The sequence below is a fragment of the Alligator mississippiensis genome, chromosome 6 (assembly GCF_030867095.1).
Source record: "Alligator mississippiensis isolate rAllMis1 chromosome 6, rAllMis1, whole genome shotgun sequence".
NCBI classification, from domain to species: Eukaryota; Metazoa; Chordata; order Crocodylia; family Alligatoridae; genus Alligator; species Alligator mississippiensis.
In genome coordinates this window covers 41952837-42024925 of record NC_081829.1, presented here as the reverse complement: position 1 = coordinate 42024925, position 72089 = coordinate 41952837, and the positions used below count along the sequence as shown (strand labels likewise).

The window sequence follows — 72089 nt, the reverse complement described above, 5'->3', positions numbered from 1 at the left end:
CAGTATGCATGGCTGATATGCCACAGGCACCACATGTAGCACATGACTCGGCCCAACCTCATAAGGCTCTTGTGCTGCAGCCTGGGTCAGCTTTGTAAGGCTAGGCAGGCTCCTGCTCTGCAGCCCTTGTTAAGTGCACTGACCCCGTTACCACTAATCAAGGCCAGCTGACTCTCAGCCCATTGGCAATGTGCAAGGGGTGCACACGGATGTACATGCACTCCCTGAGATTGGCCATGCCCCCCCTCCCAAGAGAACCATTGGCGGCACTTCTGCCAGTGGTGTGGATTGGGCACTGGGGGAACCGGGGGCTAACGGGGATCAGCCCCCACAAATGCCAGGGTAACCTGGCCCCAGGCTGCTGCAGCGGGCGGAGGGGTGCACCAGGCTCATAGTCGGCCTAGCACAGCAGCTAGATAGGTAAGGTTTCTTCTTCCTTTAGGTTCTGGGCTGGGCGGGGGGGGGGGCGGAATCAAGACCCCAGCAGTACAGGAGGAAGCTGGGTAGAGGCAGGGCTGAATCATTCATGCCTGCCCCTGCCCTGCTCCCTGCTGCACTGTGGGGATTGTCCCATGACCTGGCCCAGCTGGGGCCCCATTCACAGAGAATGGGTCCCTGGCTGGGCTGGGTTGTGGGACAATTGGATCCTGGCAGCTCCCACTGCTGCACGTACTGCAGGGGAGCCAGGAGAGGGGCAGCATATTTCCCCAACCCCTTGGCTGCAATATGCCACCAGACAGAGCCCTGGACAAGCTGCTGGGCTCTGAATGCCCCATGACCCAGTAAATGGAGCCCTGGCCACACCGGGTTGTGGGAGAAGCGGAGCCCAGTGGCTCCTGCAGAGTGGCACTGGGGAGCCAAGGGGGGTCACATGTCCCCCCTGATCTTTTCATGGGGCAAGGGTGAGCTGCTGCTGCGAGGCAACCTGGGCTGTGCCTGCTCTGTACCTGTGAACCTCCCTGCAGCCTTTAAAAGCAGCATGCTGTTATGTGTGTCCCGCTACTGAGCTGGCTGGGCAGCGAGGCACATGGTGGTATGCTGCAGCACTTTCAAAGGCTGCAATGAGGTATGGTGGTGTGGAGCAGACAGAGCCCAGCTCACCTCACAGCTGCAGCCTGACCTTACCCCTTGCAAAGATCGGGGGGGACCATGTGTCCCTGCTTGGTTCCCTGGCACCGCGACTCTGCAGGAGCCACCAGCTCTGCTTGTCCCACAACGCGGCCCAGCCAGGGCTCCATTCACCATGAATGGGGCCCTGACTGGGCTGGGTCACAGGGCAATCAGAGCCTAGTGGCTTGTCCAGGGCTCTGTCTGGTAGTGTGTTGGAGCCAAGGGGTTGGGGGAATATACCATCCCTCCCCCAGCTGCCCCCCATGTGCCTCCTTTGGCTTCCTGGTGCCACGACTCTGCAGAAACCACCAGGCTCTTTCCAGGGATGACTTAGGGGGTGGTCCTGGGGGTCTCGGTTTCCTTCAGCCCAACTTTGCAGCTGAGGCTGGCCCTGGTCCAGCTCTAGGCCTCCCCAGGCAGTGTGAGGCTGGGTCCAGACTGGAGCTGGTGCGGGGCAGCATTGAAGGCCAGAGCAGGTGTGGGGAGTGGTGGACGCTGGTGCCAGGCAATGACCCCTGGTGTGGGGGAAGGGGCAGGCACACGGGTGCAGCACACCCTGGCCCTGAGCCTGATCTCTGCCCAGCACCAGCCCCAGCCCCAGCCTCACTCCTTCCACCCTCTATGGCCCTTTTCCCTCCCCCCAACAGACTTTCATGCTCAGCCCCCCCCCCTCCCCCCCAACAATTTTCTCCCTCTGCCCCCAGCTGGGGATTGGCTGCTAGTGCCCCACCCCAGTATTAAGTCACCCATGCCCCAGCCCCATCTCTCTGCCTTGTTCTGGAGCTGCATTTAAGGAACTCCTCCAGCACCTGAGCCTTACTGCACAACACACTGGTCTCTACTCTCTGACCAGCTTCTGTTGCAGTGACATCTCTGGCTCCCCTTGTTCCTGACCCTGGCTTTGGCTTGCTCCTGGATTTTGGCCTTTAGATTCTCCCTACAGGCCTGTTTCCTGACTCCTAATCCCAGTTTGGGTTGTTCTTAAACTTGGCCTTGTGGATTATCCTTCAGGCTTGGGAACTAGGTTTCTCATTCCTGGCTCCTGACTTGTGGCTTTTGACCCTTAACACTTCAACCTCCAGCTCCCAACTGGCTCTAACCCACTGGCCTGGTGAATAGTGACAGGCCTCATGCAGTATGTTCCAGACGTGCATGCAGCATGTGGGGCTCAGGCCAGCCCCTGGACCATATCTTTGACATCCCAGTCTACACAGAGGGAAGATATTCCCACTGAACATGTCATTCCCTTCTTACCAAGCTACATCAGATGAAAACAGCAAATGGCAAACTTCTGTGCTGAAATCTGACACTGCAGGAGTAAGGCATGGAAATGACTCTGCTCATTAACAGAAAGTGAGGTAGGTAGCTGTGTCAGTCTGAAGTCAGGCAGAAGGCTGAGTAGATGTGCACCTTATAAACAAACTAAATCATTAGCTGCTGTAATGAAGTAAGCTGCTGCTTACAAAAGCTTATGCTATGCGTCTCTGATGTAGATAGTCTATAAGGTTCAAATCTACCCTGTCTTCTGCCTTTCTTCATTAAGACAGCAGCCACACTGCCATCTAGATTTGGGCTTTGCTTCCCAACATTCCTCTTCCAGTATTAATTTGGATGCAGGAGGAAGCATGACACAGCTTTCCATGGAAACAGAAGTCATGGTTTGCTCTGACCAGTCTGCAAGTCCATTCCTGAAAACTCAGAAGTTCTCAAAGTGAATGTTCTATAATTTTGTCCTGGATCCTTTAGCTTGAAATAGAGAAAACTTGGGGCAAGTCTTAGAATCCCCAATTGGGATTAAGAGTCAATGCCTCCCTACAAGGTGCCCAGAACATAGTATTTCACCACAGGACAAAAAGCTGGGCTAAAGGAAAGGAAGACTGGAAAGCAAGAGAGAGAGAATTTTGAATGAATTAATACTCAGAGTCAGTAGAAACTTGGACCTTCATAACAGTTTATAGAAATCCAGCTGATGGAATCTAACTGAAGCAACATAGTAGTGGCATTTTGCATCTTCCTTTAACAGTTAAAAGTAAACTTATTAGTCTAATTCTTGCCTTCTTACTCCTTTAAATCAATCAGATATCATATACCTGCAATTATCCCTTGGACTTCACTGTTAACTAGCAGGCCATTCTGTGACTGTCCCCTGAGGGAGATAAAGGCCTCTCCACCAGGATAAACAAAGAGGAAGAGCCTACTAATGCAGCAACCCCAAGGTCACAATAGCCCAGGAGAGAATGTGATGCTAGAAAAAGGTGGAAAATACTAAGAATGCATTTGAGAGTGAAGAAAAATCCACTTCAAACTTTCTTTTACTGTTTTTTAACTGGAAACAAATGATTTGCCAAAGATCTTGCACAGGTCTAATGTTGATGTCACCCCAAGGTTAATTAAACTTTTAGTTTCTCTGTCAAAAATTTTCCCCTGCTTTCCCTCATGCACATTAATAAATTACATTTTTCAATTTAACATGTTTTCACAGGAGTTCACTGTTTTCTTTGGCATCTCAGCCCTTAATTTTTAAGGCTAGGGACAGATATACAAAAAGTCTGATCCTGAATTGATTCAATCTTTGCAGGTTATTCTAACCTGGCTAGGCTAAATTAGTTTTGTAACTGGACAGACATCCCAGAAATACAGGCACATGCCTGCGCTGGCTCAGACTAGAAGCTGGGGGGTGCTAGAGTAGCCCTCCCTTCCTTCCACAGCATGTAGCTGAGGAGGATATGGCCAGGCTTTGTCAGGATGCTGTGATTAGCCTGGCAGGGAATTGATAACAGTGTTTACCACCCCTAACTCAGTGTTTATCACCCAATTAAGAAAACTACAGAGGGACATTTGTTACCTCTCAACTCCGTGCGTGTTATTAGGGAATCCTGGCACAGGATGCAGCCTGTCTGACTCACAAAGAACTCTCCCCCTCCCCACCTCTGCCTAAACAAGAACTGATTAGAGGAAGGACTTACAGAAGACAAAGAAGATGCAGTGGGAGACACACCTAAAGCCCTCCAGACAATGGTGACAAGAGTAAAGCAACTCTCCTGGTTTCTTTTGCATCCAAGATGGAACCAGATGACAACTTATTTAAATGGGAGATGGGATAGGAATGCACCTTCATTAGCATTCAGGATGGAGAACAGAGATTCCAAGGCAAGGACTGCACTGAATTCTGGGATCAGAAAAGCAAGGGAGCACTGCATGATGGGAATCCTTGCTCCAAACGCTAATCAACCCACGTCTACACACACCCAGCTCAGCATTTATCAGACCAATTCTACTAATGACTCCTCTATTGGTATCCAAAACACTAAATCTTCCTGTCTGTATTGTGAGCTCCCTCAGAGTAATGCCACCTATAGCCAGCAGTGATCAGCTCCTAATATCCAGCATATGAATCACTGTTTACCCCTAAACAAACCTAGTGTTCTCCCTTGAGCCATTGTTAGTCTCCTACAAAAACCCCTACCCAAGCTCAAGTGTCTGTCCTGGTGCTCGAATCCAAAGCTGCACCAGTTTTACTCCTTTTCTTCCTGGAATCTCTCCATTGATCATGCTGAGGAATCTCTGTGACCCCCACCCGCTCTCCCAGCCCCTCCCCCCCCATGACTGCCCTACCTGCCCCAGCTCCCAGCCCTTTAAAAAATAAAAGCCCCCACTCACCAGCTGCTGCAGCAGCCTCAGGGCTTTGAGGGGCTCATGGCAGAGCCCCCCATGCAGCATGGGGCAGTGGGTATCAATCCGCCACTTGGTAGAAGCCGGTGATCCGGGGCTTTTTTTTTTTAAGGGCTGGGAGCTGGGGTGGGCTGGACAGCCATTGGGGATCTGGGAGAGCTGGCGGGGGTTGGGGGCTCATGGCAAAGCCCCCCATGTGGTGCGGGGCAGTGGGGGGCAGCAGGGGTCACCCTCCCACCCGGCAGCAGCCAGCGAGTGGGCGCTTTTTTTTAAAGAGCCAGGAGCTGGGAGAGCGGGCGGGGCAGCCATTGAGAGTGGGTGGGGGATGGGGCGATTTGGAGATTTGGCCAATTCAGCTGTTGCTGAATCTCTGAATCAGATTCAGCTGAATTGATTCGGGACAATGATTTGAATTGCCGAATTGAATCACTGCCCCCCAAATCGGCTGAATTCAAATTGAAAGTGAATACTAGCCACTTTGCACAGGCCTAATGTCTATACTCAAGTTAGTTTTGTCAATGCTACATAATGAAGAAATACTCAAGCCAGATTTAAACTAGCTACTTCAGGGACTAGCAGCAATAACTCAGGGTGACTCAGAGTAAGATATAAAACCCACTTCAGAAGCTAAGTAGATATTCAAGCAATTAGCCTGCTCTTAGCACTGCTATATGCTGCCACAACTAGACTGTTACTACTGCTTGAGTTCAACTATCTTGGGTTCAGTAGCAACTGCAGGAAAGATGTATCCCATGAGACTCTTGCCAGTTGACCAAGGTAAGGTTAACATGTTATTTTTAGAAGTATTTGTAGACTCCCCCACTTCAAAACAATATTTTTGTTAGTATGTTTGCTGCCATCTACTCAGGCCATCGGACCATCTTCTTTAAATGTCTGTCAAGGAAGGAGGGTGTGCAGTAGGGGCATCTTGTCCCCCAGTTCAGGACTAGGGACAAAAAGTGCCAATTCAGAAAGGTATATGAGTAGTGGAATCTCCAAGTGGCCCCCAGGAATGTAGCCTTCATTGTTACAATTCAAAGCTTCTCACAAAGCCTTTCAAGAGGAACACCTAGAACACTGATAGACATGCAGCTCCCTGCTGCAATTCATGGCATTTTGCAGGAACCACCATGAGTTAAGTAATATCTGGACCCAACAAATGTTAGCTGTTGGGTCCTGGGGGATTGAGCTGCAGTTTGGAGTATCTTCAAGTCTGCAGCTGCTTTCCCCTAGCCCTTCCCCTCCCCTTTTCCAGTGCCAGCACTGTGTTCAGAATGGGGGGAAGGGAAGGGAGTGGAGGGAGCTTGGTCTGGGGTTTGCCCAGCCTGCACTGCAGGGTGGAGTGGAACCCCTGCTACTCTCTTCCCTTCCTCCTATTCTGAAGACAGCACTGGGAGCAGGGTTGGGCTGCATCAGCCCAGCCTTGCTCCTGGTACATGCTGACACAAGTTAATGAAGGTGCTCCACTTTGGAAAACTTTCATCTGAACCCTCATATAATGAGGTTGAGGAAGTAGAAGGATTGTGGATTAGGCTACATGGGGGGCAAGGAGAAAGGGATTTGGTGGTAGGGGTCTGCTACAGACCCCCACACCAAGGGGAAGAAATAGATGCAGGGCTCCTGAGGCAACTCTCGGAGACCATAAAAGCTAAGGAGGCGGTAGTCATGGGGGACCTAAACTACCCAGACATCTGCTGGGAGACGCAGACAGCAAGGTCCCATCGCTCACGCAGGTTTCTAACCTGTATACAGGACCTCCACCTGACACAGGAGGTGCATGGTCCCACTAGGGGGAATGCCATACTGGATCTGGTATTGGCAACATGATAGGGGACCTCCAGATCGGTAGCCATTTGGGAGACAGTGATCACCTTATAATAGAATTCAACATAAGACGGCGAGTGGGTAAGGTAACTAGTAGGGTGAAAGTGCTAGACTTTAGGAAAGCTGATCTCAATGCACTCAGGCGATTAGTCAAGGAAGCACTGCAGAGTAGGAGTTTTGAAGGGATGGGAGCCCAAGAAGGGTGGCTGTGCCTAAAGGAAACGATCCTTCGGGCACAAAGCAAGACGATCCCCGAGCGAGGCAAAAAAGGGAAAGGGGCCAGAAGGCTTCCATGGCTGACCAGAGAAATCCAGGGCAGCCTAAGGGCCAAAAAGGGAGCACATAAAAAGTGGAAACAAGGTGAGATCACTAAAGATGAATATACCTCCTCTGCTCGTGCTTGTAGGGAGGCAGTTAGGCAGGCCAAAGCTACCATGGAGCTGAGGATGGCAACCCAAGTAAAAGACAACAAGAAATTGTTTTTTAGATATATTGGGAGTAAAAGGAAGGCCCAGGGAGGAATAGGACCACTGCTAAATGGTCAGAAACAATTGGTGACAGATAGGGGGGACAAGGCTGAACTCCTCAACGAGTTCTTTGCCTCAGTATTCCTAAGTGAGGGGCACGACAAGTCTCTCACTGGGGTTGTAGAGAGGCAGCAGCAAGGCGCCAGACTTCCATGCGTAGATCCTGATGTGGTGCAGAGTCATTTGGAAGAACTGGATGCCTTTAAATCGGAAGGCCCGGATGGGCTCCATCCGAGGGTGCTGAAGGCACTGGCCGACATCATTGCAGAGCCACTGGCGGGAATATTCGAACGCTCGTGGCGCACGGGCCAAGTCCCGGAGGACTGGAAAAGGGCTAACGTGGTCCCCATTTTCAAAAAGGGGAGGAAGGAGGACCCGGGCAACTATAGGCCAGTCATTCTCACCTCCATCCTTGGTAAAGTCTTTGAAAAAATTATCAAGGCTCACATTTGTGAGAGCCCGGCAGGGCAGATTATGCTGAGGGGAAACCAGCATGGGTTTGTGGCGGGCAGATCGTGCCTGACCAACCTAGTCTCTTTCTATGACCAGGTTACGAAACACCTGGACACAGGGGGAGGGGTGGATGTCGTATACTTAGACTTCAGGAAGGCCTTCGATACGGTATCCCACCCCATACTGGTGAACAAGCTAAGAGGCTGTGATGTGGATGACTACACAGTCCGGTGGGTGGCGAATTGGCTAGAGGGTCGCACCCAAAGAGTCGTGGTGGATGGGTCGGTCTCGACCTGGAAGGGTGTGGGCAGTGGGGTCCCGCAGGACTCGGTCCTTGGACCGATACTCTTTAATGTCTTCATCAGCAACTTGGACGAGGGAGTCAAATGTACTCTGTCCAAGTTTGCAGATGACACAAAGCTATGGGGAGAAGTGGACACGCCGGAGGGCAGGGAACAGCTGCAGGCAGACCTGGATAGGCTGGACAAGTGGGCAGAAAACAACAGGATGCAGTTCAACAAGGAGAAATGCAAAGTGCTGCACCTAGGGAGGAAAAATGTCCAGCACACCTACAGCCTAGGGAATGACCTGCTGGGTGGCACAGAGGTGGAAAGGGATCTTGGAGTCCTAGTCGACTCCAAGATGAACATGAGCCGGCAGTGTGACGAAGCCATCAGAAAAGCCAATGGCACTTTATCGTGCATCAGCAGATGCATGACAAATAGGTCCAGGGAGGTGATACTTCCCCTCTATAGGGCGTTGGTCAGACCGCAGTTGGAGTACTGCGTGCAATTCTGGGCGCCACACTTCAAGAAGGATGCGGATAACCTGGAGAGGGTCCAGAGAAGGGCAACTCGTATGGTCAAGGGCCTGCAGACCAAGCCCTACGAGGAGAGACTAGAGAAACTGGACCTTTTCAGCCTCCGCAAGAGAAGGTTGAGAGGCGACCTTGTGGCTGCCTATAAGTTCATCACGGGGGCACAGAAGGGAATTGGTGAGGATTTATTCACCAAGGCGCCCCCAGGGGTTACAAGAAACAATGGCCACAAGCTAGCAGAGAGCAGATTTAGATTGGACATTAGGAAGAACTTCTTCACAGTTCGAGTGGCCAAGGTCTGGAACGGGCTCCCAAGGGAGGTGGTGCTCTCCCCTACCCTGGGGGTCTTCAAGAGGAGGTTAGATGAGTATCTAGCTGGGGTCATCTAGACCCAGCACTCTTTCCTGCTTATGCGGGGGGTCGGACTCGATGATCTATTGAGGTCCCTTCCGACCCTAACATCTATGAATCTATGAATCTGTGAGGGTTCAGATTGTCATGGGATTGGGCCTTTTTAAAACACCCTGCAGCCATGCACGGCTGGCTATAGAGCATGGCTATAGAAAGCTTCAGAGGGCTGATCACGCAACAAAATGTTACTTGTGTCAGCACCCCTGATACCCTATTAGGATCATTCTGGCAGCACTAACAGTGCAGGAGGGGCTCAGTACAGTGACCTTGTGATATCTGGGCAGTCAGTATCTACCAGGACAAGCTCTCCTCATTGTGATTTTGATTCCTATTCACACTATGCGCTCTAACTTCTCCCCGCAACTGTCAGTATGATATAAAGAGGCCATAAAGTGCAAATACAGTTGTTCATCACCATCCCTTTTACACAGCCAGAATGGTACAGAAATAAGACCTGAGTCCAGTATGTCTTTCTTAAAGACAGTTTAAAGGGGCAAAAAACAACTGCTGAAATGTGAGGCTATTTGTCATGTTCTACATAAGTAGGATTTTCTTTTGTTAACTCAAAAGCACAGAATTAAGTAGAACTCAGGGGGATTTCAACTGTTTCTATCTGTATTTTTCCTGTTTATTTTTAAAAGTAGACCAAGCAATAATCATGACCTATATTTTAGAAAAAAACGTCTCTCTTGCTCTCTGTCCTTCTCACTCACACAAACACACATTGTTTCATATCTGAGCCAGTTTTATTCCTTTCATTTCTGGTACAATTGCACATATATACATTCCTTATTTCAGAATATAAAAAATTATTTGATGCAAACAGCAAAGAAATGAATAATTATGACTAAAATACAAGTCAGCTGGTAAGTGCCCCTCCCCCCCCCCCAAATAAAGATAATGTGGTGGTGGTTGTATTATCCTGCATACTTAAATCTGATAAAGTCAAGAAGACCGCATTATTTTCAAGTGAGCATCAATTTTATAATGTAATTAAACTGATGCCTGAATTTGGGTGGACAAGTGCCTAACTGGGCATGTGCACACCCTGAAGGCTCTTATATTTAAATGGAAGCTGCTGCTGCAGTCTTTTCCTAAGCTGGAGATGGAAAGAAACAAACAATCTGAGGCTGTAGTAAGAAACTCTGCACAAGATTTCATACAGTTTAGGAAAAGAGAATCTGAGAAATTTGTTCACCACTGAAGTCAGAGAAACTGGGCTGACCACTTAAAGTTCAGAGCTGACTGTTTCTTTAGCAGAGCTTTCTTTGAAAATTGCTTAGATTTTATCCACATGAATAGTCAGCCCGTTTGAAGGGGCATCTCTTGTTCCTCCCAGGATTACAACTGCACCAAGACTGTGGAGTCCCTCAGTGCCTGGAATGACTCAAAAGGCAATTCCCACCAACTGGTGGACCTGCTCCTTGTAGCCCCAACAGTAAGTATGGCAGCATATTGTTTTTCAGTGTTTAAATGCTGTAGTAAGTCTTGTGGTAAAGTTGCCATTAATAGAACTGTACCTCAACATCTAAGGTATGTTTGACTTGCATATATTTAAAGTTAGCAGTGCCATAGCAAACAACATAAGGTAAATTAAGAAATATCAGTTTGAGGCACTTGTAAAGACGCTAGATGCTATGATTGTCAGCAGAGTTATCTGAACAGAAGAAGGAGAAGAATATTTAATGTCAAATATTTTAGAAAACTGTCAAAAACAATGTGTTCCTGTATGTGAAATGATTCTCACAGTAGTTTAAACCATTTGCTTCTCTTATAAGTACTCTGGGAGAGAAAATCCTCACACTTCTCTAGGCAGACAACACTTCTCACACTTCTCTAGTGATCTAGGGATATAAATGGAGAGTCAAACTGAACTAGTAGGGCTGCTATTTTCAGTTGCCCATAACAATCTCGCAAGAGTTTTTCTAGCTAATTCCCTGGCAAGTTCTAGCAAAGCTTTTTCTCAGTTTGGTAAATGCTAAGTAGAAGGAAAATGTTTAGTGGTTTGAGAGTAAGGGTCTGTTGAACTGATATTTCAGTGTAGAAACTTAAAGCAAATACATGAAATGAAAACTTCTGCAGGAATTGTAAACCCAGTAAAACCCTGCCCTCCTAGCAATCTGACACTATGGTAGCATACACTTTGTTAATGCATCTACAAACACTAGTAGCAATGTAAAATCCTGTCCACAGAGTTATACAATCCTGTCCACAGGCTTTGTACAATCTTCTCCTCAGTAACAAGGGGTATTAAAAGTTGTCTGATCTACATGAAAACATTAAGGACATGAGGAGAGATGGGCCTAATATGCACAACTCAGATTTGCTGTACACATCACAGTCAAGAAGATACAGATGACTGCGGACTATTGCAGGGAGAGAAAAGAGAGACCACAGAACACCTGGGTACAAGGGGAAAGTGCTTGAGTAAAGGCATGGTTTTTAAAGGAAAACATAAAAGACATTTAAGACTTTCTTTGATGAAAGAGTTCTCTAGAAATCAAATCAGTTTCCTTGGATTAAATTCCTTTATCCTTAACATTTCTAGCAGTTTTCTACTTGCAAAAAATTGTTTAAGAGAGTATTGAGGCCAAAAGCTTAAGGGACTGCATGTGGTTAAGTCAGAACAACCATGTGAGAACCATGTACTATAATAGACAAGGATTTTAAATACCTCTGGTGTTCTTGGAACAAGGCTGTATTCAGTTTAAAAGGGGTACTTCTTTGAATTTAGTGGATTCATTTTGACAGCTAAATTAAACCATGAGGATAATGCATATTAGTCTGCTTATTTTTATTTATTTATTTATCCTGTTGTACCTAAGAAGGGAAATGCTTGCAAAGAGCCCTGATCCACCTTGCTTTATTTCACTGAAACTTCTCGTTTGCTTTTCAAATGTCCTGTATAACATACACAACACACACGGAAACAAACCAGATTACTTCCACTGAAAATTATGCTGTTACTGAAAATATAATATATATGACTTTTTCATACAATGCCACGTGCACATAAGTACAATCAATTAATCTTCAACATACATAGAGTGCCACTGAAAAATGGTAAGTCCTAAGACAACCCTCTGATGATTCATTGTTTCCCTATAAATGAAAATTAGATCTTGCTACATATTGCTTCTGTTGGGAGAATGTGAAAAATAAAATGGATCTAATACAACTTCTTTGCACAGAGTAAACAAATTTATGAACATACATTTGCATGGAAATGTCTGATCTTGCAGGTTTCACTCCCAATTTAAATGGGGCTTTAATAACTGAGGTCCTCAAGACTCATTAAATGGATGAGGACTTTTTGGCTTATTGCCCTGGAAAAGTAGAACTCTTTTAGAAAAAAAAATCCTTTATAACTTATTCAAAACACACTGTCCTACTCAGCAGGAAGTCCAGCAGGCCCCTGCCAGTCCTATGCCCCTATGTACACAATCTTTTTGATCTCTGTGTCATAGAAGGGGAAAGAGCAGAGAGAGAAGTCAGCATTTAAAAGGGGAGATGTCCTTTAAAATGTGAAAAGGAACTAACTTAGTCAAACGTGAAATAATTTTGTTTGGTTTTTGACAAGTAACTGAAATAATTCTTTAAGGTCTCATTTCCTTAGCAGAATGTGTAAATCCAAAATAGTTTAGTTTTGATAGCAAGAATTAGACATCTAGAACTTCTGGTTTTATCTTGCCTTGCTGAAGATTCCCTCTGGCTGCCAATACACGTGCTCAGAGGTAGAGTGGGAGGGCGCATTTTAATTAAAGCGGTTCCTGGAGAGCCGCTCTAATTAAAACATTTTACTGTCATGTGTATTAAGAACCCCCACCCCAACCCCCATTTCAAAATGGCCATGGGACGCTTTAACTAAAGCTCATTCTATGAGGTTTAATTATAGTGCTCCCTGGCCATTCTGAAATGCAGGGGGAATTAATATACATGACAATGAGGTGATGCTGGAGTGTTCTAATTAGAACATGGAGCACACTTAATCCAGTCTGCTCTGACAGGTTCTAATTAGAACACGAACCAGCACCCCTAAAGGCACCCTCTGTGACCTGATATGCATCATCTAAGGCACAACTGGGCCCAGCCTCAACCTTTTTATCTCCTACTGTGTGCACATACAATTCTAGGAAGCAGGGAAGAGCATACCTCTTGGAGGCATCTTCTATGCATGGTAGCTGCCCTGGCTGGCTAAAGTTTGTGCTTTCTTTCCTTGCACCAACCAATAGAAATGGCTAGGCATGGAGGGGAGCGCTCTCTCCACTGTAGCAAACTTGCTGCTGTATTTTCCCATCAAGAGGCATCCAGCCTTATTATAATAACTTATGGCTAAAGATTTTTATTACAGATTAATAAGGCTTTGTATTATTTTGGTGACCTCCATGAGTAGGGCTAAAAGAGTAAGGATTTGAACAAGCCTGACTGGCTATCAAACATTATCTTTTCTCCCCTCCCAACCCTCACAAACTTCCCGAATGTGCATAAGACAGACAAACTGGGCATGCTGAGATGAACACTTACTGTGTGGTAGCCTAATAACATTGTTTAGTAGCATGCCAGTTGAAAAGCATGCTAATAAGCTACTGTGCAGTGTTATTAGGCTGTTGTGCAGTAACCATCACAAAAAAAACATGCACTGGCACTACTGAGCATTCAATGTAGTTATTGCACATTCATACTCCATTAAGGAAGTACTAAATTAAATGTGCAGTAACTATGGCACATTCATTAACATGTAAACACACCCACTGTGTGTTAAATGAAACAGAAGTTTTGTTATAGGGGATGGACACATGCTCCTCTGAAAAAATAATGTTCATTATATATGCAAGTTGTGCACCTTTCTCTGAAATATCTGGTTATTGCTTGAGACAGGATAGCAAATTACTTTGACTCTTGGCCTGGTCTAGTACCAGAATGTGCAAACTTAATGCAGGTTATAACAGCCATATATTAAAATTTCAAAGAAACTGATTATTGTAGTTCTAGCAAAAGACCAGTTTTCCTATATACCTGAATGCTACTGTAAAATCTGTGGTCATATTAATCCATATACCTGAAGTACTGTCTGCAATGTTGTAATGGAATGGGTTCCCTCCAATTTACTATTCTGATATCCTCTGTGATTTCCAATATCATTTTTTATTTTTTTGGTTGGGGGCACAGGGAGAGATGTAACATTTATATTTGCCTGGTTGTGAGGAAATTGCCTTCTTTGCCAATGAGTTGTTTTGGCACGTTTACTACCATGCTAACCCACCCTCAGCAGGATGAGCCTGTGAGTATACTGGCACCCAGTGGTATAAAGTTTCAGATGCAGTATTTTTATTCATTTCATTCTTTGCTGGCTCAAAGAAAGCTATGGCATAATCTTCACCCAGAAAAAGTAAATAATCTTTCATTTTTTACTTCTAGTTTCACTGTAACCCACTTGATGATATTCTGTACCATATTATATCAAATAAAACTGCATTATATTGTTTCTTCTAAGGACAGTAACAAGTGGTGTGCTTTGTATGATTTTTTTCCTGCCTCCAATATGACCTGCATAAAAAATAAATGTTCTTTAGAAGAATACATAGGGAACTGTGCTGTGCAGCATCAATATTGAAATGCTCCCATAGAGTTGTTTCAACTGAGTCATTAGCTGTAATCTTGTTAAGATGAGAGTTGCAACAATGATCATTTTATTCTTTTTTCAAGTATTAATACCTTGAGATGACAAAGGGAGACGGACTAAACAAGGCTTATTTGCTGGGAAAACTGAATAAAGAAAAGCTTTATGAATTGTTTTGTTTCTTGATAATCCTACAGACCTGATCCTTCTGTATTTTTCACCTCTCCTCTTTTGATGTATTATGTCATCTGAACTGTAGCTAGAAAGGCGCATGCCATATAACTGTCAGCAGAGGAAAAAGTGTTCAACTTGGCAAAGAATTTGGGATCTGGAATTAAGCTATGATTTCATGTATTTGTGGCTACTGGAAGTCTGGCTATTGACTTAAAAGTATTTGCAAACTGTATTTTACATATCTTTCAAAGCATCTGATGAAGTAAACTTGCGCTCATGAAAACTTAAGCTATACAACTCTGAATTAGTTAATTTATGAGATGCATCTTTACCCTGCCTTCTATAAAATATTAGCCATTATTGCTTCTAACAAATGGCTATAATTGCATCATGAGGTCTGATCCCCACATTTTCAAGGAATTCAGAATGTATTATAGATAAAAATGTTATGCTTTAGGTTCTTCTTTTATTATTCTTCACTATAATTTTGGTCTTTAATCATTTATGTTAAGCCTTAAATAACTAATTATGCCCAATGGTTTGCACAGTATATTTTTTTATATACCAGTCTTGACTTGTACTTTTGTTCCTGAATTTAATTCCTTCCAGAACAACTTATTTTAAAAAAATGTATCATCCTTTAAGTAATCTGCTTTTCTATTATGTTTTATTTTGTGTGTGATTATTTTTCTAATTTTTCCTATTCTTAGTCATTCAAGGCTTTATATTCACATCAAACACATTCTTATAACATGTCCTCTGTAACAAAGACAAGTTTTTTTCAGTTGTTTTCCTTTTCTTCACTTGAATCAAGATCTCTCTAAATAGATAGATGCAGGAAATGTATAGAAACACAGGGAACCATTTTCTCCATAAACAAATCAAATAAGAACCTTGATTCTGTACATTACAGTAATTAAAAATGCAACAGGCCCAAAATTTACTGTATCAGACAAGCAGATGGTTTTCCTCTGAGATAAATTCAAGCTCAACCCCTGGTGTTAGTTTTACTGTCAGTGAGCCAAATTTTGCTTTACTGGGACAAATTACCTACTGATGTTTATGTACCGTGCAGCTGCCACAGGGACCTAAACTATGAGTTTTTGTTACTCTTGAACAATTAAAATATCACCCTTAATAAAATATTAACATTTTTCTCATAAATATAATAATTTGCTACAGCCATTTTTTTTACCTTCCAAGATCAGACCACATCATTACAATTCATGACCACTAATGTAGAAACCTAGGGAATTTGCTTTATGGATGAAAATACCTGGAGTCAGGTGTCCAATTAACAAGTAATGATGATTTGATGCAGAATTCCACAACCACTTCTGTGGGCAAATTTTGCTGGTGTTCACACCCGTATAAATGCAAAGTATCTCCATGAATCCTAGTTAATACAATTTAGTCTTGCAGAGTAGCATCTGGCCTGTATTATCTTAAAATGCCAATGTCCTTCAATAACTATGATGTCACTGATATTCAAGGGTGCCCGAGTAACAGTGAGTGGCAGTAACCCAGAGGTAAAAGGAGTTGAAGGGAGGGGCTAGCTCCACCTCTGCTCCAATGCTCTAGCCTCCTCATCTGTTACCAGCCATCACTTGTTATGGATAGCACCCTTTATTAATGCTAGGATTGGCCAGCAGGTGGTGGTGCTTAGAAATATATTACTCAGCCTCACAGATTTATTACAGCCTGTCATGCAGGCATAACAACGCACATGGGGTGCATCCAGATGAGCATAGATGTGCCATATGCAGTGCCGCAAACCCATCTGTGATGGCTCACACTGCACACACAGGTGTTCCCCACTGTAACCTCCCATGTCTTTCCCAGGTATGTTGTAGATAGTGATGTTTCTCGGACTTTGCCATGGCTTCTTAGGCCAGACGCTCTAGTTAGCAAGCAACTTCAGGGTAGTTCCCCAGGGGGTCTTGTCTGCCAAGTCTTTGATGATTAATTGGTTTAAATTGGGAGGACAATGTTTGGTCCTGCATCCCTGAAGCCTTCCCTTGGTCACTTCCTCTGGTCCCTTTCTGTGGGGCTCTGCCTCCCCTACACCCCCCCTACTGGCAACGGCGATGTTACCACTCGCATCACCATGGGTGATTTTCCAGATGGTCTTCAATGCTTGAGGTCATGGGGTCTAATTGCTGCAATCAATTAGCGGTGTTCCTGCATATTCTATGGCCCCCTTTTTCCTGTTTAGGAGTCATCTGTCCTTGACTCTGTCTCATTCCCTGTTATGTCATCTCTTCCTTAGGCGGGGTCCTTACCGCCCATTGGTAGCATCTGTATCAAATTGCTGTTGGGTCCCAGCGGACCCCAGTCTTCCTTGGTGCCAATCAGTGCCCATGGTCTGAGTCAGTGGCCAAATCTCCAAATCCAAATCAAATCAGAGGGCCCTTTCATCTTTCCGGATTGAATCAGAACCCTCCAAATTGATTCAGAGAGATTTGGAAAGATTCAGAGATTCGGACATAGAGACAGCTTTATTTATTTTTTTCTACATACCTCTAGGTAGCAGGCAGTTCATGAATGCTGTGATGCTGGGGCGCATGGAGTGTCCCACAGAAACATGGGGTGGGAGGTCCCCAGTGTGCTCGGCAGCAGACTCGGAAGTGGACCAGAAGCCACTTCCAGGTCCACTGAGGAGCATGCCGGCCTCTCCCCACCCCCCGCCGGCACTCCTGAGGCTCAGTGACTGGTGCCTTCTGGGTCTGGAGGGTGCACCCGGGGTCCCCCTGTGGCCAATCACTGAGCCAGAGAGTCATGGGGGGGGGGGGCCCAGCATGCTTACCGGCAGACTTGGAAGTGGACCAGAAGTACTTCCGGTCCACTTTTGAGTTTGCCACCAAGCACATGGAGGGCCCCCCTGCACTCCTGTGATTGCTCCATGCGCCCCAGCATTACAGTGATCATGAGCCGCACCTGCTAGCTCAAGGTATGTAGAAATTTTTTTTAAAGGTGTGTCTATGTCCGAATCACTGATTCTCCAAATCGCATCGAATCTTCAGATTCAGCCAAATCAAATCAGGGACAGTGATCTGAATCAATGAATTGAATCACTGTCCCTGATTTGGGCTGAATCCAAATCCAAATTAAATAGGGTTCACTTCACACACCCTACTGTCCACAGTCTCTTTATCTCAGACTCATTTCACACCTGCCTTCTTCCTCTTTTGTCTGTCACCCTCAAACTCTTTCCCCTCAATCTCCCCACCCATTTTACTTTTTGTGGCAGGGCACTGTTGGTGCCTGCCACTTTAAGGGCTGAGCCAAGCAGCCAGCAGGTGCTTGATTGGGGTGGCCATTTTAGATCTCTGGCCCCCTCTATAAACCAAGCAGTTCACTGCTGGCAGGGCAGGCAGAAACATTTCCTGGCTGCAAGGTTTTATGCAACATCTTAGAGGTAAGGGCAGGAGGTTAAGGGGATGGTTTGCAGGCTCTTGGTCCTGGGCAGGACCAAAAACTGCACTCTGCCAGGAGTGGGTGGCCTGGTGGGACTCCCAGTGGTGCAGGAGCCCCCAGGAAATGCCAGGCCAGTTACCACCCCAGTGAAAGGTGGGTTAGGATGGCTTATCCCCTAACCCCCACATCACTGTGGGTACAAGGAGGCCGGGCATGGCTATAGCCACCTGAGCCCAGGGAGGGTGTAAGACCCAGAAGGGGCCAGACATGGCTATGGCCACTTGAGCCCCACTGGGGTGGGAAACCCCTTAGCCCCCATTGAGGGGGCAGAGATGAGGAGCCTCAGTGAGGGGGAAAAAAGAGCTGGGAAACCAGTGTGTGTGTGTGTGTGTGTAGAGTTTCCTGGTGAGGGGCGTGGGGCAGAATTAGCCCAGGATTCGACACAAGGCTGGACCATGCACAGTAGGAGAACTCATGGGACCTGAAGGGACTGCGTGGCGAGGCCAGCATGTGCATAGCAAAGCCTGATGGTCCAGAGGGGTCGCTTAAGGAGGAGCAGGGTGGTGGAATGTGCCCCAGTAACAGGCAGTATGCCAGAGGCCCCAGTAAGAGAGGGATGGAGTGGAAGAGGCCTCCTGTGAGATGGAAGGTGGTATGAGTGTGCATGTACATGGAGCCCAACTTTGGACTCAAAGATTTCATAGACATTAAAGCTGGAAGGGACCTTGGAAGATCTTTGAGTCCAGCCCCCTGCCCCAGGGGCAGGAAGTCAGCAGGGGTCATAGGATCCCAGCAAGATAAACATCCAAATGTCTCTTGAAGGCATTCAAAGTAAGTGCTTGAACCACCTCCGGTGGCAGTCTATTCCATACCTTGGAGGTTTGGACAGTAAAGAAATTCTTCCTTATGTCCAGCCTGAAACAGTCATGGAAGAGTTTGTGACCATTAGATTTTGTCATCCCTTGGGGCACTCTGGTGAACAGACATTCCCCCAGATCCTGGTGAACACCCGTTATAAACTTATAGATCGCCATCAGATCACCCCTGAGCCTGTGCTTTTCCAACCTAAAGAGCCCCATGGCTCTCAGCCTGTCGTCATAAGGTCTGTTTTCCTGACCTCTGATCATGCGTGTGGCTCTTCTCTGGACTCTCTTGAGCTTCTCCACATCCTTTTTGAATTGTGGAGCCCAAAACTGGATGCAGTGCTCCAGCTGCGGCCTCACCAAGGCCAAGTCCAAGGGGAGAATGATGTCCTGGGATTTGCTTGAGAAGCATCTATGGATGCAAGCCAGCGTTTTGGTCGCTTTACTAGCTGCAGCATCCCATTGCAGGCTCACATTCATCTTGTGGTCAATGATGACCCCCAAGTCTCTTTCTTCCATAGTGCTAGCCAGTGTAGCACTGCCAAGCCTATAAGGATGCTGCGGGTTTTTCCTCCCACAGTGGAGAAACTTGAATTTTTCAGCGTTAAACACCATCAGGTTCTCATCCACCCAATACCTGAGCCTGTCAAGGTCTGCCTGGATCACCCACCCTCCTGTCCTCAGGTGTGGATGCTTTTGCCCCAAATTTTGGTGTCATCGGCGAACTTGGTCAATCCGCTTCTGAGCCTTTACTTTTCCAGGCTGAAGAGTCCCATAGCTCTCAGCCTGTCATCATACGGTCTGTTTTCCTGACATCTGATCATGTGTGTGGCTCTCCTCTGGACTCTCTCAAGCTTCTCCACATCCTTTTTGAATTGTGGAGCCCAAAACTGGATGCAGTACTCCAGCTGCAGCCTCACCAAAGTCGAGTACAATGGGAGAATGATGTCCTGGGATTTGCTTGATAAGCATCTATGGATGCAAGCCAGCATTTTGCTCACTTTACTAGCTGCAGCATCACATTGATGGCTCATGTTCATGTTGTGATCAATCATGACCCCCAAGTCCCTTTCGTCCATAGTGCTAGCCAGCGTAGCACTGTCGAGCCTATAAGCATGCTGTGGGTTTTTCTTCCCAAGGTGGAGAACCTTGCATTTTTCAGTGTTAAACATGATCAGGTTCTCGTCCACCCATTTCCTGAGCCTGTCAAGGTCTACCTGGATCACCCTCCTGTCCTCAGGTGTGGATGCCTTACCCCAGAGTTTGGTGTCATCGGGGAACATGGCCAGTCTACTTCTGATACCAATATCCACATCATTAATGAAGATGTTGAATAGTATAGGCCCAAGGACAGAGCCTTGAGGGACCCCACTGGTCACAGCACACCATGACAATTGACTTCCATCAACCACCACTCTCTGGGTCCAACCATGGAGCTAATTCCCTAGTCAGTGGATCATGGTGAAGCCGAGGCCACAGTTGACCAGTTTTGCTAGGAAGTGATCATGGGATCACCAATTGAACGCTTTTTTGAAGTCAACATATATGACATCAATCTCTTCTCCCTTGTCCAGGTGATAGGTCACCTGGTCATAAAAGGAAATAAGATTGGTCAAGCAAGACCTACCCGCAACAAACCCATGATGGCTATCCCTCAGGATGTTGCCATCGGCTTGTCTGTTAAGAATGGTCTCTTTGATAATCTTTTCTAAGACCTTTCCTGGGATAGAGGTCAGGCTGATGGGCCTATAGTTTGCCAGATCCACTTTCCTCCTTTTTTTGAAGATAGGCACCGCATTGGCCTTCTTCGAATCTTTGGGCTCTTCACCAGAGTGCCAGGAGTTCTCAAAGATTCATGCCAGGGGCTGAGCTATGATGCTTGCCATCTCCTTGAGTACCCTGGGGTATAAGCTGTCAGGGTCGGCTGACTTGAAGGTATGCAGCCTCTCAAGGTGTTCCTTCACAAAGTCAGCACTGATAAAAAGTAAGGAATCTCCCTCACCCAGGCCTTCCCATCCCGTAATGGGCAGGGGCATCCCTTGGCACTGGTGAAAAACCAATGCAAAGTACCCATTTAGCAAGCTGGCTTTTTCCTGGGCATCAGTTGTCAGTTGTCCCATCTGGTTTAGCAGGGGTCTAATGTTGCCCTTGCTTTTCCTCCAGCTCCCCACATATCTAAAAAAAGTCTTTTTTTGTCCTTGATACTCTTAGCTAGTTGGAGTTCCATTGCAGCCCTGGCTTTCCTGGTTCACTCCCTGCAGGTCTGGACCAGTGCAGAATGTTCCTCCTTGGAGGTGGATCCAGTCCTCCAGCCTTTGTAGATCTTTCTTTTTAGATGCAGGTGGTCCGCTAGTTCTCTGCAGAGCCAAGGGGGCTGCTGTGCCCTTTTGCTTCCTTTCCTCTGAGATGGGATAGACTTTGCTTGTGCATCCAGGATCTCTCCTTTGAGGAGCAAACACTTATCCTGAACTCCCCTCCCCTTTGGGTCCCTTAGGGCCTCTATGACAAGCCTCCTGAGATTGTCAAAGTCAACTTTCCTGAAGTTGAGGACTTCTGTATTGCTGACTGACTTACCAGCTTTATGGCAGATGGTGAAGGTGATCAGTTCATGGTCACTGTCACCCAGCTTCCCTTGAATCGTTAGGTCACTGATTAGATCATCCCCCATTGTCAGTACCAGGTTGAGCAGTGCTTTACCTCTCATCAGCCCGTAGACTTCTTGAGTCAGATAGAGCTCATCTACACACATGAGTAAGCTTTGCGATCATTCAGATTTGGCTGAGTGCTCTTCCCATGTGATGCCTGGGTAGTTGAAGTCTCCCATGGCAACCCAGACTCAGCTTGCTCCAGTCTCAGGCTGAGAGAAATTATGTCACCTGGATGCCATCTGTGAGGCATGGGCTGCAGTGTAGGGGAGGAACAGAGCTGCAAATAGCATCCCCTGGCATTGGCCTCCCACCTTAATAAAAATCAATTAAGAAGACAACAAGGCATGGCAGACAAGGAGGTGGGCGGTTGGTCCAGAATAGGTGGGAGGGCCAATGACAGATTGGCCCTGAGGAAGCGCCCTGCTAGACTTTTCTTGCCACTTATTCTCCCACCCTCCCAAATCATAGCACTCTGCTTGGGTGTCACACCCCAATATCTGACTCTGGATGTGTCTACATTAGATGCTTTACTGTGAAATAGACTAGTCTACTTCACAGTAAAGCCTCACTGTCTACATGTGCATGGCACAGTAAATTAATCTACTGTGTGGTCAGCTAGTACTTGTAAATAAAGGTACTAGATTAACTGTGCAGTAGTTACTGCACAGTTGTGCTCACATAGATGCTAACCAGAAACATATTTTCTCCTGGTCAGCCACACCAACAGTGGGCCAAAGGAGATGGGAGCGTTCAATGTCCCTGGTCCTGGCACTGCTCAGCTCCCAACTCCCACAGGAGCCAGGAGTCAAGCAGCACTGGGATTGGGGAGTTCTCTGCCCAGCCAGGGGCTCACCAGAAGCTGCCCCAGGAGCTTGCTGACAGCTGTGTGTCCTGATGTGCACAGGGCCGGGAGAGCTCTGGTGACCACAGTGGTAGCTGTCTCCTGGCCCTGTGCACAGTGGGAGGCATTCTGGTGTGCACAGGGCTGGGAGGCAGCTAGTGCTGCAGCTGGCAGAGCTCTTCTGGCACTGTGCACTTTAGGACCCCTCCCAATGTGCATGGGGCCAGGAGACAGTTGCAGCTGGCAGAGGTCTCCGGCCCCATGTGCATCAGGACCAACTCCCATACCCCGTGCCAGCCCCTGAGCTAGCATGCTGGGGAAGTCTGGAGCTTCCGTGGGCTGCTTCAGGGGGACAAAGCAGAGCAGGAGCAGCCCTGTACTGGGCTGCTCCCACTAGAAGCAGATTTGCTCCCGATAGGGTGCACATGTAAATGCACTCCCAGGGAAGGCTTACTGCATGTGATTTTATTGTACAGTAAGCCTATATCACATTAATAGCACATGTAAATGTGCCTTTTGTCTCTGTGTCTGTTTACATTGTAAGCTCTTTGAGGTAGCTACTGTCTGCTACTCTGAGGTTGAAGTGCCCAGCAATCTGGGGCTCCATTGCTGATTGATCATTAGGCAATAATGCCTCTAATTATCATCAATAATAAAAATGATACTTAGAACTATATTAACTCAGATTACTGAGCTCTGGCACATGGTATTAATTTTTTTATAAGCTGCCCTTCCCCCCAAAAAGGGCTCCAGGTGGCTTACAGTAAAAAACAAATTAACTTATAAAAGAAGCTAAGATACTAAATAAAAGATACATAGTCACATATCAAAACTTCTCTAAACAACACTCCAACTTAACCTTGCCGCTTGTCCAAACCTTGTACATGTATATCTTACCCAGTGTACACATCACATGCGTTTATAAAAAGTGAGATTTTACTGGTAACAGTTTTTATATTTTAGAGAGCACTTTCTGTTACACGTCAATGAGTACATTTACAGTAGAGATCAATGCATCTTAGGTATTAAGGACATGGCCTTCAGCCCAGGGAGCATGGTAACCTATTGGCTATGCTAATGTACAAGCTAGGGAAGGAAGACAGCAGCTGGGGGAAGACTAGAACAGTTCTGTGGTTTGCTACACTCAGGAAGAGGTAGACCAATAGGAAATCTGATGGGCACAGCTGTGGCAGTGGTAGGGGACAAATGAAAGCGTGGTATAGTCTGCCTCTCCATGGAGACAGTGGAAAATACTGGGGATGCTGAAGGGACTGGAATAGAATTGGAGAACTGAAGATGCTCTGATGCTACAGAGAGCACCATAAGCACTGGTATAGCAATAATCCAATAGGAGGCAGCCAATTAGGTTTGGCATGCAAACAAGTTCCTGCAAACTCAAAGATGGTGGCAATTTACAATGCACTTGCTATAGTGTAGCAACTCTCTGGTCATGCTCCTACACTGTGGTATGTGAAAGGGAGCGCAAAGTATTTTTGAATGCAAAGTACACAAAGTCCCCCTTTCCTCTCAGGGACAGGATACTGCAGGGTTATCTTTACCATGAGGTAAAAGCAGACATGGAAGCAGTTACCACAGACCAGCTGAGGCATAGTAAATCTTTGTTCCTGCTGACTTCACAGTAATTTGCAGTTTGCCAATGCCCTAAGGCAGCAAAATATTCAGCATCTGTTCACAAACCAATGAGCAAATATAACGGGTTTATTCAGTGACTGTTTACAAACTTTTTGTGCTCCAAAAATTTACAATGAGAGGACAATAGTTAGATAGTTGATCCTGTGTTGGAGTGAGGGACATCTGCCAGATTGCCTACGGGAACAGAACCTTTGGAGCCAGACTCCTATTGCATAAGCTGTATGTGGTGGTTTGGAGAGGAGTGATTACAGTGTGCCCTTGGGTCCAGTCCAAGTTACACTTAAGGCCAGAAAGAATACTTGACCCCAGCTCCCATAGTCTTAACTTGTACCCTCCATGCTACATCTCTCACATGATGCAGCATATATTCTAGTTCAGTTGTATCTTAGACGGAAATTTCAAGAAAGCAATTGAAGAGATATTAAACAAAGTGCCAAAATTTCAAGAAGAATCAAGAATTAGTAAGTACTGAAATGCAGAATTCTCAATTATACTATACGGTGTACACCTAGAAGCTATTATTATAGCATGTTGTTCTGAATAATTTATGCAGGCAGGGGACATAGCCTGGCTAGCAATGGGTCCCTTCAAAGTCAGTGTCTGGTCCAGTGAACTATCTGTCATGGAGAGGAACTGATGTAAAATAAAGTGCTTGATGTGGTATAAAGTCTGTATGCTAAATCCCTATATTTGGAAGTAATTCCTAATGTCATCAGCAGTGGAAGATGCACTCCCAGCTCATCATGACCCAGATCCAGAAAATCCATAAAGTACATCAAGTTCAGTTTCCTGTTAATCATAGACACGGGGTGCAGCAGGTCAGTATAATCAGTGAACAATGTATTTAAATCTGTCACCAAGCTAGTTATCAAAACCAATCCATATCATCTACTGAGGCATAAATGGGTGTAAAAAATCTGCAATTAAACTGGTGTCTCACTTAGCCTCCCTATTCAGTAGAATCAGAAGCTGGGTTAATGTAGTTTGTCATATACCACATCTTGATATTTGTGAAGCTGCCAAGGCTCACAGAAAAAAGCAATAACATAATTACATTAGAAATGTTCCTTTGGCTCTCTTCTCTGTAGGAGTAGATGTCTTCAGACTCCAGCCAATGTATTCATCATCAGCTTAGCTATTAGTGACTTCCTCATGGCCACCACACAGTCTCCAGTGTTCTTCTACAGCAGTCTCAAGAAACGCTGGATTTTTGGAGAGAAAGATTTGTACATTTTCCTTTTGACAGTTGTTTCCATGAAAATGGTTAGTCAATAATTGACAAGATATGTACTTGAGCTGTGCAAAATTGTAGCCACTAATGCCCAAAACACTTGCTTTGGTTCATGTTTGGTTGAGCATTCAGAGCTCAGTCCAAATTTGCTGAAAGTATTAGAACAAGTATAGGTCTGAATTTGTATTGACTGATGCTTCAGTGACAAAATTATCTAGATCTGAAAGTAGCCATGTTCTGAGTTTGGTTTTTGAGTTCTGGATTGGTGGATGATGGGGCTTTAGTTGTTTAGTTGCAGATAACAGAATTTGTCTTTCATTTTTTATCTCTTAAAAAAACCTTAGGAAATTATACCAGAATACTTCAAAGGAAAGCTATTTAGGTCAAATGTTACAAAGTAAAAAAATGTCAAATCATTTATTGGAGAAGCTGTGTGGTTGGTCTACCCTGACTATACAGTTGTTCCAATAAGAGTTAACACTCACAAAAATGTTTACCTCTCATATTTCTTGGACCATCATAGCTATAACATCACTCCAACACTACTCAAACAGATTTACTGCTACTTGTGAAACTGCATTATTATAGTATTTTAATTGCATGATCACATGATACTGATTTTCACAGGACTCTGGCCTTATTCAGTGTATAGGTTGCAGGTATGGGCAACTTTAATTGGGTATTTCCTAGTTTACAAGTGCTTGACTTTGCAACCTAAAAAAGCTCTTCTAATGTAGTTTTCTTTGTATGTAATAAAGATATTCCCATCACTCAATGATAAAATTACACCAAGCCAAAATAGGAAAATAAGAAATGTATCCTTTAATGTTAAATATAAGAAGGTACTTGCACAATCATCTCACACCTGAATAAAAAGCAGACTGACAAAAAGCCAAGGGAATATGTTCTGAGCAAACTATCCCAGCACCTGCACTTTGCATAAGGAATTCTTATTTGGCTATTCCTGATGCTAAATATCCTGAGAATGCAGGTAAATTTTACCACTACTGCCAAAACATTCTCCATGTGGTTATTGAACACTAAATTTAGTTAACAGATTGGGGCTAAATGACCACACACCCTTTGTCAATCCAGAGTTCTGATTACTTGTATGACAGCACTTCCTAAAATGCTTTACAAAGAACATAGACAAACACAGCCTTTGCCCCAAAGCTGTCGCAATCTAAACTGGGAAAATCAGAGTCAAGACTGAAGGGGATAAAGAAAGTTATCAAGGAAAGTGATTAAGGTGAGGATGGGCACAAATCCTTTTCTGTTTTTTGTTGGGTTTTTTTTTTTAATACATAACCAAGGGTCTTTTATGTCCTACTGCTTTCAGTCCTCATCTGTTATTCTTTATTTTAACTGCTGCCTTTCAATGTTTAGTGATTTATAACCCTGGCCTGTTGAACCTTGTCAAACTGCCCCTGTCTCTCAGACTCCTGCTTCTCCAGGGGCTCCAGCAAATATGCAACCCTCTTGATCCCTCTTCCATCTTGTCCACACAAATCAAGATTCAGACTTCCAGGCTAGGTACAAATGTTTGAGGAGATTAGATCATGTTTAAAATGGCCATCTGATCTAATCCACCCAGATACAGACCTTATACTTAGATTGGCCCAACTAGGGAACTGCACACAGAAGTTCAGAAAGGTTAGATTGGACTAAAAATGGCTGACCCAATCTAAGTAAACTGTACCTTGGAGGTAGTATAATTTAGATTGAGATTGGTAAAACTGATCTAACTGAACTTCTGTACAGTTCCCAGCACAATCTTGGGGCTGGGAAAGTTCACTGGGTGGGGTTGTTCATTTGGGGGTGAGGGGAGTTGTAGAGCTAAGAATAGCCCTTTGCCCTGGGAGGAGGGGGGCAGAAGAGAGCCCCTGCAGACCCCACTAAGTCCCCTAATTCCACTTGTCCTTCAGTCCCTCCAAGCCCTGCTGCTAGCCCTACAATCCTGATTTAACTTCGATTGGGTGGCCGTTTTTAACTGGATCTAACATCCTTGAATGTCTGTACATACCCACCCTGTAATCCTAGTGCTCTTGAAGTCAATGGAAAAACTGACATTGACTGCACTTGGGGCAGAATTTCACTTTGTGTTAAATGAAAACAGATCAAACAGCCAGTCTGATGGTATCCATCTGTTAAAAAGTCTAAGCAAACACATGGTCTAAAGATGCTTTCTCTCTGGCCATTTTTTCTCTTCCTACAATTATATGTTTCATAGTTGGTAGGGTCAGAAGGGACCTGAGCAGATCATCAAGTCCGACCCCCTGCCATAGACAGTAAAGAATGCTGGGGTCAAATGACCCCAGCAAGGTGTCTATCTAGCCTTCTTTTGAAGACCCCCAGGGTAGGAGCGAGCACCACTTCCCTTGGAAGTTGGTTCCAGATCCTAGCCACCCTGAGAGTGAAGTAGTGCCTCCTGATATCTAGCCTGAATCTACTCTCCATCAACTTATGGCCGTTATTCCTTGTTACTCCCAGTAGTGCTCGGGGGAACAGGGACTCTCCCATTGGCTGCTGGTCTCCCTTGGCCAGTTTATAGATGGCCACCAGATCCCCTCGCAGCCTTCTCTTGTGGAGGCTGAACAGGTTCAAGTCCCGTAGCTTCAACAGGGCAGGCCCTACTCATAGGGCCTGCCCTGTTGCCCTCTGATCATGCGAGTGGCCCTCCTCTGGATCCTCTCGATGTTGTCCACATTCCTCCTGAAGTGCGGCACACAAAACTGGATGCAGCACTCCAACTGTGGCCTGACCAGTGTCATATAGAGGGGGAGGATCACCTCCTTGGACCTGCTCATGATGCATCTGTGGATGCATGATAAGGTGCGGTTAGCCTTTCTGACTGCATCCCCACATTGGCAGCCCATGTTCATCTTGGAGTCTATAATGACTCCAAGATCCTTTTCTGCCTCTGTGCTTATGAGAAGGGAGTTCCCCAGCCTGTAGGTATGCTGCTGGTTCTTTCTCCCTAGGTGCAGTACCCTGCACTTGTCAGTATTGAATCCCATCTTATTATCATCCACCCACCCCTGTAATCTGTCCAGATCCAACTGCAGTCTGTCCCTCCCTTCTAGCATGCTCACTTCTCTCCACATCTTAGTGTCATCTGCGAATTTGAACAAGGTGCTTTTCACCCCCTCGTCCAAGTCACTGATAAAGATGTTGAACAGCGCAGGCCCAAGGACTGAGCCCTGGGGGACCCCACTACCCACATCCCTCCAGGTCAAAAATGGCCCATCCACTACCACTCTCTGGGTGCGGCCCTCCAGGCAATTGGCGACCCAAATGACTGTATAGGCATCGATACTACAATCTCCTAATTTTTTAATGAGAATGAGGTGACAGTGTCAAAGGCCTTCCTAAAGTCCAGAAAGACTATGTCCACCATGACACTAGCATCCAAGGATTTTGTGACCTGGTCATAGAAGGCCACAAGGTTGGTCTGACAGGACCTGCCTCTAATGAACCCATGTTGGTTGCCCCTAAGCATACACTCCCCTGCTTGCCCCTTGCAGATGTGCACCTGGATAATTTTCTCAAAGAGCTTCCCCAGGACCGAGGTAAGACTAACAGTCCTATAATTTCCTGGGTCCTCCTTCCTCCCTTTTTTGAAAATGGGGACCATATTGGCCCTTTTCCAGTCCTCTGACACCTTGCCAGAGCACCACTAGTGCTTGTAAAGCTGTGCCAGGGGTCCTGCAATGACCTCTGCTATCCCTCAGCACTCCAGGGTGGAGATCATCAGGACCTGCTGATTTTAACACATCCAGTCCCACCAGAATTTCCCTGACTAGGTCCTCTCTGACCCTGGGCCTGGCTGTGCCTCCCCTGGGACCATCAGGGATCCCGGTGTGGGGGATGACCCGGTCCCTGCTCAGAAAAATGGAGGCAAATAAATTGTTAAATTGGTTAGCTTTGTCATCTGATGAGACCACCAGATTTCTAAGCGTGTCCTGCAGAGGCCCCACATTACCCAGAACCTTCTTTTTACCCCCTATGTATTCAAAAAAGGATTTCTTGTTATCCTTGATCCAGGTTGCTAGTCCCAGTTCCATCTCCACCTTGGCCTTCCTAACAGCCCCCCTACAATACCAAGCAATGGAGGTATACTTCTCCTTAGTGAGGACTCCTCCCTTCCATTGGGTTTACGCCTCCTTCTTAGCTTTGAGATGTTCCTGGATGCTTTTGGTGAGCCATGGGGGCTTTTGAGCTCTCTTGCCCCCTTTGATCCGTGTTGGGATTGCCACCCTTTGGGCTTGGAGGATCGTCTCCTTCAGGAATGACCACTCTTCTTGGACTCCCAGCTCCCCACTCCTCTGGGACCTCAGTGCCTCCCTGACTAGTCTCCTTAGCTCAATGAAATCTGCCCTCCTGAAGTCCAGGGCTGCTGTCTTGCTGCAGGCCCTTGCCACCTTGCACTGGATGGTGAATTCCAATAGGCGATGATCGCTATCACCCAGGTGATCAAACGCCCACAGTCCCCTCACCAGGTCATTGCTTGTGGCCAGGACCAGGTCTAACAAGGCATTTCCCTGGTGGGACTGTGCACCTCCTGGGTTAGACGGAGGTCCTGTAACACAGCTAGGAACCTACGTGAGTGGTCAGACCTGGCTGACTGCTCTTCCCAGCAAATGTCCAGATGGTTTAGGTCACCCATGATGACCACATCCTTTGACTTAACTGCCTCCGCAAGCTGACCTGAGAATTCCTGGTCTAGCTCTTCTCCCTGGTTGGGTGGTCTGTAGTAGACCCCCACTGTTAAGTCCCTTTCCCACCGACCCCCTTGTATTCTGACCCAGAGCACTTCAGTCTGCCCCTCCTCTGACCCAGTGCTGCTTGTTGAGGAAGTGAATTGTTCTTTGACATCAAGCACCACACCCCCGTCTTTCCTCCCTGTTCTATCCCTCCTGTACAGCCTATAGTCCTTGATGTTCACCACCCAGTCGTGTGTTGGATCCCCCCATGTTTTGGTGAGCTCCACTATGTCTGGGTTTGTGTTAGCTAGCAGGAGGGCAAATTCCTCCTGCTTGTTCCCCATACTACGAGCATTAGCATATAGGCATTTGAGGCCTCCTGAAGGTGTATGCACCACCCCTCTAATCCCAGGACTATCCAGGTCTCTTACCTGGATATTTCTTGTGCTCGTTGTCAGTCTTGGCTGGGCTGTTCTTGTGGGCGACACTTGGTTTGGTGTTCCAAGGCTCCCTCCGACCTCATCCTCCACTTCCCCCAATGAGCCTAGTTTAAAGCCCACCAGAGGATGTCAGCCAACCTGAAAGAGAACATACCTTACCTTTGGGGGAGACGTGAAGCCCATCCCACCCAAGCATGTATCTCATCTTGAAGTATGGGTCATGGTTCAAGAAGCTGAAGCTTGCCTCAAGACACCATTCCCAAAGACGCAAGTTGACCTCTCTGATGCAGGTTTCATGGAGTCATCCATGTCCACTCCCTGGAAGGACAGATGGGAAGACCACCTGTGCCCCTGTCTCCTTCAGCTTGTTGGATAGATGTGAACCACACAGCACATGCAGCATGAGGGAAGGGGCCAGGGCTTGGGTGCGCTGCAGATGGCATGCGGGATGCCACATGCAGTATGTGGGTCCAGTTCAAGACCCATTGGCAGCACTGGAGGCTAGAAGATAGGGTTCCACAAGCTGGATCTGGCCCACAGGCTCAGTTTTTGACACCCCTGGTTTAATCTATTTACTGTATTTGTACTCTCCACTTGAAAGGTTGTGAGCTGTATGCCTTCTGTGGTGCTCTCTTCGGCATTACATCCATGATCACATTGATGGTGATTGCCCTGGAAAGATATTTTGTGATCACAAGACCACTGGCTTCCACTGGGGTGGTGTCCAGGAAGAAGGCTCTGATAATCCTGGTAGGAGTCTGGCTGTATTCTTTGGCTTGGAGCCTCCCACCCTTCTTTGGATGGAGTAAATGGAAGGGAAACTTGCTTGTTTCATACCATGAGTAAATGAGAGATTAAGAAATGGGTTGGTTAGATGAAGGGCTGAATAAACAGGATTTAAATGCAAGCTAGAGTTTGAAGAAATCACTCTGAGGAAAACTGCTTACAGCTAATGAGACTTAAGATGTTTAACCAGCAGAAAAAATTATACAGCATGTATCACAGTAAATTACATTACACTGACACTTTTGCTAGAAATCTCATTAGCGCATTCAATAAAAAATAGTAGATAAAATCAAGGGCAAAAATTATGCAAAACAGGTTTACAGAACATTTCATAACCTTCTGCAGTCATGTAGAACTGAATATAAAGTAAAAGGGAGATGAACATACTACATGAGTTTTCAGAATTACTTTGTGTCCATAAAAATTGCCATATTGAGAGCCTGTGTAACCTCAGTTCATCTCTCTCTATATACATCTAAAAAGAGTTCAGTATGAGCAACCAGAAGTTATTTCATAGTCTTTTAATATGTCTCAACCCTGGCCTGGAGAGACCAGTTGTAGAGGTGAAAAAACAGTTTACCCTTTCTGCCCATTCAGCCATTTGGCTCCTAGCTGAGCCTACCATTAAAGATGATGTTTAGCAGTAATGTTACTTCATTGATTTTGTGTATGTAAATTACAGCATATATATTTTGCATCCATGCAAACTGAAAATTTACAAATAGAATTAATAATAGGTTTTGTGTTTCTCTGTTAGAAACCAAACCAATACCATTAACTTATTTCATTTGAATCAACAATCACTATCTTTCAGTTACTTCAGACCTTAGGTAACATGAACTTCAACCTATTAGTAGAAGGCCCAAACCCACTGCTATCATGGTACCAAATTGTGTAACAGCACTCTATGGTCGTCGTGTGCAAAGGTGGGTTAAACTGAGAAAATAGCACTTTTTCATTTGCCCACAAGGCTGCTGCAGCAAGCTCAGATATTTTTTTTTTTCCTAACTGAATAGGATGCATAGGTGGCAAATTCCAGCTGTTTAATGTTAGCAACCTAAGCTTAAATGAGAAGCTTTAAAGAGAGCAATATGACAAATACTCTTAGATGAACGAAAGTTAACATGATGAGGCAGAATAATTACTTGAAGGGTATTATAATTGCTCTCTTATAATTAGATTCTAATTGGATCCATAATACTGAGCCTCATGCAATAATTGGATATATCTGAGCACATCTGGTACAATATTTTCAAGAGCTGGTCTAACAGAAGCTATAACTGAAAATGCTGGGAATTAAAGTAATGAGAATAAAAATAATTTGGCATTGACAGTTTGCTTTATTTTTTTAGCAGTTTGACATGCTTTCTCCAAGGAGACTTAACTTCAGGCAGAAGTTGCACGTGTGTTTCCTATTCCACTTATTTGATTATCTATTTCATGACAATATTAACTTGATCTGCACAGAAAATTTCTGTTCCCTGTAGAATTTATAAAAAAAGTGGTGTTTATTGTAGCCAGTTTCATTTCACTCCTTACCAAGAGATGAAGATTTCAGAGATAACTGGAGAAATAGTAAACATTGGAAAATGTGAGTCTGATCCAAAGCCCATTGAAGTTACTGGAACAAAGCCCCCAATTAGTGTGGGCTTTAGATCAAGCCCAGAGATTGAAATAAACAAAGAATCAACTTTTAAAATAACACAATTAAGATTTTTAGAATTCTAAGGCCATGAAGGCCAATGGAGTCAGGAATTATAAGAGATGTTAAAAAAAAAAGGTGTCCCTATCAAATCTCTTTCTTCAACAAATAAAATCAGATTAGATTCTTTTCAAATCCCAGAGATATTGTTAATACTTTCTCTTTTTGCTGCTGCACCAAAATTGCATAATAAATAAATACATACATGCATACATACATATAGTGCCTAGTAAAAATTGCTTTGTCGCTTATTTCTTCTTCTGTCTCTCTTTAAATGTGGTTATGTTCCTGACCTTTACCACTTTAGTCCGTGCCTACACAATGCTCCTGTTCTGCTTTGTCTTCTTTATTCCTCTGACTGCTATCATATGTAGCTATATCTTTATTTTCAGGGCTGTCAGGAATGCCAACAAGTGAGTCACCAATATTCAAGTTCCATTCCTTCTTTAGGGAACACATTGGATTTTATCTTTAACCAAAAACCCATAAAAGTATACATTTTAAAAATATTCTTTTATCTTATATAAAAGACTGAAACACAAAAGCAAAAGTTTCCAGTTAAATTTTAGCATGGCAAAAAAGGTGAATGCTGAAAGAAATTTCCAAAGTTCTCTACTAGCTTCAGCATTGTTTACAATATTTACTAGCAATTTTAAAAAGGCTGTGAATAGCAATAGTAGATGAATCAAGACTAGAAAAGACAGAATTTCAGAGGCACCTGATACAGCTAAAGAATTGTTTGACTCAGTGCCAATCAGGACCAGATGTTGGGGGCAGGGGTATTGTTTTTGCTCCTCTGCATAGGCATTAGACTTATGCAAAGTAGCTTTGAAAAAAAACCAAAGAGAGACAGTGGAAAATTTCCCAGGCAGAAGGGAAGTAAAGCTGTTCAGAATTCTCTCTTGCACAGTGTCTTGATCTAGACAGGCCGATGGTCTGCACAGATACAGTCAGTCTCATGTCAGTAAGTGGATTCAAGGGCTCACCTGCAAGGTACTAGTCATCTACAAGAAGGAGGAGAAAGTCAGCTCTGAATTTAGTATTCAACAAAAAATAATGAGGAGGTGAAACAAGGCAGGAATTTATTAAACAAAAACTACAGAAATTGCAAATTAAGGGCCAAATATTGCCACTTTAAGTTCTATGGAGTAGCAAAATTATTATTTACTATTGAAATCAATGTATCTATCTACATATGAGCTACAAACTATAGAGCGGTAGTAAGAAAAAAAAATCTGATCCTAGAAAATAACCACATTTTTTTCCTATTTACCCCAGAGATGTGGGTTTTCTGGAAAATTTTCCAATGCCCTAAATACAGTCTGATCTGATTTAGCATGTTTATTTGACTTAGATTTGGTAAACAAAACTAAAAAAGCACCCCCATGTTAACTTTATGTCCTAATAGTCACAAGTATTTGAACTGAAATATTTGATTAGGAAAAAAATTAAATACAGCACACTTAATGTGGTTTAAATGTTATATTCAAACAAATCCAAAGCTTTATGTGGAAATAAATTATTTTTATTGGAATATTTGTAAAAATGTAAAGACAATATACAATAGCATGTACTTCCCTTACATTGTTTGTTTAAATTTAAGGACAAAAAATAAAGGCACTGAAAACTGTTGACACACTAATTTTAGCACACCCAAAGAACTGTGCATTAGGCCTGTGCAAATAAGGAAGTATTGGCCAATTTGGAGGACAGTGATTCGATTTTGTGATTCAAATCACCATCCCTATTTGATTCAGCCAAATCAGAATCGGAGATTCAGCACCAATTCAGAGATTTGGATCTGCTGGGGAGAGGCACGCACAGCTGAGCAGCTGCAGGTTCTCCTGTGGCTCCTCCAGCTGTGCCTGCCTCTCCCTGGGCAGGGGGAGCCTCAGAAGAAGCCCCCATGGCTGCCCTGCCTGGCCCCTGCCTCCTGGCACTTAAAAAAAAAAAAGAAAAAAAAAAGCCCTAAACTTACTAGTTGCAGCAGCAGCAATCGGGGCCTCTGAGGGCTCATGGCAGAGTCCCCCCATGCAGTGGGGGGCAACAGAGGGCAGTGGGGATTCCCCCCCCCACCGCCTGGCAGGGTGCCCCGCACTGTGTGGGAGCTGGGCCCACTAGGGCTAAGCAGTGCTAGGCTCTGGCTGACAGGTGGAGCTGCCCCAGCTCCCAGACAGTGTGTGGTGCCCTGCTGAGCCATGCTGTACCTGCGCGATGTGACAGCTGCTGCGCCAGTGCCAAGTGGGGGCTGATTCCTGCTGCCCCCCACTGCTATGTGCTGCATTGGGGGGGTGGGGGGGGCTCTGCCATGAGCCCTCAGAGGCCCCAGTCATTGCTGCTGCTGCAGCTGGTGAATGGAGAGCTTTTTTTTTTGCTTTTTTTTTTGCTTTTTTTAAGTGCCAGGAGGCTGGGGCTAGGCAGGGCAGCCATGGGGGTTTCTCCTCTGGCTACCCCACATGGGGAGAGGCAGGCACAACCGGAGGAGCCGGAGGAGAACCTGCAGCCACACAGCTCTGACTGCCTCTCCCTGGCTGATCCAAATCTCTAAATCTCTCTGAATTGATTTGGAGGCTTTGGATTCGATTTGGTCCTTTTAATGGGTCTCCTGATTCAATTTGGATTAAGAGATTTGGCCACCGAATCAAGCCAAATCTCCTCTGAATCAAATTGGTGACATAAGCTTCACACAGCCCTACTGTGCATGATATGCCGTGGTTGTCTATTCATCTACTTCAACAAAGTTTAACTTTCTTCCACTGAGGTCATAGTGGTACCTCCAGTTTCACTGTCACTATCTGTAGAATTAGTTGCACTATTTATTAGTTCCATTTCAGAATCAGATTAAGGCAAATCTGATTCACAGCTACTTGAACCATATTCTCTTTTGCTAAAAGATGGGTTTTACCAATGAGTCTCTGGGCAAGGACAACTTATCATCACACTGCATCGTCTTCACTAATTGTGCTTCTGACTGATTCGCCAGAACCAAGAGATTTTGAAAAACAGACACAAGCTTAGTGGTGTGTTCATTTGTTAGTCTATTCCTCTTTTTTGTCTTGATTGAGCTGAAAGCCTTCCAGCTCCATTCACAAGAAGCTGCTGTTGGTGGAATGCTTAGGATTCTTAAAGCAATCCTGGACAACAGCCAGGTGTTACAGTATCCCTTCCAGCATGTGAGAGGAGGCATATTCTCTGCTGCCCGCCAAAAGATGTCTTTGCTCCAAAGTTTTTTTGTGCGATACTCAGCAATGTCTGTCATCACGGCTATTTCATTGATGTTGGGGACATTCTTAGCTACTTCCATGATTGTATCAAGAGCAATAGATAATTCATCTTCTGATAAATGTTGTCCTCTGTGTTGAGGATCCAAAAGATTTGCTGTCAGATGAAGTGGATGACAGCAAAACTCAGATCTCTTAGTAAACTTTTGTTTTACTTCTTTTTGGGATAGAGGTGAAGGTGACAAAAGCTCAATTAAATTTTTCATTCAGTTGTCTGAATATCTCTGAAATATTTGAAAGGCTCGGTGTATCTCCTTCAAGTTTCTTAATAGCCACTGAAACTGGTAGTAGCAAATTGAATGCTCCTTGAACTCGAACCCAGAACACATCATTGTTGAGAATCTGCTTCTGAAAGTTCACAGGAATAATCTGGGATACTGTGTCATCTATTGAAGCATGTTGCAAATAGTTCTTTGTGCACAGCAAACTATGTAAACACTTTGTGACTGAGCCCCATCTAGTTTCTTCTGGCAATAAAAGTGCACTTTCCTTCCCCTGCTTCTCTTTCTGTAATTTCTTCAAAGTCTGATTAGCAACATGATGATTGTTGAATACCTTCACAATCACTTTGCAGTTTGTTAATATTGTCTGCATTGTATTCACACTTTTGTCCCTTGCCAGAAGATTCAACCCATGAGCAAGACAGCCAAATATTATTAAATGAGGATACTGTGCCTTTAATATTTGCCACGCAGCTTTCATGCTACTTGCATTATCAGTTACAAGGGCTTGTACCCTGGATGGACCTGCACTTTCAATCTCTTCACTCAGTAATTTGGATATGTATTCACTTGTATGACAAGATGATGTGGTAGTGATTGCTTTCAGGAATATTGGTTCAGGTGTTGCTAACATGATGTTCAATAAAGAATTTCCTTGTATATCAGTCCATCCATCTGGCATTGGAGTCAGTGATTCTGCTTGACCAGTCCTTTGAATAACCATTGTTTGAACTCTGCCATACTCTCTATCTAAGAGAGAATGTGATAAGCGATAATGTGATGGTAATTTATATGATGGGCGAATTAGTATGTAATGCTCCTTCCAGTATTGATTTTCAGTTATGGAAAGAGGTGTACCACTTGCAAATATAGCTCGAGCTAAAGTCTCATCTGCTTTTTCATGATCTTCTTTTGACATTTTGTCCTCAAAGCTTGATAAAAAGCTTGACTGTCTTGAACAGCTGCTCATGATGGATCACATATCTGGTGACAATGATCTTGAAAGTGAGGATCCTGCTTCTTCTTCTCCCAGACCTGGCAGCTCAACATTTTCATTTTCCATTTTTTGCAAATCTGCTATTTCACTTGAGCTACCAAGTTCCTGCAACAAAAGGGGAGAAAGGTTTTTATTTTAACCTATTCTAGTCTGGCCTTATCCATCAGAAGGAGAAGCGGCAGGCAGCTTGCTTCCCCCCTCCCTGCCAGAAAGAATACTCTGCTGCTCAGTTGCTCTGGCACAGCAGAGTCAAAGGACTCGGCTCACTCTGCTGGGCTGAAATAGTTAACTATTTATCTACTATGTAATTAAAAAATACATATTGTTAAGCCTAAGCCACTTTGGGTGCTTAGTGCAAGCAGAAAAGCAGGATACAAATATTTTAAATAAATAAATAATAGCCCAGAGTTGTATTAACAACTTTTAAAATTATAATGTTTTAAAACAATATAGAGGCTTGTCTATACTGTGTGTTGTTTAACATATTAATTTGTTTACTTGCATAGGGTTCCTAAAGTAGACTTTATTCAGATGATTTTGTTTCACCACTTGGTTGTAATAGCTTTCTGTATATGGCTTGTACTCTTTCAGGACAGTTTCTACATGTTATAAATGTTTCTTCATTCTTGTTGTGTTGTTAGCATACTCCTGGGCACAATATTTACATCTACCAACTTTCTTCCTTCCTTCAGTGGCTTGCACTTCACTATAATGATGCCCCACACTAGTTTTTTTCTGATTAGGCATTATGATGACTACTTCAAACCAAACGTACTAAGAAACTAACAGATTTTATGCAAATACTTCCAGCTTACCCAACTCAAGGAAATAAGTGAGACACTGCTCTGTGTATTTGCTGAACTCAAAGTGAAACAAAAATTAAGCACAGTTTTAGTTTTGGTTTTGCTTTCGCTTCCAGTCTGAGATGAAATAAGAATTTTAGCTTTGGTTTTTATTTGACCTGCACAGCCAATTAGGTGAATTCATAACTTGATTTTTGGTTTGGATTATTATGCGAGTGTATTTACACTCCTGTTACAAACCAGTAAAACATATATGTACTCTCTCTCACACTTCCTAGGGATAATCACCTGAAAAACAATTACAACTTTGAAACTGCCAAGCTTACCTAATATTGTATTGGCATCCATTCCTTGTTACTAAAGAATTTTATGAAACAATGAATATTTAGAAATGGAAAATTTCACACAGAAAAATAAAGCACTGGAAAATTTTCCAGAAATGTTTCCACCCCACATCTCTGATTTACCCAAAGGGACCATGTATAGATTAATAAAGGTATCTGAATAATCAAGAGCCTTATTCTGGAAAGATATCATTGACACTGGACTCTGTCTTGCTCATGCTGAAGTCAAAGGGGATCTTGCCATTGATTAGCATGTGCAGGACAGAGCCTCAATTTCAGAGCAGTTGTACAGAAAGATATATGGTCTGGGGGTCATTTTAGCATTACCTGGTTAGGGGCCAGTTCTCTGTCCCATTTTGCGAACACATTTATTTAATCCTCCTCTCCCTAGAGTTTTTGTTGTTGTGTCTGTTGCAATAATGCTTTTTTCCCCCTAGGATGTTTCAGGTGATAATAAAGAATCCCAGAGGCAATAGCAGAGGATGAAGAATGAATGGAAGATGGCCAAAGTTGCCTTGATTGTCATCTTGCTTTACATCATTTCCTGGTCAACATATTCTGTTGTAGCTCTGGTAGCTCTTGCTGGGTAATTCTGAATATGACAGCAAGAAAAAATTCAGTGAAACCAGAAGGTGTGAAACTGTAAGAGAAGCAAATGATGAAACTCAAAGTAGCTGTCATCTCTCATGCTTGAAGTTAATGGCAAATGTTCACACATTCAGGGGTGATGTGACAAATGCAGATATGCTAACTGCATTTTTTCTCTCAATTTGATTTTTTAAAACAAGAAACCTAATTATTGGCAATGCATGAAATCATGCTAACGAATTTTAAGATTCAGATTCCTTATGCAAGTGTATTTGAACATATCCTTATGGTTACCTGGGGCTGAAAAGGTATACTGTGTTCCCAGTTCTTCTGTCACATTCAGTTTCATACTAGTGTAAATCCATTGGTTTAGATGGAATTACTTCTGATTTCCAACAGTAGAAGTGAAATCAAAATCAGGCTCTCTGTGTTAAGTTTCTTGATTCAAGTCTTTTAGTGATGCACATAAAGGTAACTATGAGCACTGGAATTTTAAATATAAACAATATTGCACTTCTTCCACCTATTAATCTATCAGCATTTGATATTCTATGTTTCAGACTAAAGGCATAATAAGTAAATACCTATTGGTATTCAACCTAGTTATGAGTATGAGATCAGGCATTAGGTGTTTTAGGTTCTATCTTGCTGCTCTTTCTGATTTAATATGTGATAGTCACTAAGTCATTTAACCTTACTTTCGTCTCACCTTACCCATTTCTTAAATGGATATAACAAAGTTATCTACATTCAGGAAGGCTTAAATTATTATTGTTTGTAAAGCAAACTAAAATTCTTAAGTGAAAAACTCTATTGAAATGCTATATATCTTAAAAGTAAGGAAGAGGTTATTACAAGCTCTAAGAACCAGAAAGCAACTAACTGGAAGCACTCTAAAACCTTTCCATTAGAAAGGAACAAGCTGGCTGTGAGGTGTTCATTCTATCTAAGGAGGGGGTCAATCAGGTAAGAATTTAAATCCTCTCCACAAAGGAAGCAGATTCTCCTCTTAATCATTTAATTTTCCATGATGATTTTAGTAAAGTCAGACTGGTGCAACCTTGTCTTCCCTCACGCAGGAACTGTCTACACATGCAATTAATGTGTAGCAATAAACTCTGGTGCATATTGCACCAGAGCTTATTGCTCCCAGGCATCATGTATATTCATGCACAGCACATTCATATAATCAAAGCTCATTCATATGAGTCAGAGCAGTCCACCTAGCAGGCAGCCCAGGGGATCAATCTGCCAGCCTGGGGCTGCTCTGACCCAGCTCAACATGCTGTGGAGGAGCTGGGTGGGGCATGGGGCTTGCTGCTAGGCACCCTCATGCCCCAGCCAGCCCTGCCAGCATCTACACATGTAGTGCTGCAGAGTAAAAAACTCTATCATAGGTTAGTACTTGTGTTTACAAATGCTACTCTATGAAGGAGTTAATTAGTTTACTCCATCCTAATAGCACTGCATATGTAGACACTGAGACTTTTATTATGGGGCTAATTAAGCAACTTGTGTAAACATCTCTTGTAGACATGCCCACAGAAACCAAAGCGGACTGGATATTTAGGGTAGAAAATCAAGGTAGACAAAGGAAGATAGAAGATGCCTCTGTGAAAGTCAAGGAGATGTCTTGAAAAACTAAGTGGTAAAACCAAGTAGCATGGGGCCAGAGGTTAGATAGATCTGTGTGATTCAAAATTGTCCTTAGGAACCACAAGTATTTGCTAGACTTCACTCTTATGCTATACCTTATAATCATAAACTCTCAAAAATAGGGCATGGCCTAATTTATGAGCCTCCAGAAGTTGACGTGAATATTTACAAATGAAGAAAACTGGAAAGAAAAGTAATTTTGTCTTTTCCTATGCTTTTTTTTTCTTATTTTGGGCTGTGCATTTTTGCTTCTTATGGAACCTACTGTGCCTTTAAAAGGATAAACAGACTAAGTCCTGAGGTTCAGAACATACCACTGTTTAACCAGATACATTGTCTCCTAATCTATGCCCTGTGGGGAAAGTGTTGGAATCTATGAGGCCAGAGAGCCTGAAAGACCAACAAAATGTGCAACAGGAAAGAGTAACTACTAATATCTCTTTGGCTGGGGAAGATTAAGTTGACATAGTACATGCTCAGTGATGATGTTGCCCTACAGCCACCATAAATGGAAGACTTATGTCATCATTTGCCTCCTTAACTACACTTTTCACCAAAACATTGACAACCTCCTCCTGCCCTCCCCCAATAAATAGGAGCTTAAAATGTGAGACAATGTTTCAGCCCCAACCAGAACATTTTGCATCACCCATAACAATGTTCTCCAAATATTTCCAGGGAATTTATCCTCCAGACCAAGGCTGTCTAACTTCTGAGCAGCCAGAGGCACAAGCTGCATGGGCTAGGCATCCCCCGTGGCCTGGACTCCTTCCTCAATGCACTACACGTGTCTCCCCACTGCACTGTGAAGCTCTACATGGGTGCCCTATTCATCCCAAAACATAGCCTTCCTGGGCCATACAGGCTACCCCAGCCTGTTCCCAGGGGTGGAAGCAGGCAGCAAAAGTTTAATTGGGGAGAGGAGGGAAGATGGGGAGCACAGAGACCCCAGCAGCAGCAACAAGAGAGCACTGAGGGAGCAGTACCTGAATCAGGAGCCTGGGAGCCATGAATTCATCTTGTGGGCTGCATGTGGCTCATGGGCTGCAAGTTGGATAGCCCTGCTCCAGACCAATGATATCAGGGTAGAGTTGGGAGCTCTGTCTCAAAAGGAGGATAAGGGTGAACTGGTGAGCAGGATACTATGAACTGAAAACTGCTAACAGAGAAGTCTTAGGTTAGTTTTGAGAAGGAATGTTTGTGGTCATCCATGAAGCAATCCATGAAGAAACTCCACTGATATCTACAAGGGGCCTGTTCCCATTTGGTCAGAGACCATAAACTGTGTTTGATAAATGTAACAAAAAGTTCCACTAAAAGGGATGATTGCTTGGTGCAGTATCACGTTAGGCCACTACATAATATCATAGGAAACTTTCCATGGAAGAGAAGGGGCATTTTGTGCTGCCACAAAAATGAAAAAAGTCAGTGCATGAGGGAGGTGGGAGAAAGGGTTATAGACCTAAACACCTGAGAGCAAGAAATAGGTTAATGAGGGCTAGATAAAACTGGAAGCATTGCACTGGGGCTAATAGTAGCTGATATAGATAATAGCTGATAATTGCTCTTTCAGCAAGGACTATGTCTGAGGAAAGGATGTTATCTTTGGGAAAAGAGGTTCTTACTAGAGAGCCTAAGGGTTCAAACAGAAGTGCAGCTCCCCCACTGTAACTGAGAACATTTTGCAGGAAGCATTCTGAATTACAGTGTTACCCCAGACCAAACAGCAGTTCATTGTTGGGTCCACGGAGAAGGGGAATCTAGCTGCTAGCCTGCAGCTGGTTTCCCTTAGCAGCAGGCCCTCCTGTCTCTCAACCAGTCCGTTTTTCAGAATGGGAGGAGGGAAAGGGAGAAGAGGGATCTCATTCTAGTGGTTCCCCAGGCAGCACTGGAGGGTACGGTGGGTGTATTGGAGCCCTGCCACCTCAGTGGGAGCCTTCCCCCATCCTCCAGTAGGGGCTGAAAAAAACCCAGACAGAACTTCCTCTGCTCCCTTTCCCTCCCTCCCATTCTGAAAACAGCTTGAGGCTGGGAGACAGCACAGACACAAGTTACAGAAGCTCTGTTTTGAAACATATTCATCCGACCCCTCATGTAATGAGGATTCACACTTTTGCCCAATCTGTCATTTAAGTGGTCTGTAACTGTGCACTTGTGTTTAGTCATGGCAATGTAGCAAAACCCCCAGTTTCTTTTTTTTTTTTTTAAATGCATTCCTTCCCTTTCCCCAATCATTTCTGACTTTTTCTCTCCCTCTCTTTTCTCTGTAGATAAGTATAAATAAGCTAAGAGGTAGGATAAGCTTTAAACATTTTTATTTTGGTAGCAAGTTTTGGTTTTGGATATCCACTGTTTTATATTGTATTATTATTAGGTTTGTATTGATTTTTACTTTTGTATATTGTATTATTATCATTTTCATACTGATTTTTATTGTTTCATATGGATATTGTATGGTTTAGGCCTGTGTTTGTAAGTGAACCAAAGTCATGTCAAGTTTCCATTTTATATGTCAAGTCTCCATCTTCTGTTTTCTGCCTGGGCATCCCATGTTGCAACTGTATGAGTCATGTACCCCTCCCATGTAAATCGGTTCCCTGATGAATGAGTGTGATTGGGAATGATTGAAATACAATGGTAGCAGGCCTCTATTGAATGGCCTGTAATGACTGGGCCATCACCTCGCATTGATTCACCCAGGAACCACGGACCTCACCCAGGAACAGAGACAAGACCAGCATTTGAAAGACAAAGGACCCTGCAAAACCAGCAACTCTCACCATTACAGACACCAGAAACTGCACATCCCTGCATGGAGCACACATGCTCAGTATGCCAGGGGCTGACCCTTTCCTGGGCATGCCTCCTGTCACTAGGGTTACACAAGGTCTGCCCCAATAAAAAGGGGCAGTGAAGATAGACCCAGTGGGAACACCATTTCCATCTGGACCAGACCAGCTTCACATCACCTATCCACCCCAGAGGCCCTGCCGGTGACCCCTCTGGACAACACCAAGCTGAAGGAGACCCCGACTGGCCATCAAGGATCAACTTCCAGCTTGGGATAGGTAGATATTACCTGCACACCTCCTCCTACAATTTGGACTCTCTCTTTCTCTCTTTGTCTCTTTCCTCCTGGACTTCAGTGGACTTCAGCTGCTGCACCAAGCCTCTCTAACCCCTGCTGCCATTTTGTGTGTGTGGGTGGGTGCAAGGGAATGAATTTGGCATTGTGTCACCATCTCCCCTGTTCAATAAAACCACTGTCATTTGCAACCCTGAGTTGGGTCATGTTTTACTGAATCCCAGTTCCTTCCTTATCTTAAATTCCAGCCTCATTCTCTCTCTCTCTCTCTCAATTCCAGCCCCCACCCCCCTCCACTAGTTTCCCGATCTCCTGTCAATTCCTACAGGCTTTTCCCTGTGACTTTCTGCTGCCTTTCTCAGCTTTCCTGCTGCCCCTGCCACCTTTCAGTCTCTCCTGCTGCTTTTTCTGTGATTTTCTACTGTCCATCTCTCTGGTTTCAGGCTCCCCCCTCCCCCAGCTTCCCAAACTTCTCTAGCTGCCCCGGAGCCATCCTCTGGCTCCCCCACACCCAGAGCCCCTCTTTAACACCCACACTTTCCCTTAGTCCCACTTTCCCTCTCCAGCAGCTACCTTTTCAGCTCCCCCGTAGCTTTCGCTCCAGTCCCAGACTCTGTGCCGGCATGCTTCCCTGTTCTGCAGGCTTTGGGCATTGTTTTTTAATCAATTAAGATCAATTAACCTAAAGTTACCCCCAAGCCTCAGTTCTTCAGCCCAGGCCCCTGCCATTTCATGGTTCTAATCCTGGTCCTGGTAACTTTAAATCCTTACACTTTGACTTTCTTACCTTAACCTTTTCCCAGGTATCCCAAGTACACCAAGCATATACATACATACACATCACAACACCCAACTTAGGAACTCACCTGTGTGTATGTGTAGGTGGGTGGTATGTGTGTGAATTAGTGAATACACACACACACACACACACACACACACATATATATATATATACATATATATATATATATATCATTGTGTGTGTGGTATATGAATTAGTAATCCACGTATGTGTATGGGATGTGCAGGTGTTGGTAACTAATAACTGATTCTCTCTAAATTTGGTGTGTGTAGCATGTATGGGCTTAAACTGGTGATAAGTGTGCATGAACCTAGACTAATTATTTTGAACGTGTGTGTATCTGAGCTGCTAGTATGAGTGTGTATGCCTAGTAGGGGTGTATGCACCTAGTGAGTGTATGTGTGCTTAATTGATTTTTATGTGTGCATGTGCAATTGGACACCACACCGTCCTGTTTATCAGCGCAATATTGAGATCCTGAGCATTGGCCTAACCCTCAGGGCAACAGCAATAAGCCACTTTCTATGGCCAGATCAGGCAAAAACTGTCATTTCTGTTTGTGCCCTAAGGGGCAATTTAGAATTCCTCCTGCTACTCAGAAAAGGGAGTTCCTAGTCAATAAAAAAAAAGCCTGATGGTAGCTTGGTTGATGGAAGTGGGCTCCATGATTTTAGAGCTATAAGCCTGGGCTGAACTTGTGTTCAGAGAGATGAAATGAATCTGAGAGAGATAAAACCAACCCTTACAAGCACAGAATGGAACCTTTCCCACTGGTAGATTAATCCTACCTCCTTACTGTACCTTCCTCTCTTGGGTGGCAGCCATGTAGTACAGTCCCTGAACATGTACCAAACTGTGTCCAACAGTGCATAGATTATGCAGAATAAATTACTAAAAAATTAATTTGTATTACTCTATATATTCCCATGTCCTGACACCCTACATGAACTCCATACCAGCTGTGATTGCCAAAGCTTCTGCCATTCACAGTCCCATCATTATGCCGTTACTCATCCTAAATTCAGGTAAGTTGGCTCTTTTCAGATAGAATTAATATAGCAAGAAAACCAGATGCTAACTATTTCCCTGATAAAACTTTCATGGATTCATTGAAATGTTTTTGCTTGCTAGTGCATGAACTCTGCTTCACCTGCTCATATTACCACTACAAAAGTGCATAAAACCAAAAAGAAAAGAAAAAAAGAGAAAGAAATCCTGTTCTGAATGTCTTATAAATGTCAGTGGAGTTTGTACTCAGAACAAATTACTGTGCAGATGGGAGCTAGAGACATTTATGGGGGGGAGGGTGGGGGATGATCTGTATTTATTGATCATAGGTAAAAGTTAGAGACCTTTCCCAGCTAAAACCAAGTTTTCTGGTGTTTTGCTTTGAAATATGTCCTTGGAAGATGAACATATTTGTCAATCTTCCAAAGAGTACAGTTTCTTAAATTAATCAGGCCAGTGAGAACTGTAGTTTGGTAAATGAGTCCATTTCTTTCCTGTGTTTAGGGTCTACCCTTCACTCTTCAGGCTTTCACAGGTCAGGTGCCAAGTGACTATTTCTTATTAGCTGGAACATCCAGGGTCAATCCTAGGGCAAGTGTAGAGGAAGGCCACACAATATTGCTTCACCTCTCCTTAAAAGCTTTTTGGGTTGCGGGGTGGCATCTAATGCAGAAAAGGGATCCCAGGCATCACATAGGAGGAATGATTTACTGTACAATGTATTACAGTACTATGCAAATAGATACCCAGGAGGAAACCAGCTGCTTATGAAGAGATTAAAATAATTCATTACATAGTACTTCTGTAAGGTGCTGTTTAAATGTCCAGAAGTTTAATTTTTGTCCCAATTTTAAACTTTGAGCAGATAAAACATTTTAATAGCTACTTTCAGTGGAAAAATTACATTTTAATGTTCTTATCTGCCAAGCAATGTCAATACTAAGCCCAGACTCAGCAGAACACTATGAATCACTCATATTTCATTTCTTTAAAACAGTTTTACAGGACAATTATGCACAAGAGAGCTGAAATCTGGAAAACATTGTCCCTTATACCCAGTAATTTTTAATATCTGCAGTATGTGTCTGAACTTCTCAATAAATACACTATTGATGGTGAGCAGATTTTTATGCTGGCAGTTTTATTTAGACAGAGAGAACTGATTGGTTCTATTTCTTATTTACTAGAATGGCCATTGCAAAATACATTCCATGCCTTGGATCCATCCTGAGAGTGTCTTGAAAAGACTCCAAGTTTTACAGCAGCTATCCTTCCAGCAGATGAGCCACTGTTGCCAGTCACGTGTTCTGATATAAATGGGTTGCAGAAAGGAAAAAAAAAACATCTGTCCTCTCTCTCAGACACTGAATCAGTAAGGAAAGTCCATGAGACGTGTGTGGTTTTAAGTGCAAAGTAATTAATTTTGCTGTAGAATCATAGGATAAGAAGGGGCTCAAGGGTCATCTAGTCCAGCCACAGATGCAACATTTGTTGTTCCTAGATATCTGTCTAGGTTGATTTATCTAGCTTCTTGAAAGCCTACAATGAACAAGATTCCATAACTTCCCTTGTTCCCTACCATATTTACAATTAAGATTTTTTCCCCCTGAGATTTTAACTGAAAACTGACTTGCTGTAGCTTAAACCCATTGTCTCTAGTTTTTCCCTCTATAATAAGGAGGAACAATTGTACTTTTTCTTCCTTATATAGGATATTTGAAGATTGTTGTAATTTCCCCCTTTCTTTTTCTCCAAGTAACATACATAGCTCTTTCAACCTTGTACAACTTACGGTCCAGCCCCTTTATCATTGTTCACATTTGTCTCTGGATCTTGTCCAGATTTTTTTACAACCTCTATAAAATTTAGTGTCCCAAACTGGGCACAGTAACTCCACCTGAGGTCTATGCTGAGTAGAATGGTACTGTCAGTTCCCACATCTTGCATACCATTCAACCCAAAACTGCATTTCCTTTTCTTACAAAATCATTACATTATTACTGACTCATGTTGAATATATGATCTTTTACATCCCCAGTATCCTTCTTAGCAGAGCTATAGTGAGCTAGTTATTGCTGTTCTGTATTAGATCATTTGGTTTTTCTTTCCTCAGTGTATTCCCTTACATCTGCCTTTGTTAAATTTCATTTTGTTGTTTAAGCCCAGGGCTGCCCAACTGGCAAGCCAAAAGCCACATGCAGCTCTTAAGGAGTTAACTTGTGGCCCCCTGAAATGGTCTGGGTACTACTCCTCCCACCATTTCAGTGCTGCTGCCACTATCTCCAGGCTCCTGCACTCTCCTCCTGCTTGCACAGTCTCTCCCCAACCCTGGGGGTAGGCCTGGATAACATTGTTCATTGGTCCTAGAGAATCTGCAGGTGGCAGCAGGGGGACCCAGGAATCCCAGCACGATACAGTGGAACAGAGGGAGAGAGGGAAGTCCACCATGGAGTGTTGCAGGGGGGCACATGGCACAGCATGCAGGACACAGAGATGCTGGCACTGTGTAGGATAGGGGGGATGTGGCGGCCAGAACCAAAGGGGTCAATGAGCAAATTATAAAAAATAATGTCTGCTTCTTGGAAGCATCTGACAATTGGCATGACAGTTAATACTAGCTAAGGCAAAGCTTGCAAGATTGTAACCCGCAAAATGTACCCTGTCTGTCACAAGTATAACCGCAATGTTAAAATTAACTGTCTGTACCAATCATAAAACTAGACCAGGCCCCAAGAAGCAGAACCAGAAAACAGAACTGCAAACTTTAGCTGACCTAACAGTTCTTGCTTAAAGGTCAGTCAAAATGACAAACCTGACCACAAGGTATAATTAACACACTCTCAAAAAATTCCAAAAAGGAAGTAAGCAAGTGGGTTGAACTTAGGCAGAGTAAATGCTAATCTCAGACCCCAAAGTGATGTGGTGTGATTTGCTTATTGGGTAAACCCAAGTTTAGGCAGTAGCCTATAATGATAATTTCTAACACCTTTTAATCCCATAGGGTAACAGCTGCAGAGTAAGATTGTGAGTGGCTCTGAAGCCAACAGATTAGCATAGGGCAAGATATAAAAGAACACACACATCAGGTGACCAGTAGGAAGGATGGAACAGAACAGTCATTGCTGTTCCAAGCCCGGACTCCAGACTCCCAGTGTAAGCAAGGACCAGATCCTGACTAAGGGACCTTCCCTGGTGCTCCCTCTGACAGCACCAATCGGGGACGCCTGACTTCGCTGGATCAACTTGGTGTGTACCTGGCACTGAGGGACTATCGATAAATTGCCAACCAAGTGGGAACTCTTTGTCAATTTGTCTGTCTGTTGTTACTATCACTGCCAACTCTTAACTCTTATTGTTGTATTATCTGTTTATTAATTTAACCTTTCTGTTAACTGTTATATGTGTAAATCATATTTTGCTGCTAAAACATATTTTTGCTGCTATAAGTAAAATTTATCTTTACTGTTACAAGTGAAACTTGTCTTTGCTCACTCCCAACTGCACCTCCTCAATCCCAAACCAAACAGCCCAGTGGCTGATACATTTGCAGCGCTCAGTCAGCCCACAACCAAATTGATACACTCACAGTGCCCAGTTGGCCTGTGACAGGGGGACCCTTGCCATGTAGCATGGTTAGGGTGGAATGGCATGGCTTGCAGTGCACAGGGCCACCACATTGCTGAGGAGCGTCTGCTACATGGCAAGCAGCACACATAGCACATGGCCCAGGGGGCATGCTGCTCCTGTCCTCTTAGAAGTGGGACAGCCCTGATCTAAGTTCATGTCTCTAATTTATCCTTTAAATTTATGTTATTCTACAATGAACTGGCAACCCTTTCCAATTGTGTCCCATCTACAAATATGATAAATATATTCCATTCCCACATCCAAGCAATTAATATCAAGCAACATTGGCCCCAGACCAAATTCCTTCAAAAAATACAGCATTACGGTACTGGGTACACAGCATCTCATAGGAGGCATTTGTTGCCCTGTGGGGTCAGGCCAATGCTCAGGATCTCAATATTGCACTGTTAGACAGGAAGCATGGTGTATCATTGTGTGTGCACGCACGTGCACACAAACACATAAATTAGGCACACACACACACTGTAGGTGCATACAGCCCCATCGGGCATGCACACACACATACAACCAGCTCAGGCACGTAGATATCCCAAATTACCAGCCTAGACACATGCACACCTATCACCAAATCAAGCACCTATACACTATACACGCCAAAAGTTAGACAAAAATCAATAGTCAATACCCACAGACTCAGTACACATACATTTCCCAAGAGCTCCCAAGGGCTGCTCTAATTAAAATGCCCGCACCCTGAGAACATGTATAGGCACCCCAGGTTACTAAATAATGCTTGAGGGAAGGAAAGACTGTAAAAACAGAGATAATGTGGTAGAAAAAGCTTTATCTTCAAATTTAGACAAATCAACAAATCCTTCATAGAACCATTTTTCTAGAAGCTCCCAACAGTTCTCTTTTGCTGAACTAGGTACTGCCAAATGTTGCTTCTGTAGAATAAAAGGAAGCAGGGCAGCTCTTTGCAGGCAGGGTCTTCATCTTGGTCATTAACGGCTTGTTAATATTCAATTTGCAAAAGTTTTTAACCAATTTGTAACCAAAAAAGTTTGAAGCCCAATTTTTAACTCTTAAAATTCAAACTCAACACCGTCCCCTGTGAGTGCTGAGCCTAGTGCCACTCAAAGGGGACAGGAACAGGCTTGGCGCTTCACTGGAGTGTCCTCATCCCCTGCAAACAGCACTGCCTGGTCTGCACCAGCCAAGCAGTGAGCCCAGTACCACTCACAGGGGATGGGGCCGCGCCATCTGGGTGTCAAGCCTGGTCCTATCTGCTGTGAGAGGCACTGCCAAGTACTGAGCCTGACTGTGCCTGGTGAGTGCCAAGCCCAGTTCTGAGCTCAGCACTCAGCAGTACCACTCTCAGTTGATGGGGTCAGGCTCGGCGCTCAGCTGGCATGGCCCAGGCAGTGCCACTTGCAGGGGATGGGGGCACGGGAGCCGAGCACCAACCCCAGACCCATCCCTGTTCCCTGTAAGCAGCGCCAGGCTTGGTGCTCAGCTGGCACGCCCCCATCCTCTGGGCCACACCAGCTGAGCGTGAAGCCCAGCACTGCTCACAGCAGACAGGGCTAGGCTCAGCACTCGGCTGGCATGGCCCCATACCCTGCGAGCAGTGCCAGACTCAGTGCTTGGCTGGTGCAGCCCAGACAGCACTACTCACAGTGGATAAGACCACACCAGCCAAGCCCAGACCCATCCTCTGCAAGTGGCCATGTGGCACGTGTCCACCTCCCAGGTGCCCAGCCCACAGTGAGGGCATGCACAGACTGTTACAAGTCAACCCCTTCTTTCTGATCCAAACAGTTAAGTAAACTTATATACCAGATCTATAAAATTCCTAACTTTAATAAAAAAAATGGAGTTGATTTATATACTGCACCAACCTATACACCATGAAATACAATACTTCTGATTTCAGTCCACTGTATGGCAAAGATACTATTCAACTTAATGCTTTGAAAAATAGTTTTAAAAAAATTTGGGCTGTGACATAGCGCCCTTTCAATGGTGTACATATATTTACTGAATTTTTGAAAAAAAAATACTGCTTTAAGAAAATGTATATACATGGTTTTTTTTCTACTATCTTTTTTCCAGAAAGAGAGAAACCTAAAGCCCAGACACTGCAGTAAGATTTTCCCAGGCATATTCCTGCAATTATGCAGATTGAATCTTAGCTAACAAAGGAAAGGATAGTGATACTGATAAAAAGATGTTATCAGTTCATATAACAGGCGGAAGCACCAGAATGTTTTCTTAGCTAACTTCTACCAGCTATCATGAATACCAGATCTTACTTGGAAAAACAGAAGGTTGAAAGTATTCGGACAAAAATAGGATTTTTAGGGGCTTCTTGTCTCCCTTACTTACTTGAGTTGAACACTGCATACCTTGACTGTATTAAGAGTTCTAGCCAAATAGCAAGTGACATCATCAATTTAGCAAAAAATGTAAAGTTATTACACACAATGGTCTATATATATTTAGGTAAACTGGCAAAAGCCAGACAATTTTGTTTTGCTCTTGAACCTCTTTCTTTGACTGTTTGATATTTCTTTAGCACAGGAATAGCAATGAAAATACTAGCGTTCTAAATATGGACATGCAACCTCTCCCTCCGCCCCAAACTAGAACAAATTCCACCATGTATTTTGTGCCAAGACTGCTCAATCAAATTATAACTGGTTCTAATTATCACTCTTGGGAGCTGATAAAATTATCAGCCTACAGCTAAATTGTACTCCAGATAAAAAAATATTAATGGTCCACCCAAGTCTAGTGTCACAGTGGGCTTCTGTGGTTAAATTACACCACTTTAGGAAGCCACCAGCACACAAGGCCATGGTTTAGACAGCATCACATCTGACTACCTGTGGCATCTCACCCCAAATGAGGAGGTACGTACCATTTACAGCTGGGTCAGCTGGGGATAGCCTTTAGAATGAGTTCAGAGCAAGGCTTGAATTTGCACCTCTCCACCCCCAAGCTCTACCAGTTGTGCTCAAAGGAGAAAATAATTTTTTTATGATTTTGAAAGATCTCAAGGAAAACTATTTCCAACCAGATTTTGCAATGCAAGTTAATCAGATTTTGAATCAAGTTAATTCAACAGCATTGTAGCAGGGACCTGGCTGAGCCCCACACCTACTGGAGTGACAACTACCGGAGTGCTCTGTAGCCAGTGGACTCCCACTCAACCCTGAAGAGCAGTGAGTCCGTGAGTTGACAGTGTGCTCCTTCGCACCCCCACTCCCTGAGTGGGATAGGGAGCCAGTGGGCAGCACACTCTCCATGGGCCCATTTGCTGACCTGGAGTGAGAGCTAGAAGCCAGGCTCCATATGTGCCCAGCCCAAGAAGGGAACAGGCAGCCAGCACAGCTGATGCTGCCTAGGGTCCAGAAGCTGCAATTGCAGGAGCTAATGGGCCCCTCTGGAGCTCTCAGCACCCAGTGGCAAAGCAAGACAAATGGGGGCAGGCAGGGGTCTGGGTTGGCCCAGGCCAACCCAGAACTTCCTGCATAAGGCAGGATGAGCCTCAGAAGGGGGAGGACACCAGTGTAGGCACTGGCCATGTCACATCCTTCCACCAACAGAACCAAGGCTCTCCCCACAGAACCCTGACCATCAGGCAGCCACTGAAGGACAGGTACCTTTAGGGACTCCACAGGAGTTCATAATACCCATGGTGCCAGGCTACCTTAAGGGCTTGGATCAAAAAAGGCCAGCCTGCTTGGATTGGGCTAACAATGGGGCAAAACTTGAAGAGCCCCGACTGGCTGAAGAAAGGCAGTCATGTGATGCTGCTGGGGCAAGGCAAGGCCTGAAGCAGACATGGACACTATTATTTAAGTTATATTGGTTTATTCATTTTCTTACGTGGTCTGGACATCGTTGACCACAGACCTTTAACAAAAGCCTCAGGCTCAGCTAACTTACACTGACCCGAGGCCACTTGGTTTTCTTCCTTCATGAACCTTTCTACCTAGAACATGAAGCCAGGCACCTAGGAAGACCAGGCACCTACTCTGATCGCCAACAGAACACCCAAATGGAAAGGGATGGGGTGTAGGGAAAGTGGAGCTCCATGGAACTCTTGAGCATTGTTACCTGCACCAATCTCAACAAACCCTACACAATCACGTATCACCTCCTGATTTCACTGATAGTTATACCAACTCCTATCAGGTGAGATATAAAAATAGAGGAATAAGATACCTGTTGAGCATGCAGCATCCTACCCCTACCTACTGGGGCCACTCAACCCAGATCCCTCTACAAGCATACATGGGAACTGAATTTGGAAAACAAAACTGCATCCATCTTGTAGGTACCTGAACTACTGCAAGTGATAATCCCTAACTCCACTGGATTTATGAAATTTGAAAACAGCATAATTATAGACGCTTGGGGTTTCAGAGACCTAAGTGAAAGAGATTCCACAGCTTCCTTCACTAACCAGTGTTTCATCATCCTCACAAATATCCAACCTAAATCTTGTTTTTTGGAAATTAAGCTGACTTCTTCTTGTCTTTACCTCAGTGGTCATGGAAGACAATTAATTTGCATCCTCTTTTAAACCATTTTGGACATGTACAGATGAGCCCGCACATGCCTCTTGCAGCATCTCAAACCCCTTTGAGATGCTGCAAGAGGCACGTGCAGGAATGAGAAAATGTTCCCTGCTCTGCAAGTTTGCAGCACAGGGGCAAAATTAGAACCCTGGATACCCAGGTGTCAAAAAAACCCACACAGAAAAAAAAGTGGGGCAGAACATGGTCTGAGGCAACTGGAGGCTGGGTCCTCCATAGAGATGCTCTGGCTGCCTGAGCATCTCTATGGTTAGCTCTCACCCTGGTGCTGAAGCATGCTGCCTGCCTGTAAGGGTAGGCAGCATGCCAGCAGCAGGGAGCTGGACCCAGGCTCCACTGCCAGTAAGTAAGGGGTTGGGGGGGCTGGAGGAGGAGGGAGGGGACCCCCACCAGCCCCGCCTGCTCCTCCAGCCCCCAATCCCTGCCCTGCCTGGCCCTGCCCCCCTCAATCCCTTCCCTGTCCTGGCCCACCCCCACCTGCCTCCTGAACCTTCCTGATCCCTGCATAAGGGGAAAACAAACAAACAAAAAAACCCCAGCACTTATGGGCAGTTCTAGCTGCCATTGAGGTCACTGGGGCCCTGCCCACACAGTGCAGGGCAGGACAGGACAGAGTGACAGCTCCTGTGGCCCCAGCCTGGGACCTGCTGCCCCACTGCCCTATGCTGCAGGAGGCCCCGGAACACCCACAATCCCAGCTCCTGGGGTGAGTAGAGGTTTTAAATGCTGAAGGCTGGGGTTCGGGGGGCACCCTTTGGGCGGTTTCGGGGAGCCGGGAGGGTGTAGCAGCCATCAGGGAGCAGGAGCTGGCAGGGGATGGGGCCAGGCAGGGCAGCAATCCAGGGGGCTGGGGAAGCAAGCACTGGATGGGTGGTGCAGGGCATGTGGGCCCTGCAGGGGCCACAGCCCCTGGGGCATTGGTGGCCACAAAATATATTTAATGTGTTCATGAAACATGTATTTAGAGTTCACATTATGATGAAGACACTGGTAGGCATCCAAATTGCTTTAACACTGTAGATATATCAATAAAACATTGCCCAACTGATCGCTTTCTCTCTCTCTCTCTCTCTCTCCCTCTCTCTCTCTCTCTTTATAGTGGTCTTTTGTTTTAATTGTGGAGAAACATGGATTTGGGGGTATTTTACAAAGTGACTTTGGGATTTTTTATCAGGGATTGTTCAGTTTTCCAATAGGGAACACCAGAATTCCCCCTAGGGAGGCCAGTGGCAAGACCCTGCCTGCTCAGGGCTGGCACCTTGGACCCAGCTGCCTGTGGCTGACCTCCTGGCCAAATGGGGCCAGGAGGACATGCTTTGACAGTTCAAAGCAGGCCACTACACCCAGAACATTGTCTGGGCGATAGCTGACCAGATGGCTGGGCAGGGGACACACATGGCAGTAGTGCCGCATAAAGGCCAACTCTGCACCCACAGCCCACTGGCAGCTGGCCCAGAGGGGCAAATGCTTTATCTGGGTCTAGCAGGAGTGCAGCAGGTCATTTCCAGGGAGCAGCCCCCACTGCCAGACTGCTGTAGTGGGTAAAGGGTGCAGGGAATTGTCAGGGCTGCTTCAGCAGTCCAGCTGGCACAAGGCGTAGTGTCCCCAAATACCAATTGGCTGGGCCCCAGAAGCTCCTGAGAGCTAGTAGCCCTGAAGCTGCTTGCCAGGGCAGGGCAGCTTTTTATACTGCTGGGGACAGCACAGGTGCTGGCTCCAGGCTCTAGCTCCCCCTGGCTGCAGATCTGGGAGAAGCCAGGCAGGGTTATTTTGCCCCAAGAGGCACAATTTGCTCCACAACAAAATGCATGTCCGAGCACGTGTGCTGAGGCAAAAAGCCCTGGCTCAAATTTGCATTGCTTCTATTTGAGCTGCTGCAAGTGTACATGCTTGCATGTGTAGACATGCCCATTGTGTCTATTAGAAGACTAATATCACATTCCCCATTCCTACTTCCTTCCAGTTTACTCTGGACTATACAAGTCTAGTTTCTTCAATCTTCCTTCATATGTTACGTTTTCTAAACATTTTAACGTAATGCAGGAAAGCAATGGGTATCTAAAGTCTGTCTACATCCTTCTTACTATGTGGGATCCAAAACTGGGCATCGCCCCGATACAGTGGAATTATCATTTTCAATGTCTTCTGTTAAATGCTTCTGTTAATACATCCCAGAACATTTAATTTTTTTTCACAACACCATCACATTTTTACTCTCATTTTGCTTTTACACCATTATAAGTAGGTTTGACATGATTCTACTTTTATCAGTAAACATTGGTAAACATTGATTTCACCTCACACTCAGATTGATAAAAACAATATTTCCATCATTAATAATCAAAATTTATAGAAAGGGAACATAAGAAAAATGATGGCTGATGGAGTGTGTGATAACAGGGGAGAGCAGTTCTACTGAACCATACTGACTGTACTTTGGATTGCAATTCTCAGAAAACTCAGGGGACTGGGAACAAAGGAACAGGAAGTGACAAAGTGAACAAGGGAGCTATGGGCAAGTGGACCTGGGACAGACAACAACTCTGCCACTCAGCTGGCAGCAGTCCTACAGTAGTTACATTTGTCATTAATAAATGGTCTGCCCCTACACCTGTAATTTCACAGTCCTAAGAACTGAAATTGATAAAAATCAACATAAATGCTTAAAAAGAAACATCAATATTATCTGTCAAAATTATTTATAAAATAAAAATTTAATTTCACCATACCTAACTACAGCGTCTACCTCCTTTTCTGCCATATTGCTGCCTAGCCAGATAATCCCTCATATTGTAGTTTTGATTTCTCATTCCTAAATGCAGCACATTGTGACTGAATTCGTCAAAAAAAAATCACTTTTAATTTTGCTCCTGTTCCCTTAAGTGCTAATAACTTCTGTCACCTGAGCACCATCTGCAGATTTTAAAAGTCTGCTCTCTATTCCATCACACATGTTGTTAATTAATATATTGAATAAAACTTGACCCAGGACACACCCCAACTGAGATACTCTCCCAGTTTGACAGAATATTATTGAAAACTAGTCTTAAAGAACAATTTTTCATCTGGTAGACCCACCTGCTGACAGTTACATCAAGAATATATTTCCTTAGCTGGCTTTTGAGAATGGCATATGGGACAGCACCAAAAGCTTTACTAAGGCTAAGGTATAATCTATTTCCTACTTCCCCCCAGCCCCCTTGAACTCCTTTCAAAGAAGGAAATTATTCTGTTCTTGATATAACTATACTGGTTGATGCTTATCTATGTAGTATCTTTTAGGGATTTCGCCCCTCCCACCTAGCAAGGGAAAATAACTCTTGGAGTTAACAACAGGGTGGCATTCTATTTCCTTTTAGTCATCTAAATGGCAGAATTTTAAAGAGATGGCATTTCTGGCACTGACATACAGGTAGGGATTTTATTTCCCAGATACACAACCCCTGTGTGTGTATACAGCTATGCAAGCACTTACCTGGCACAAGTCCCAGAAACAAATTGAAGGTGAGGAGGAGAAAGGAGGACAGACCTCCGGCATTAGCCCTAACTTCCGAGTGGTCAGATCACTCACCTAGGAAGCTAAAAACCCAGATTTTAGGTTCCCTCCCCCCCGCCCCCAACCCACAGAGGTTGACCTTGCATCTCTCTTGACTTCCCAGAATGGCATTCTAATTACCATGCCACAGATCAGGCATTATCCAGATCTCTCAGTGGCATTTATTTTGAAGCTGAGCCAGTGCTCCTTGCATTTAATAGTCATTGAAAAAGTTTGATGGGTCATGCAGTGTAATGCCTGCTTCATGGATGTTTAGGCTGCCAACATTTCTGAGCCATGGATGCTAGTATAAACATGCTCAGCCTATATGCACAGTATATGTGCCTACATATGCATCCAAGCTACTGGAAAATAAAATTGGTATCCGTGCACACAGGTACACAACTCCCATTTAAAGGGCAAGAGGGAAACCGAATGCTACTCCATGTAGTTAAGATAGACTTTGCTGAATCTAGTATAATGAATATGCTGAATAATGACCTTGAGACTATAAAAGATTCTCTATTTCTTATTTCCAGCTTGTTTATTATCTGGTAGCCTTTGTTGCATTTCTAAGTCCCCTCTACACATTACAGGTATTGTGCAATTAAATGTTTAGTTGTGCAATTACCTTAAGACCCACTACAGGTGCAAAGTACTTATCACACGAGGAAAAGCTCCAATCAGTTATAAAGTTACACCATGAAAATGTGCACTAACTTTATAGCTGATTAGCATCAAGCTTTATTTGCACCTATAGCAAGGTCTCTGCCCTGTGGCTGGGATCCCTATCAGCTGACCTGCTTCTCAGCTGCAGGGATGCACCATGCCCAGCATGTTACCCCCAGGTCCGGGGGATTACAGCTGCCATGATTTTGCAGGCTCGGGGGGGGGGGGGGGGAAGGGGGGGGAGTGCTTGCTTCTAACCAGTGCAGGGGGAACTCAGGATCAGTCTCCTCCTGCACCAGCAATAAGGTGCAATGGGATCTAATGCATGGTCCCACAATAACACCTCCTTTCATGCACATATGGCATGGCAGGAAGCATGACTGTATGGATTGTGTATTAGATCCCATTGCACCTTTACTTGCATGTGTAGAGGGGCCTCAGGGACAGAAGGTTCAGGATGTTTTGTAGTTTATTTCCAATTTATCTTATTATTTTGTTTTCTAACAGTATTCTTCATCAATGCAGTGGTTTTGCAGTGTCAAAATTACTTGGTATGTAAATGATTTTTTTTTTTTTGATCTTTAGTTATATATGGCAACTAATGAACTTACATCATGGCTGGAAAAGTAAAAAGCAAGACTGGTCCTTTTTTGCTATTTCAAACCCTACTGTCTTTTTCATTTTTTGAACTTTATGTCATTTTATGCAGAATACACTGACATATCCATGTGTCATTTGTGTTACGTTCATTTTTGAGACATCTGTAGAGAAAGTAAATGTCATAGTGCATACCACTTCTGCTATACAAGTACCAGTCTTTTAATATTTGTCAGAATCAAATTGAGGAAATAAGCAATGATTCTTTTCCAATCCCCAAGCATAAATTAAGCTCTATTCACTAGACTTGCCAAAATAAAATGCAACCCATAGCAAACCATGCCAAAATATGATGCCCTGCTGAACTTTCTGCTTGGTTCCAACTGGATGGAGTTCAGATGCCCTAACTGGGTTATCTTTAGTTTAACCCCGGTTTGGAGGAGTGCGAATGTTTGGAGGGGTTCAGCAGGCTAAGGTATCTGAGCTCTGCTAGGCTCCTTGATAGAACAGATTTCTCTTGACAAACAGTCAGTGGAAATCATGTCTTTGAAAACTGAACTGTGCTCTTCATGCTGTCCAAGCAGCATATTGTCAGTAGGAGTCTGGAGAAAAATGGGAGGAAGATCCTGAATAAACAAAAATCCTAGAAAGCACTTTTTGCATTATTTAAACATTTACTGTTGTATTTAGGGTCATGACTACAGAACAATCTGGTTATACGTGTAGTTTTAAAACATCAGGGGGTGGTATTTTTTCCTGTTAAACATAGTTTATGCTAGAGAAGTGCCTTGATAAGGAAGAGACTAATTTACTTTTGGACATTTAAAATATAAGTAGAGGAATCATGTATTTCCATTAGCAATAGTATTAGAAAAAATATTTCCCGGCTCTTACACCGAAAGGGCACATCCAGATGAGCATGCACATGCTTCTTGCCCTGCCTCAAACCCCTTTGAGGTGGGGCAAGATGCACGTGCAGGAATGAAAAAATGTTCCCCACACTGCAAACGTGCAGTGTGGGGAAAAAATTAGATCCCTGGATATCCAGGGGTCTAAAAAAACTGCTGTGCAATACAGTGGAGCAAGGCAAGGTTCAAGACCATGCCCAGAGCCAGTCCTCCAGAAGAAATGCTCTGGTTTTGGCCAGAGTGTCTCCTTGTTGTTCCTGCTGCCCTTGGCGCTGCCCAAGGTAAGTTGGGGGGGTGTTCATGAGTGTGGGTGGGTGAAGGGTGGCAGGGGGATGTGAAGGAGGTTCATTTCATAATTTCATTTCCTAGACTTTTGGGCTGGAAGGGACCCTGGAGGATCATCAAGTCCAGCCCCCTGCCCAGGGGCAGGAAATCAACAGGGATCAAAGGATCCCAGCATGATAAACATCCAAAAGTGTCTTAAAGGCGCTCAAAGTGGGTGCTTGAACCACCTCTGGTGGTGGTCTATTCCAAACCTTGGGGCCTCGGACAGTAAAGAAGTTCTTCCTTATGTCCAGCCTGAAACGGTCGCAGAGGAGTTTGTGACCATTTGATCTTGTCATCCCTTGGGGCGCTCTGATGAACAAACATTCCCCCAGATCCTGGTAAACAGCCCTAATAAACTTATAGGTGGCCATCAGATCACCCCTGAGCCTGCACTTTTCCAGGCTGAAGAGTCCCATGGCTCTCAGCCTCTTGTCATAAGATCTGTTATCTTGACCTCTGATCATGCGTGTGGCTCTCCTCTGCACTCTCTCAAGCTTCTCCACATCCTTCTTGAATTGTGGAGCCCAAAACTAGACGCAGTACTCCAGCTGCGGCTTCACCAAAGCCGAGTACAAAGGGAGAACGATGTCCTGGGATTTGTTTGAGAAGCATCTATGGATGCGAGCCAGTGTTTTGCTCACTTTATTAGCCACAGCATCACATTGAAGGCTCATGTTCATCTTGTGGTCAATCATGACCCCCAAGTCCCTTTCATCTGTAGTGCTAACCAGCGTAGCACTGCCAAGCCTATAAGGATGCTGCAGGTTTTTCCTCCCAAGGTGGAGAACCTTGCATTTTTCAGTGTTAAACACCATCAGGTTCTCATCTGCCCATTTCCTGAGCTTGTCAAGATCTGCTTGGATTGCCCTCCTGTCCTCAGGTGTGGATGCTTTACCACAGAGTTTGTTGTCGTCGGCAAACTTGGCCAGCCCACTTCTGATACCATGGTCTCCATCATTGATGAAGGTGTTAAAAAGTAAGGGCCCTAGGACAGAGCCCTGAGGGACCCCAATGGTCACAGGGCACCATGATGACTGACTCCCATCAACCATCCCCCTCTGGGACCTGCCACAGAGTCAATTCACCAGTCAGCAGATTGTGATGAGGTCGAGGCCACAGTTAGCCAGTTTTGCCAAGAGGTGACCATGGGATACCAGATGAAAGGCTTTTTTAAAGTAAAGATATATGACATCAGTCTCTTCCCCCTTGTCCAGGTGATAGGCCACCTGGTCATAAAGGAAATAAGATTGGTCAAGCAAGAACTTACCACAACAAACCCATGCTGGGTATCCCTCAGAATACTGCCATCAGCTAGCCTGTATAGGATGGTGTCCTTGATAATCTTTTCCAAGACCTTCCCCAGGATAGAGGTCAGGCTGATGGGCCTGTAGTTTGCCGGATCCACTTTCCTCCCTTTTTTGAAGATAGGCACCACACTGGCCTCCTTCCAATCATTGGGCACTTCACCAGAGCACCAGGAGTTCTCAAAGATCCATGCCAGGGGCTGAGCTATGATGCCCGCCAGCTCTTTGAGTACCCTTGGGTGTAACCCATCAGGGCCAGCTGACTTGAAGGTATCCAGCCTATCAAGGTGTTCCTTTACAAAGTCAGCTTTGATGGATGGTAAGGAAACTCCCTCACATGGGCCTCCCTGTCCTGCAGTGGGCAGGGTTGTCCCATGGGGCTGGTGAAAAACTGACGCAAAGTACCCGTTTAGCAAGTTTGCTTTTTCCTGGGCATCGGTTGTCAGTTGTCCCATCTGGTTTATCAGGGGTCCAGTGATGCCCTTGCTTTTCCTCTGGCTCCCCACATATCTAAAAAAGGACTTTTTATTGTCCTTGATATTTGTAGCTAGCTGGAGTTCCATCGCAGCCTTGGCTTTCCTAGTTTGCTCTCTGTAGGTCCAGACCAGAGCAGAGTATTCCTCCTTGGTGGTGGATCCAGTCCTCCATCCTTTGTAGGTCCTCCTTTTAAGATGCAGGAGGTCCATTTGGGGAGTGGTGGGAGGGATGTCCCCAAGGCTGTTGGGGATGAGGACCTGGCCCAGATCCCTGAGGCTTGCTAGTCTGACTTTGCACTGGGACAGGTCACATGGCTCCGGGAGGCACACACAGGAGCTATGCCTCCCAGTCCCTGCATGACGCATCAGGTCCTGCTGCCACGAGACCAGCCCAGGTGGGTGGCAGGAGCAGCCCCAGGGCTGGGAGGACTTGGCTGGGCTCAGCACATGGTCCTCCTGCTGCTGCTGTTAAAGGTTAGTTATGGGCCCTAGGCGGGGGTGCTGGGGCCCTCCTTGGTGGAGCTGGGACCCTGGGGGGGGATGCCCTCCAGGCTGCCTGGGACCCTGGGCAGGGGGGCTGGGGCCCTGTGAGAGAAGGGGCTACCACAGCCTCTATCCAAGGGCATGAAGCCTGCTAAGTTTCACAGAGATGGGTGTAGGGGTTTCTGGGAAAATGTACCGCAAGCTTCTGAAAGCAAAAAATTGTGACATGTATGACTTTGTACCTGCTAAAGCACAGTGGGATGAAACCAGCAGGGATGGTAGCCTGGGACCCTGGGCTGGGGGTTGGAGCCCTGTTGGGGATAGATGCTGTGGCCCTCATGGTGGGGAGCTGGGACCCTGGGAGGGGGAGGCCTCCAGGGTGCCTGGGACCCTGGGTGGGGGGAGCATTCCACGTGCTGGGGGGAGCTGCACCCTGTGGGGGCCATGGGACCCACACCTCCTGAGCAGCCCCCCCCACAAGGTCTCCCACACTCACAGTCCCCCCAGCAATTGCCCCACTCCTACCCACAGACCAACCCACATCCCTCCACACCCACCCACCCGCCTTCCCCCACACACTCTCACCCATTTTCTGCAAGCACTACATCCCCCATCACACACCCATCATATGTGAAGAAAACAAAAAACACATATCAACACATATAGGTATTTAAATTTTTTTTTCCATGATGATAGAGGCACTGGGAGGCTTCCAAATTGCTTTAACATTATAAATATACCAATAAAGCATTACCCAACTTATCACTGTTTCTCTCTCTCTCTCTCTCTCTCTCTAGATATATGTGTGTGTGTGTGTAGAGTTGGTTTTTGTTTTAACTGTGGAAGAACATGGATTTTGGGGTATTTTTTAAAATGAATTTGGGATGCTGCTGCAACAGTCCAGCTGGCACAAGGGGTAGTGTCCTCAGGTATCAGTTGGCTGGGCCTCAGAAGCTCCAGAGAGTGAGTAGCTCTGAGTTGCTTGCCAAGGAGGTTTTTGTATGGATGGGGCCAGGACAGGCCAGCTTTTTATACTGCTGGGGACAGTAGTGCTGGCCCCAGGCTCTAGCTCCCCCTGGCTGCAGATCCAGGAGAAGCCAGGCAGGGTTATTTTGCCCCAAGTGGCACAATTTGCTCCACAACGAAGTGCATGTCTGAGCATTAGCACTAAGGCAAAAAGCCCCAGCTCAAATTTGCACTGCTTCTATTTGAGCTGCTGCAAGTGCACATGCTTGCGTGTGTGGACTCGCCCGAAGAGACTATTCAGAATTGTTCCTACACACATATGAATACTGCACAGTTACATATGTAGTACTCCTGCACAAAATAGAATTGTTAACCTTCAGTTGCTCTTGGTTCATTAGTGACCTATACCCTGCGGGAAATCCAGGTAAGTTTTTGAAAACTTGGAGCACAGACCAACCATCACATTCTAAACCATTTTTATGCGGTAACAAAGCTCTGATAATTTTACAACACATCCATTAGTGGATAACTAATCTATCCACTCTAAATCTAGCTAACTGAAGAAACAAGGAGGAAGAGTTGTTAGATACAATCAGAACTTAAAGCATAAATCTGCTTTATCTTCAGACTGTAAGGGCACGCCGGCATTTGCACCGGCGTTCATGTAAGGTGGGCACGAGGTAGCAGCCCAGAACGGCACCTCCAGCAAATGAGAGCAGTAGATGCAGCTCTGCAGACATGGTGCAGACGTGGAGAGCCGCTGCCAGGGGCCTCACCCTGGCGCTGCCACCTGCCATGGGCTCTTCTGAGACCTCCACCCAAACGGAGCTCTTGGCGGGGTCGGCAGCCCCTTGCCCCCCTGTCTGTGGGGGGGGCTCGGTGGGGTCCTGGGGGGTTGGGGCCTGGTGGTCCCCCTGCCTGTCCCTCCTGTGCCCGGCTTAGGGCCCTGGAGGAGCAGGTGAGGGAGCTCCAGGCTGCGGTGAGCAGGCTGAGGGGGATCCGGGATGCAGAGGATGAAATTGATGCCTATTTCTGTTCTCTGCAGGCCCGGTCACCCACTGTACAGCCCCCATAGGAGACGTGTCCAACACAGGAGTGGCAGGTGTCCAGGTCCAGAGCTGCTCAGCCTAGAGTGGTGGAAGCCCCCCAGGTACACCTGGGGAACAGGTTTGAGGCCCTGGCAGCTGTGACAGAGGAAAGGCCTCCAGCGGGGACAATGCCACTCCCCACACAACAAGGAATGGGCGGAGATCAAACACCAGCCGGAAGAAACGCCAGGTCCTCGTCATCAGAGACTCCATCCTATGAGGGCTGCAAGGTCCCATCTGCTGGCCTGACCCCATGACACGGGAGGTCTGCTTCATGCCTGGGGCTTGGGTTCGGGACATCACGGAGAGGATCCCAGCCTACATCCGACCTGCAGACCAGTAACCCATGGTTGTCATCCACATGGGAACAAATGACGCGGCCAGGGGAAACGCAAACCACATTATGAAGGACTTTGAGGCTCTGAGGGCCAAGCTTAAGGAGGTGGTATTCTCCTCTCTCCTTCTGGTGAGTAGGCGGGGATGGCGACAAGAGTCCTGCATTGGTGAGGTCAACCGGAGCTTACGGAGTTGGTGCCGCCAGGCAGGCCTTGGGTTCCTAGATAACAACCCATGCTTTCGGGCGGGGGACTTACTGGGGTGAGATGGGCTTCACCTCTCTCCTAAAGGCAAACGTGTCTTCTCTTTCAGGTTGGCTGATCTCGTACGGCGAGCTTTAAACTAGCCTCGCCTGGGGAGGGGGCCGCAGGAAGACGAGGAAACGCCACCCGAGCAAGACAGGTGACACATGCAACGAGTGCCAGGTAAGAAACAGGGGTCTGGATAGTCTTCCTAATCAGGGGGTGGCAAGCACAGCAATGCAAGGCCTTAAATGCCTGTATACCAATGCTTGGAGTATGGGGAACAAACAGGAGGAACTCGCCCTCAAAATAGCCAGTTCAAACCCAGACATAGTGGGGCTTACAGAAACATGGTGGGATTCATCCCATGACTAGGCAGTTAGCATTAGGGGCTATAGGCTCTACAAGTGGGAGAGAAGGAAGGAAGGCAGGGGGTGTGGCGCTCTATGTCAAAGAGCAATACACATCCTCTGCCAGCAAAATGGGTTTGGAGGAGGGACAAGCTGAAGTGCTCTGGGTCAAGATACAAGGGGGTCATGGGGAGAGGGATTTAACGGTGGGGGTCTACTACAGACCCCACAAACAAGGGGAGGAGCTGGACCGGGAATTTTTGGGCCAGCTTGCAGAGGCACTTAAGGCAAGGGATGTAGTTGTCATGGGTGATCGAAATTACCCGGACATCTGCTGGGAGGAGCAGTCAGCCAGGTCAGACCGTTCCAGGACGTTCCTGGCTGAGTTACAGGACCTCCGCTTAACCCAGCAGGTGCACAGTCCCACGAGAGGAAATGCCCTGTTGGACCTGGTCCTAGCCACAGGCGATGATCTGGTAAGTGGGCTCCAGGTCCTTGACCACCTGGGTGACAGCAATCATCGCTTGCTGGAATTCATCATCCAGCACAGGGTGTCAAGGGCCTGCAGCAAGGCGGTAGCCCTAGACTTCAAGAGGGCCAACTTCAACGAGTTGAGGAGATTGGTGGGAGAGGCGCTGGGGTCCTCAAGGGCAGGGGAACTCAGTGCCCAAGATGAGTGGTCGTTCCTTAAGGAGATGATACTCAGGGCCCAAGGGGTGACGATCCCAACAAGAAGCAAGTGGGGCAAGAGTGCCTGAAAGCCTCCCTGGCTCACCAAGGAAGTCTGGGAATGCCTGGTCACCAAAAAGGCGGCATACACCCGGTGGAAGGGGGGGATAGCTCCAAAGAAGAGTATACCTCCACTGCTCGGGCCTGTAGCGGGGCTGTTAGGAAAGCTAAGGCGGACATAGAGGTAGGACTAGCGTCCAAGATCAAAGATAATAAAAAGTCCTTTTTTAAATATATAGGGAGGATGAAGAAAACACCGGGAAATGTGGGGCCCATACAAGATGCACTGGGCAATCTGGTGGTTGCGCCAGAGGAGAAGGCAGACCTCTTTAACAAATTCTTCACCACTGTTTTCTTGTGCAGGGACCAGGACTCCCCCAAGGTGTTTCAAGACAGACTCGAGGGGAATGCCTCAAGACCTAAGGTTGAGAAGGACCAGGTTAGAGTGCTTCTGGAGGGGCTGGATGTGTTCAAGTCAGCAGGTCCAGATGCTCTCCACCCCAGGGTGTTGAAAGAGCTAGCAGGGGTTATTGCAGGGCCCTTGGCACAGCTTTACGAGCGCTCATGGTGCTCAGGCCAGGTGCCAGATGATTGGAAGATAGCCAATGTGGTCCCCATCTTTAAAAAAGGGAGGAGGGAGGACCCGGGCAACTATAGGCCCGTCAGTCTTAACTCAATCTTGGGGAAACTCTTTGAGAAGATCATCAAGGAGCATATCTGTGATGGGCTGGCATCGGAGATGATGCTTAGGGGCAACCAGCACGGTTTCATTAGGGGCAGGTCATGTCAGACCAACCCGATTGCCTTTTACGATCAGGTCACAAAAGCATTGGATGCAGGTGTCGCCGTGGATGTAGTCTTTCTGGACTTCAGCAACGCCTTTGACACTGTTGACCACCCCATCCTCATTAAAAAACTAGGCGACTGTGGCATCGATGCCTACACAGTCAGGTGGATTGCTAATTGGCTGAAGGGTCGTACTCAGAGGGTGGTGGTGGATGGGTCATATTTGACCTGGGGGGAAGTGGGCAGAGGTGGTCCTTGGGCCCACGCTGTTCAATTTCTTTATAAGCAATTTGGACGATGGGGTGAAAAGCAACCTGTTCAAATTTGGTGATACCAAAATTTGGGGTGAAGTGGGCACACTAGTAGAGAGGGAAAGACTGTAGAAAGACCTGGATAGGTTGCAAGGGTGGGCTAACAAAAACAGGATGTGTTTCAATACGGACAAGTGCAGGGTGCTGCACTTGGGCAGTAGTAACTGGCAGCACACTTATAAGATGGGAGACTCCTTTCTTGAGAGCATGGAGGCAGAAAGGGATCTTGGAGTCAGCATTGACTCCAAGATGAACATGGGCCGACAATGCAAGGTCACGGTCAGCAGGGCTAACCGGACCCTATTGTGCATCCACAGGTGAATCTCAAGTAGGTCCAAGGAGGTAATCCACCCCCTCTACACAACACTGGTCAGGCCACAGCTGGAGTACTGTGTCCAGTTCTGGGCACCCCACTTCAAGAGGGATGTGGACAACATTGAGAGGGTCCAGAGGAGGGCCACCCGCATGATCCGGGGACAGCAGGGCAGACCCTACAATGAGAGGCTATGGGACCTGAACCTGTTCAGCCTTGACAAGAGAAGGCTGAGGGGGGACCTTGTGACCATCTATAAACTCACTAGGGGGGACCAGAAGGGTTTGGGGGAGACCTTGTTTCCCCTAGCGCCCCCCCGGGATAGCAAGGAATAACGGCCACAAGTTGTTGGAGGGTAGGTTTAGATTAGACATCCGTAAGAACTACTTCACAGTTAGGGCGGCTAGGATCTGGAACCAACTTCCAAAGGAAGTGGTGCTGGCTCCTACCCTGGGGGTCTTTAAGAAGTGGCTCAATGCCTACCTGGCTGGGGTCACTTGAGCCCAATTTCCCTCCTGCCCAGGCAGGGGGTTGGACTTGAAGATCTACAAGGTCCCTTCTGACCCTACTTCTATGATTCTATGAATTGTGAATGCTAATGCACATACCTAAAGTAACTATTGTCACTGTTAGTAGTAGACATTAGGCCTATGCAAATAGGGAAGTAGTCGGTTCAGATTCAGATTCAGATTTGGCCGGTTCGGAAGACAGTGATTCAATTCGGAGATTCAGATCACTGTCCTGACTCTATTCAGCTGAATCAGCACCGATTCAGAAAGATTCAGAGAATTATCCATAGACTATAATGGGGAATCACTGAAATACCTATAACTTCGTCATTGTCTGGCAGATCTGGATGAACATTGAAGGGACTGTAGTCCCTTCTGAGGGCATGAAGTCTGCTAAGTTTCACAGAGATGGATGCAGGGGTTTCTGGGAAACTGTACCTTAAGCTTCTGAAAGCAAAAATTGTGACGTGTGACTTTGTACATGTTAAGGCGAAGCGGGATGAAACCAGTAGGAATGGTAGCCTGTAACAGGGGGCCTTCCCAGTGCTCAGGCAGAAACAGCTCACAAAAGGGACAGAAAAGCTGCAGACAGAGGCTCATGTGCTGTTTCGATGTCCCTCCCCCAGAGCACTGTAATTGGAAGGGAACTCAGGGAAAGATCACAGTCACTAGCCAGCTACAGATGTCAGTCTTTCCCCCAGTGCTCTCCCTCCTTCTCAATTTCTGTTCCCCTGAAAGGCTGCCTTCCAAATCTCTGAATCTTTTTCTGAATCTATTTGGAGGCTCTGAATCGATTCAGAGGTGGTTGGGTTTTTTTGGTCTCCTGCTTTGATTAGGATTCGGTGATTTGGCCTCCAAATTGGGCCAAATCTTCTCCAAATCAAAATCAGCAACCAAAACTTTGCACACCCATAGTAGACCTCATTATTTTATTGATGATTGGCCAACTACCTCTCTCTGGATAAAAGCTGCCATCCTAACACCTGCTTTTTCTTGGTCTGGAGTAAACCTCCTCCAGTATTTCCACTAGCAAAATAATTCTGTCCACGTTTTACTGATTCCTCTCTTCACTTCTTTCTCCATTTGGTTTCTCATTTCAAGACCCCCACCACATGTTTACTCTATTATATCATTCCTTACTAGAAACCAGTTTCTGTAGGAAGTTATCCATCTATTTCCTAGAATTCAGATTTATTTCGTTTTACCAGATAATACTGGATTATCAGCACTATTGCACAGAGCCATAATGCTTTAATTAGCCCAAGCATTCAGCTGAGCACAGAGGTAGTGCCTGAACTAGGAATTTTTTCCCCAGTCATCTAAGTTAAATCTGGCTTTTATTTAAGAATGAAGACTGCCAGAGTTCTTATCAAACCGTTTCTCATTTTTCTTTTTTGTGGACTGTTACAATTGGATCATCTTGGAGACACCTGTGTTTTATGTTTCTTTAAAATATTTCCATGCTTAAGATGGGCAAGGGCCTGGATAATGAAAGGATATTTTTGATGTAGACCACCTGCAGCCCACAAACAACATACAGCAATACCTAGTGATTAGAACAGTCTTCTGAAACATCTGTGGCCTAAGAATGATACCCACTAGGGCTGTGCCAAATAGCACTGTTTTGTTTTGACTTCCATTTTGCCATTTCAAAGGGACAGTGTTTCATTTCACTGTTTCAAAGCACTGTTCCATTTTGTTTCGTTGAAACTTTCGCTGTTTCAACATTTCGCCCATAGACTTTAATGGGGAATCACAAAAATGCCTATAACTTTGTCATTTTTTACCTGATTCAGGTGAACATTACAGGTATGGTAGCCCCTTCAGAGGGCATGATGCCTGCCAAGTTTCAAAGAGATAGATGCAGGATTGTTCGTGAAAATGTACCTCAAACTTTTCAATGCAAAACTAGTATCACTTACCAGCAGCGGCAGCCTGCTGTCATCCTGAACACAGATCTGGGGGCCCGCATCTTCTGGGAAGAGTCTGGCACATCCCTGCAGCCCTCCTGGGGGGTTCAGGCCCCCAGATCTGCATGCAGAATGACATTAGAATTCCAGGAAAAGATACACAGTTCAGGGCAGTTGTAGCAAAATGTCTTATATAAAGGGCTCCAATTGCCTTCTGGTATGGTAGAAAAGCACTCCATTGATAAAGGGAGAGGAAGGAGAGTTTGTCATAAAAACATAGCTCCCCATTGCTTCAGCATTTTAACCATAGTCTTTGACTCCTCTTACTAGTAGCAGCTATACAATCAGTTACGTGATGGTGGTAATCAGTTACAGATCCTGTTTCCCTCTTGCCTTTACCTTTTCTGGTGAGAATGGTGGGTCTTGCTCTATGCACAGTGGAGGTCAAATGCTACTAAATGAGACTGCTCTATTAGCACTACTGAGAGTGAACACTGGCTTCTGACAGGTGTAACTGGCTATATGCAGTGCAAAATGATGTTGAAACCAGGCACAAACTTCTTAAAAGGAGTTCAAACATCATTCTGGCATCAAAAAGCATTTTAAAGGAAGTATCAATATGATTTATCATAGCACCTTGCTCTCTTTTCCAGAATTGTTGGGAAAAGCATAGTAAATAAAAAAAAGTGTTCTAAGAGTTTGGACATAATCATAAACCAATTATTTGGGGATGTGGCGGTGAAGTGCCCCCACAGGCTAGTGAGGGAGAGAAGGGAGGACCCACAGACCCCAGACCCCAAGAGCAAACCCCCAGAGGGGCATACATACCGGCTGAAGAGCAGCGGGAAGAGGAGCCGCATCCGCGGCTGCAGCCACGTGAACCGCCATTACGCCGGTTCTGGCAACAGCTGTTCCTGGCATGGCGAACAGCTGAGCCAATCCCAGCAGCCGTAGCGGCCGCGGCGGGAAGGTTTAAAAAGGCCGGCAGGACAAGGAGAGAGGGGGAGCCAGGGAGAGAGAGTACGGGCGGGCAGCCCGTGCTGCGGGCTCTCGCACAGAGCGGAGAGGACCCAGCCTGCGGGTCTCAAGCAGGCAGCTTATCTAAGAGCTGTACGCCTTTCGCGAACAGCAGAGTGAAAGGCGGTCAGAGAGTGCAAGCCGAAGCACTCTCTCAGTATCCTCAAGCAGCTGACACTCAGGAGGCAGGGGAGCGCTCTGCTGCCTGTAGGAGAGGGGAGACAGCGGAGGCTCCAGGAGGGAGCTGGAACCAGGGGGAGCACCCACCAGCTCCTCCTGATTTGGAGGAGTATTTTCTGTAAGAAGGGAGGAAGGAGGAATCACTCCCGGCAGGAAGGAGAACGACTGGGAACCAGGGACCCGGTCTGAGGCCGTCATACAGGGCCTGGAAACATCTGGAACACATCACCCAGTGGTTGGCGTGTGGACGGGATGTAGGGGAGGCGGAGCCCCGTGGACCACCGCGTCAGACAACCGTGAGTAACACCGTCTATCGGGAGGCCCCACCCAGGATAAAGATCTCCACTGTGGACCCCTCTAAAGGTAATTGATTACATCCAAGTCGTGGCAGGTGAGTTGAGGGGAGGTGCAACACCCCGATAGGCCAGGCGGAGCTAGACACAGGCTCCACAGTGGTGCATTGGCCGGGAAGGCGGCGTCATTCTCGTACGGCGTTAACGGGACAGTGTCCCAACCCGGGACCTGATAGCGATGCAGCAGCCAGCCCTCGCGCCCACGGAGCTGCTTACGCAGGCAATCCAGGCCATAGGGCAGGTGCTGGCAGTGCAGCAACAACAGGGGACACACCAGCAGGAGTGGATGCAGCGAAATGCTGCTTTATTTAAAATGCCCCGGATGACTAGGGAGGATGACCCAGAAGCTTATATCGAGGCATTCGAGAGGACTGTCATCCAGACAGGGTTGGACCGTGGTCAGTGGGGCCACCACCTGGAGGCGCTGGTGATAGATCAGGCCCAAGCCGCCTACCGAGCGCTATCAAGGGACGAAGCTCGTGATTACGAGGCAGTGAAAGCAGCAATCCTCTACAGGCTGGAGATTTCACCGGAAAGTCATCGGCAGGGCTTTAGAGCCCGAAAGTCCAAGGAGGCCAGGCGACCCCGGGGGTTGTTGCAAGCTTTAAGGGACTCACTCAACAAATGGTTGCCAGCCGGCAAGTTCGAACGGGTGGGCGTGATGGACCAGATCCTGTTAGAACAATTCATATGGGATTTGGAGGAGGATGCCCAGAGATGGGTACGCAGACACCAGCCGCAAACTAGTGAAGAGGCACTTTGCTTGGCGGAGGCCTTTGCGAATTCAGAAAGGGAATGGGGATACGGACGAGGCTCCCGAGGTATGAA

At 45.6% G+C, this 72089-nt stretch overlaps 1 protein-coding gene across 1 annotated transcript; it reads left to right on the top strand.

Annotated features, from left to right (window-relative positions):
- The first annotated feature begins 23937 nt into the window (after positions 1–23937).
- OPN4 (opsin 4) lies at positions 23938–47094 on the top strand. Its single transcript, XM_019497071.2, is given in 11 exon segments — positions 23938–23942; positions 25119–25247; positions 31001–31232; positions 31536–31554; positions 33182–33305; positions 33816–33915; positions 38976–39124; positions 45588–45664; positions 45667–45694; positions 46865–46979; positions 46981–47094. Coding segments are annotated over 11 exon segments (1092 nt in total).
- The last annotated feature ends 24995 nt before the right edge of the window (positions 47095–72089 follow it).